This window comes from Cygnus olor, chromosome 2, assembly GCF_009769625.2.
Source record: "Cygnus olor isolate bCygOlo1 chromosome 2, bCygOlo1.pri.v2, whole genome shotgun sequence".
Taxonomy (NCBI): Eukaryota; Metazoa; Chordata; class Aves; order Anseriformes; family Anatidae; genus Cygnus; species Cygnus olor.
In genome coordinates, this window is record NC_049170.1 from 39,628,947 (window position 1) to 39,701,035 (window position 72,089).

At 38.1% G+C, this 72,089-nt stretch overlaps 2 long non-coding RNA genes across 2 annotated transcripts; one reads left to right on the top strand and one right to left on the bottom strand.

The window, feature by feature from the left end:
- Window positions 1-26,115: 26,115 nt before the first annotated feature.
- On the bottom strand, window positions 26,116-30,448 carry LOC121066291. Its single transcript, XR_005817638.1, has 3 exons — window positions 30,186-30,448; window positions 29,287-29,488; window positions 26,116-28,975 (listed from the first exon to the last, which is right to left on the bottom strand). It is a non-coding gene; the product is annotated as an uncharacterized LOC121066291 (long non-coding RNA).
- Window positions 29,484-55,754, top strand: LOC121066292. The gene is made up of 3 exons (XR_005817639.1): window positions 29,484-29,669; window positions 35,968-36,129; window positions 55,680-55,754. It is a non-coding gene; the product is annotated as an uncharacterized LOC121066292 (long non-coding RNA).
- The last annotated feature ends 16,335 nt before the right edge of the window (window positions 55,755-72,089 follow it).

Here is a 72,089-nt window from a genome sequence, read left to right on the forward strand (position 1 = left end):
AGATCAAAGCTAAACGCACGAACAATTCTAGTGATTGCCTGAGTGATTCTTTACAGTTTTCATAAGAGTAAAGGCATCTCCATAACAAAGACGTGATCCTAAAACAAACCCTTGCTTTCCAAATACCTTAGGAATTAAAAAAAAAAATAAAAAATCAGGGGAGAACAGTCTTCACAAATCCAGTTTGAATTAAAGAGAAGAATGTGCAGAGTTTAGAAGATTTTTCAAGTATTTCCATAGGTACAGTCACTCAAGACATATTGAAAAGGCAGCATCAGTAAATCTGTGAGGCATTATGCGAGTAAATTAGCAGGACTTCTGACAAACATAGAAATACTGTCAATAGTACACTGACAAGCGCTGTAACTGAAAGGGGATCAGATTGAATTACTGTAGTGTGGAGTAAATTAAATTGTGGAGCTTGAAGGAGATCTACCCATGTGTATATACAGTACATTTAACAGAAGAATCTCTTACCAAGCTGTTATCTAAACAGTATGGTCTCGCTATAAACAAGATGGCAGCAGATGACCGGTTTTTATTTAAATTAAAAATCACAGAGAGTGAAATCCAAATGCCTGAAGTCAAGGCCATCAAGGTACCTGTGTGAGAACAGCAGCTGCTGGTAGAAAGTTTTCATGGAAAATCCTTTTTTTCCTATTGCATACCATTCTATGAACACCCTGTGCCATTTATAAGGGTTAATACTGTTAGTTCAATACAATATTCCAAATATTTAAGATTATCTGTTAGCTAAAATTGTTCAGTTAAACTCTGAAGGGAGCAGGGCTTCACAAGTATGTCTCCACTGAAATACAGGCACCGTGGCATCAGAAAGTCGTGAATGTGTTATACTAGTTGTACCATGATGGGTGACCATCCGTCTTTGCCAAAAATCTTGCCCATCTCATACATTTCTGGGCAAAAGATAAACATAATGCCCTTTATATTCTTCTCATCTAAGACTTGAAAATGGCTCTCTAATCTGTATCTGCTGGGATAGTCGACCCTAGATATGCATGAGACACATTTTGCAACACCTCTGCTGTTTGTAAACCATGTTGACTATCATAGATAGGCATTGCATCATTTTGTGGAGGTGATGGTAGCACTTGAGACATCAAAGCACACTGATTTTCTTTCCTTTTTAAAAAAATATTTGTTATTATTATTATTATTATTTTCTGTCAGAGATTCCTGATGATAACAACGTCAGTGCCCATGAGTTTAGGAGTTCCTGTTTTAATTTTTAGCTGAAACTAAATGTCACAGATACATGTTATCCAGGCTGCAGTACAACTATTTTGTACTTTAACTGCATGTTGCATTAGACTCTGGATTGAAAGCCTTTGCCACTAGTCATTTTATAAGGTTGAAATAACTTAAATATGTACTTCACTGCAAACTGCTTGTACCTGCTGAATAATTTTCAATATTGTGTAAAGTCTATCACCCTAGGAAAAGTTAATATGATACACATAAGCAGTGTTAAGATATATTATCTTTTAGTAAGATCATGTAATAAAAGTAAGTATCAATGTACAGGACAATTTTTCCCAAGCAAAATAAATTAGTCTATTCCCAATTTACTATGGAAATGTGCCTTTTTTCTTGATTTGACTTGTAGTTTGGCATATGAAAGAATTGAGAAGTTTCCCCAACGTTCCTCTAAGGACACTCGAAAATATCTCTGCACCTTCTCTTACATTCTTTTTACCTCCATCTAAGTTTCATGTAATATTTTATTCAAATATTTTACATTAAATCCTCAGATGTTCCTACACAAAATCTCACCTAGTTCTAAGAACAATCTCTTAACGTGATAATAAGCTTGAGTGATTAAGTAATAATGCACTATACCTGACATGTTGGGCTTGCAACTTCAGGTGTTTTCTGTAGTGTCTGTCATTCAACTTCGCCTCTAGAAATCATTATCCAGATTTCACCTAAGATCAAACAAGATTGTTTTTCTGGACTGATATTGATACTCTGTCTTTCAGCTTTGCTTCCCTGCCCATGCACTAGAGTTCATATTTGAAGTCTGCAAATCTCTTCCAGAAGTCTATTTTCAAATGTTACATTTTTATCTGAAAAAAAGTACATATATATTTTTTCAAATATGTTCTGTGCCTGAATAAATATTTCTTTAGAGCAGATTAGTTTCCTTTTCCAATGTTCCCCATTGTTTCCCTTCCAGTGTTAGGGCCCCATTTTGTGAATCATCCTAGTTTACTTGGTCTACAGTTGCAGATAAATGAGTTTTTCCAGGTTGAAAACTCAGTCATCACTTGTTGCAACAATATTTACTGTCTCTGTGGGCAGGTCCTCTGAGGTATCAATGCCAGTCCCAATGTCTTTGTCTCAATTAGGTTGCTTTCTTGTTCCAGCAAAGTGGTGTCATTTTGTTTACTTCCCCAAATTTAGATATTGTCTTGGTTGTTTGGACGTGATTTTGGGGATTGCATCTTTGAACTTAGATCTTTCTGCCTCTGTTCTATTGTGTTATTTTGAATTTGTCATACTGTGCAGTGTATCAGAGCACTATCCTCTTTAAAGTCAGTATGTGCTGACATGCATATTAAAAAATGTTAATTACTTCATCAAAATCTAGCTTTTACTCTGCTAAGTCTTTACGCAAGTTTTGGTTTCAGATCCTGCTTAGATCAGAGAGTCAATTTCTTAAATAGTAAGATGTTTTTCTTTGTTCCAGTTCTTCTACGTAGTCACATCTTCCTGAAGTCTCTGATTAAAACATAGTGCTCGTGTTTCTCTTCTGTGTGTGCTTCAGTTTTCTTCCAGGGTCTGCAACAGCTGGTTTGTGTCTCTTGCTTAAGTTTAACTGAAAACAATGAAAGAACCTGCTATCATGAGAAATACATTTGTTTCATTTTCTTCTTTGCTGGAAAAATTTCTTCATCATTACAACTAATGTTGTCTTTTCCTTAGTTTTAATTTGTGCTTCTGGAGAATTTAAGTCACAGTGGGGCTTTTAACTGTCAGCTTTGCACCAAAAATATTGTTTGCTTGATGTTTATTTAGTTCAGTAATCACTCAAAGCCCAGTGTTCTAATGAAGCTTCACTCCAGCTTTGCTTGGCATGAGCTCTGTGCAAGGTGGTTTGACCTGACTCATACTAAAGCCTTCTGAAAGGAGAAGCTCCTTCCTGGCTGGAAACTTTGGCTGCATTGCTTGGGATGAGAGAAGGCATGTAGAGTATCACCTCTGTACATATCATACACCTCTTTACCCATATGTGTCCACCTGTTCACAGCATTCAATGGTTAAACTTAAATCCTGGTACTGTCTCATTTCAGCCACTCACACCAAGAGGTGCTGAGCTGAGTCAACGGATGCCGTGCCAATTGCCTTGGAAGGCAATGCAGTGGGAGGTTTGCACACACACTTGATCTGCACTGAACACAGGCTATATTAACACGCACGGGGGGAAGAGCATAATCAAGAAACAGAATTTATTAGACTAGTGTTCAGCTGGAAAAAAAAAATGTTTAGCAATACTTGTCATTCCTTGATTGTTTCTATTCAGCTATTCTGAAAGAAAGGAAAAAAACCTGCATAGTTTCTTGGATACTGCACATGGCAGCTTTTTGGCAAATGCTGATGTTCTACAGTGTAGCACTCTGTATATCCTGAAGACTGGTCTGATTTTCATGATCACTAAGTACATCAGGGTCTTATTTTTGAAAATCATCTCACTTAGAAATAAAATAAAGATGTAGAAAACTTCTGTCTTTAAGTGTACAATGCTACAGATCCAGGCTTCAGCTTATTACCTATAAGTCACCTTATTACCCATAGTTCCCTATGACATCAGTGTCATTTTAAAAAGCAAAAGCTGTGAATTTCAATACCTGGAAATCACCTGCTCAGGGTAGTCAAATTATATGTTTCTTTCTCCTCCTGAGATGAAAACAAAAAATAACTATGTTCCTGGTAAAGGATCATTTAAATACATATGTTCATTGCTTCACATTCAACCTAAAGCCACATACGTTTGCCAAGGAGTTGCCAGCAAGGCACTTCCTAGAAATTTTTTTAATGTTCGCAAATCCTTAGTTATAACAGTGTATTGAATGTCAAGATATGCTGTGAGAGCTTTTTTATTTCTATAGCCATGAGGGAGCAGTGGAATATTTTAGGTATGGTTTTTCCTGCTGGGTTTCTCAGCATATGTGATGATTAGTATCAAGTAGGAGAGGCAGCTTAGAAGAATGATCTGTTTTATGGGTCTGTATAGTCAAGGAACACCAAGACAGAGAGACAGAAATGCCAATACAAAAGATAAATCTAAACATATTTATTCCACAGCTTCCTACCTCTTTTGTCATAAAGCAAGACTGAAAGTCTGTTTCTGCACATGTTTCTCATTGAATTCAAGACCTGGTAATGCATAAACTACAGAGTAATTTTTTTTAAGTTGCTATTGCTTATCAAAAATTAATGAGAACAACTGTGTGTATTCGCCACATTTTATTTGATGTATAAACAGAGCAATGGGGTTAATTGTGAAAACTGTTTACTTTTGAGGTGGAATGAAACCCACGCAGATGCTGCCTTTTTTCAGGCTAAGTTTTCTTCCTCCATAGCACATATGCCTTGCTAAAAATAAACAATAATCATAATATCATGAGCCACGATAATATTTTTTTTTTCAATAGCTTGCAGTAGAAACTAAGAATTCATGTCTATTACATACAGCTTCCTCTCTATAAAAGTATCAAACCAACACATTAAATATTGACCCCCATGACTGTTCTGGCATATGAACCTAAAGCTAATCATGAGTAAGGAAAGGAAGCATGCTCAGTTTGAACAGTTTTCTGAACAGACTTTACAGTCCAATAAAACAGAAATCCAGTTTAATAATATATCACTTATGTTAGAAGTAGTGTGCAGGGCCAATAGCCTAAAACATACATTTCTCAACTGAAAGCATTGTTATTAAATATAACACCTGCCAAGAACTGTCCCAGTTGTATGCACAGTGTTTCTTGCCACTGTTTTCTTTGCAATAATGGCCTCTCATTTTGATTTACACACTTTTACCTAGCTCCCCAAGGGTCTTCATACTTTTGAACATAAAATAAGCTTGTGTTTTGGCAAACTCCAAGTATTCAAGTGAGCCAACTTTTTTTTTCTTTTTTGTATATTTCTTGGCTTACTTGGTAAAAAGGCCAAATATTAAAATACATATTTTATAGAACATTACATAAATTTTTAGTTTGTCCTGCAAATATTTCCTCAGTAGTGTTTAACTGGACTGTTCTGGACTGAAATGGCAGTATAGGGCATAAAGTAGAGTTGGACCACTCCTGAGAATGATACTGTTTGCTAGGACTTCTAGTTTACAGTACTGAGAATAAGGAGACAACAAAGCTCTTCTCAGAAGTCAACTGTGGAAAATGCAATGAAAGACTAGAATTAGACAGAGCCAAAACTCCATCCTGCCCTAGTGAGGTGTTTTGCCAATGTGACTGAGGTAGCGCAGCAACAATCTGGCCAGCTGGTCTACCTCCAGCCTCCCACCACTCATTACAAATGAATCAACCGTTCTCCTGGGACAGCAGATGTACATGATAGTCCACACAGGCATGTGCGTGTGGAATCACAACAACTACATTCGTACATCCTTTGCAAAAGCAACTAATGTAGCCAGAGTTATTGGGTTCAGTGGAAATGATCATGTAAGGTTTTTTATTTATCTTTTTTTTTTTTCCCAAAATACAGACTTGAGTGAGCATTCTCAGTAGGACTGACAGAATAATGTTAAGGACAGAAAATGACAAATGTAGAAATACTTGGAGCAAAGTATTGACTGTGATCCTGAAAGGTGATGAATATGTGCTGTGATTTCAAAAAACTTCTTTCCTCCTTCTCTCCTTCTGCATCTAAGGTCTCCCTACCCAAGAGGAAGGGCAATGACAATACTTATGTGACCCACGGTGATGTTTCTACAATGCTTACTTTGTAATGCAATTTCAGGTCCCCAGAGCTACATCAGCATATAGAGAAAGGCAGTCTGTCTTCTTGCTTTTTCTGTCTTCTACATCCTTTTCTAAAAGTCATGTCCTGCTCTGTATCTGAGGTTCCTAGCAAAAACCTTCAACCCACATGGAGCTCAGCATCTGAACCCTTCCTTCACTAGCAGAATTTCCTGAGGACTCACATCTTTTTGCAGTGGCCTCAAGCTGTTCATGTGCTAACAGCTTCTTGCTCTTCCTCTTAGTCACATTTCTCTGTCAGTGGCTACACATCTTCAGATTTAGATACACCATGTTACCCAGCAGGGAGAAGTCACACGCCTGACTTCATCAGGAATATTTAATGAAACTGCAACTGAAGCTTCTTCAGTTGTTGCTTTTACAGCAGTTACATTATCTGCTTAGTGGTCCAGTAGATAAGGTAATGAATGGGGAGTCACAATGAAAACCTACATGTCTCAATCCTATTATTTCAAATTACCTCGTGTTTATTGTGGAGCTGTGGACACATGGTGTGGAATTCATCAGCTGTAATTAAGTCATCTAGAATTAGGTATCTAAGTCTGAATCAGACTGTAGGTTTCTTTTGCAAGTAATTGAAACATATAAGCACCTATAGAGCAATTCAATTCCAAGTAAAATGTCTACAATGGTTGGTATAAACTGTTCTTTCCATTAACCAAAGGACATCACTGTGCCTAGCCCAGATGTAGACATCTAATTTTTAGATATTTCAGTTTACTCAGGGAGACTCTAATATTTGGTAATTCAAAATGAAAGGAATTTGTAAAAGTGACAGAGCTTTGTGTTTCTATTTCTTCACTGTCCTCCTTTGAAAATATATGTGTATTGTTCAGATTCCACATTATCACTCTTACTACTTCTCCTTCTACAGTAACACAAAAATTTTCATTGTATTGGTTGATATACAGTGCTTTATATTTTTAAAAGAAACATTTTTAATCTGCAAAATTATTTGCATAGACATGAAATCAAAAGCTGGTGGTGACATAAACTAAACTGAGAAAACTCAGGAAGAACTGCTTCATAGAAAGGGCTCTGAACATATGGAATAAATAACTGAAGGGAGGGTTGAGCCTGAGATGTGTAAATGAGTTCAAGAGAGCCTCAGATTTCCTTCTTGAGCACGAAAGGGGCCAAGTCATAGAATGAAAAGACAGAGAAGTGGGATTAAGGTAAACCAAAAAAAGCAGACGTGCTGGGCTAGATGACTTTTCCTGTTTGTAGGTTTCATGTTTTCAACAACAACAACAAAGTGACTACACAGATGGTTTGTGTTATTCCCACATCCTTTGAAATTCAGTTTCCAAAAATGTCACCTTGTTCTATATTCTCTTGTGAAGCATAAAGTGCATACACTGTTTTCCAACATGTTCACATGCATTCTTGCTGTCAAGACCAGTCTACTTCATTAGCCATCACCATACAGAAATATGTGTAAGAAGGGGGTTATAAACATTAATAGCATCAGATTCTCCTTATGAGATCTGCATGAGAGAAAGCTGCTGGTGGCTCACTCACACTGTGTCCACATTAGCAAGCAGTTTGGCCCCCAAAAAGATGAATCAGTTGGTGCTGTAGTCTCTGTATTTGTGGTCATTGCAATTCTGGGTTTTTATTTTGGAGTAGAACAAAAAAACATCCCACCACTTGTGTCATTGAAGCTGTCTGAAGGTCCTTTAGTTTGGACATTAATTAACATGTTAAAAGTTTGTAAGCATTTGACACAGAACAAAGCATCTAGTTTGGGTTAATTTAGAAGAAACCTACCTAGTATGTACAAAAGCTGGACCGCAAAGGGAGCTAACATGGAGGATTTGCATGCTGCTGCTCCAGATCAAAACATGAATGAAAATGTCTTTGTTACCTAAGTTCACACTTGACTAGCCCTCTTGCATTTTGTGATTCATTCCATCTTACCAGACACTGCTTCACTATGGAAACTGCCTTTTGGATACTGTCTGATTTTTATAACATCATTAAATGAAAGGAATAGAAAGCATTTGGAGAGTTCAAGTAATCCTATAAAGCAGTCCCACATTTGGGTTGGGTTGTGCTGCTGATATTCTCTGACTGATTACTGGCAATGGGACCAGTCTCACTGCTGCCAGAGCTTAGAGAGAGCTGTGGTTAATTCATCCAGGATTTCTTCTGTTAGATCTGAGCAAGCAGCCACCACGCATCCCTTTGTGTGTCCATTCTCATGGGATAGGTGAGAAGGAAGAATGTTCCTTTCTGGTAGCACAGAACAAAGGATGTATGGAAAATTAATAACTGGCAGGAAATAAACAAAAAACAAAAACAACAAAAACAAACACCTAAATATTCAGATCTCAGATCAAACCATATATAATGTGATTTTTCCTTCTGATAAGATTGCTTGAAACCGCTTCTTTTTCTCACAGTCCCATCTTTTCCTTTAGCTTTTACTTCTAAATCATGGACAGAGGAACACCTTGTTTTCCACTGTTCCACAAGACATACACACGCACCACTACCAGATGCTTATATGCAGTTTATAAAAGAACTTTTACAAATTACGCACCTGGGCAAATCCAGTCCTATGTTGAGTCTCCATTTGGACCCATTGCCTCCCAGCAACTGTGCAAAACACCCACTCTTGCAGCCTGCAACCATCCCCTTTCCAATAGCACACTCCTTCCTTAAGTGGGGAAGTCTTGACAATAGGAAAGATTTCCCGCTATCATTATGACACCGCAGAGTTTTGGTGAAGTACAGATCCCAATTCCAGCTAGCTATGGGCAAGGGATCAAAGTTCCAGCAATGCCCTGTGGAGAATGAGGGCATGGCTTTACCCGTGTTCCTTTCAGACCTAATGTGGGTGGCACATGTTCAGAGATAAAAAGAGCCTGAAGAAGTTGATCACCAAATTTCCTCCAAAACATTCCTTCTTCCGTTTCCCTTTTGTGAAGAGGAGATACTAAAACATGTTCGCTGTGCTGGATCATGATCATGTTCAAAGGCAGTGTATGGACTGAACACCAGGGAATCTCAGAACCTTTTGAAGAGTCTCATTTCCGTAACCGAATGACTTTGGAGTCAGAGGGGTTGTTCCCCAGCAGAGCTTGTATAATGTGAAAGGAGAGTCAACTCCTGCTCATATTACTCTTTTTCACAAAAATTCTAAAAAATAATAAAGTATTTGAGAGTAAAGGCAGTTACATCAGTCTATAAACACTAGCCTAGTAAAGTTTATAAAAGAGGCCAAATACTGCTTAAAAATAAATAAAAAAAAAAAAAAAGAAAAAAGAAAGAAAGAAAGGAAAAACAGATTGAAGTCCATAAAATAAGCTTTTACCTTCATTGTAATCCAGACTTTTTTCTATAACCGCCAGAGGTATATGAATACTTTTTTTTTTTTTTTTTTAAGTTTAGAGCAGTTCATATTCCTTATGTTGACACTATACTCATACTGCGTTTGTATGTTTATTTTGGAAAGGAAAATTGCTAACAAACAAAAACTCTGTACAATGAAGAAAATCAAATATGACCGACTAAAAAAGTATATAAATCAGTGTAAAGAGGCATGATACCTTCTCCTCTTCCCCTGCAAAAATGAATGTCAATCTGAGAAGAACATTAAGCTACAGCAGATTGCTGTAAGGTGACTAAATAGTTAAATTTGTTCTTTCTTTTCCTAATACATTGTCTGCACCAGGGTGACTGCTCAGTGTTTGCTGGTGCACCACATGGTGCTCCAGCAGATGCTGGTCTGTCAGACAGAGGGTCACGGTGGCATTATGAATATTTTCATATCTAATGTTATACTTTTCTTGTATCCAGGCACCAGTACTGGCAAGAGCTGTTCTTGTAGCTGTTCCTATGGCTTTCAGTTCCCTGCATGTGAGTGCAGCTGGGAATGTAAGGGGTTAAGTGACACTGCTCCACCACCTCTGTCTCAGTGGTGGGGCAGGAGGTTATGCAGCAGGGATCTCATAGGAAGGTGAATGCTTCTCCTAATGAGGTGAAGCTGATGGCTCTAATGCAGTGGAACAGCTGCAGCGGGCTCTTTCCCAGCCTCAAGTCACACTGAGATCAGATTCAGCGTATAGCAGCTCTGTTTTCTTCACACACTATAATTATGATTGATTTGCAAAAGATGTAAAACTACCTTTTTAAAGAGACCTTTTAGTTGGTGAGGCAAAGGAGTATTTTGGTACTTTTCCAGTGAGGACTAGCTGCCTTCCGCCTCCTCAATCTTCTCCGTGGCTGACAAGGTTAGATTCCCCTTCTGCTGCAGTGTTTTTAAAGTGCTGGGATATCTGGGTGCTGGGAGGGACCAGGAACTCGAGCTTCAGGATTTTGCTGTAGTTAAACACAGCAGCCTGCTTTCTTCCAAATGCAGATGATACACAAAACACAGATATGAGAGACTCATAACTTTTCTGCTTCACCATTAACAATTCCACCATTTCCATAAGTGGGGTTATACCATAATTACACTTCATGTCAGAGAAACATTCATGATTTGGCTGCCAGTGAAATTCTCAAATTGCTTCCCTCAAAGCTAAAACTTGAACATAAAATGCCTAATTTCCCAAATTCATCAGCTGGCTCTGTCCTGGTGGTGTACCTCACTGCCCAGACACACAGGTAACCTCCTTCTCATGGATTCACAAAGGTCAGAAACTACCCAGGAGGTGCGATGTTGCACTGGTGTGTTCTGGAGGCTTTTGAACTGGTCTGGACAGCCAAGCAGAAGGGGGCTTAGCAGTACTCCCACACAGCTGTAGGGTTGCTGGAGGAAAGCAAGCTGGATTTTGGTCAGCCTGCAGACTCAACGGAAGTACTCAGGACTCTGTACCAGTCCACAGAGACCCACTCATTGAAAGTAGTCAGCCCCTACTATTATTAACTAGTCTTTCAGTTCAGTGGGTTATTACATCAGTTGTGGGTCTAAGAAGCACAGGAAGCTCTTTTTCCTAAAAAGAAAATGAATCAGTTTTGGCAAGTAACACAAAAGTTTGGAAGTAACAGATTAAAAAACTGTTATTATGAGCAAAATTATTTCCCTGAATTTTGAATTATTATTCAGTCTTTAACAATGTGATCATAAAAAGTGGCCAGGGTGCAGAGGAAGCAGAGCAGAAAGCTGCAAGAAAATAAATGATCATTTTATTTCAGGTGTGTAAGCATCAGACTAGACCAGGAGACAGGAACCTTCTCTGCCAAAACATTGCTTCATTTGGACAGCTTAATTCTGGCAGCTCCTAACATTTGCCGAATTGACACTGCAAATTGGACACTTTTATAATATAATTTCTATATGTATTATTGCACAAAATGTATTCTCTGCATAACTATATATGCTTTGTTACTTAGCAAAGAGGCCAATTTTCCCTTAAAGTTGTAAGACAAAATAATGATATTGCTGTTATATTAAAACCACAGGCAACATACATCCAACTTATTATGACACAGTTTTGTCAATTGGTAGGCTCAATAATGTTTCTAAATGTAATGGCAGACTTCAAAAAATATTGTTAGGAATTTTTGAGGGAGGTAATAAATAAATTATAACTAATAATAATATTTTCAGCAAATTGCTGACACTTAAAGGAATAAAAGCTGTAGAGCCAAATTGAGCCATATGCTTTTTGAGAAAGCAATTTCACAAGTGGAAACTCTATTAGTATCTCTGTATGTTATTAGGACAGCAGGATTTGTTCTGTAACTAGACTTATTGCTGTATTAGATTAGATTCAGTTGGCCATTATGTACGGAAGTATGCACAGCTGTCCAATACACACTGTCGAGTCCATGGAAGCTAAAACAGTATTTTCATCTATTTTTGTTTATATGTGGTGTTTCTTGGTACATGTTTTTCCTATACAGTACTCCTGTTGCTAAAACTGTTTCTGTAAGAGGGTTGAAATGTGCATTGGAATCATTTCCTTTGCAACTTCACAAAGAATCAAAAATGCACAGTAACAGCAGAGGGAATTAAAACTCCATATGCAATCGGAGGCCTAATTCTGTGAGACTGTCACCATCTTTTAACTTTCCTTATATGTTGGCAACTAAGGTGTAAATTGTCACATACATAAAGCTTTGTTCAATTTGAAATGACACTTAAAGGTGACGCTAGCTGTCAAGAGTTCTCCAGAGAACAGGAGCAGCTGAAGCTATTGTATCCCACCTGCCAAAGCCTGGGACTAGAAGAGGGCTGAGAAAATGTGTATGACATGCTCCTGCTTAATGCATCTGAAGGTTGTAATTGGGGATATCGTTGGCAACTAGATCTTCTGCTATTTTTTTTTTTTCCAACAGACAAGGGTGTAACAGACAAGATAGGAGCTAGGACACAGTCCTTCAGCTGAGAATATCACAGAATCACAGAATCACAGAATCACGGAATCATCTAGGTTGGAAGAGACCTCCAAGATCACCTAGTCCAACCTCTGACCTAACACTAACAAGTCCTCCACTAAACCATATCACTAAGTTCAACATCTAAACGTCTCTTAAAGACCTCCAGGGATGGTGACTCAACCACTTTCCTGGGCAGCCCATTCCAATGCCTAACAACCCCTTCAGTAAAGAAGTTCTTCCTAATATCCAACCTAAACCTCCCCTGGCGCAACTTGAGCCCATTCCCCCTCGTCCTGTCACCAGGCACGTGGGAGAATAGACCAACCCCCCACCTCACTACAGCCTCCTTTAAGGTACCTATAGAGAGCAATAAGGTCGCCCCTGAGCCTCCTCTTCTCCAGGCTGAACAATCCCAGCTCCCTCAACCGCTCCTCCTAAGACTTGTTCTCCAGACCCCTCACCAGCTTCATCGCCCTTCTCTGGACTCTCTCGAGCACCTCCATGTCCTTCTTGTAGCGAGGGGCCCAAAACTGAACACAGTACTCGAGGTGCAGCCTCACCAGAGCCGAGTACAGGGGGACAATCACCTCCCTAGACCTGCTGGCCACACTGCTTCTTATGCAAGCCAGGATGCTGTTGGCCTTCTTGGCCACCTGAGCACACTGCTGGCTCATATTCAGCCGACTATCAACCAGTACTCCCAGGTCCTTCTCGGCCAGGCAGCTTTCCAACTACTCATCTCCCAGCCTGTAGCTCTGCTTGGGGTTGTTGTGCCCCAGGTGCAGGACCCGGCACTTGGCCTTGTTGAACTTCATACAGTTGACCTCAGCCCATCGCTCCAGCCTATCCAGATCCTCCTGCAGAGCCTTCCTTCCCTCGAGCAGATCGATACACGCACCTAACTTGGTGTCATCTGCAAACTTACTGAGGGTGCACTCAATCCCCCCATCCAGATCATCAATAAAGATATTAAAGAGGACCGGCCCCAGCACTGAGCCCTGGGGGACTCCACTAGTAACTGGCCTCCAACTGGATTTGGCTCCATTCACCACAACTCTTTGGGCCCGGCTATCCAGCCAGTTTTTAACCCAATGAAGCGTACGCCAGTCCAAGCCACGAGCAGCCAGTTTCTCAAGGAGAATGTTGTGGGAAACAGTATCAAACGCCTTACTGAAGTCAAGGTAGATCACATCCACAGCCTTTCCCTCATCCACTATGTCACTTTGTCATAGAAGGAGATCAGGTTCGTCAAGCAGGACCTGCCCTTCATAAACCCATGCTGACTGGGCCTGATCGCCTGGTTGCCCTGTAAGTGCCGCATGATGACATTCAAGACAATCTGCTCCATGAGCTTCCCTGGCACCGAGGTCAAACTAACAGGCCTATAGTTCCCCGGGTCTACCCTCCGGCCCTTCTTGTAGATGGGCGTCACGTTTGCTAGCTGCCAGTCGACTGGGACCTCCTCTGATAGCTAGGACTGCCGATAAATGATGGAAAGCGGCTTGGCCAGCTCCTCCACCAGTTCGCTCAGTACCCTCGGGTGGATCCCATCTGGCTCCATCGACTTGCGCACATTCAAGTGCTGTAGCAGGTCGCCAACCAGTTCCTCGTGGATAGTGAGGGCCACATCCTGCTCCCCATCCCCTTCCACCAGCTCAGGGTACTGGGTATCCAGAGAACAACTAGTTTTGCTGCTAAAGACTGAGGCAAAGAAGGCATTAAGCACCTCAGCCTTTTCCTCATCTTTTGTAACTAAGTTTCCCCCCGCATCCAGTAAGGGATGGAGATTCTCCTTAGTCCTCCTTTTTGTGTTGATGTATTTGTAAAAACACTTTTTGTTATCTTTAACAGCAGTAGCCAGATTGAGCTTCAGATGAGCTTTGGCCTTTTTAATTTTGTCCCTGCACAGCCTCGCAACATACTTATAGTCCTCCTGAGTGGCCCGCCCTCTTTTCCAAAGATTATAAACCCTCTTTTTTCTCCTAAGCTCAAGCCACAACTCTCTGTTCAGCCAGGCTGGTCTTCTTCCGCGCTGGCTTGTCTTTGGGCACGTGGGGACAGACTGCTCCTGAGCCATTAAGATTTCCTTCTTGAAGAGTGCCCAGCCTTCCTGGACTCTTCTTCCCTTCAGAACCACCTCCCAATGGACTCTGCCAACCAGTGTCCTGAACAGCTCAAAGTCAGCCCTCTGGAAGTCCAATACAGTGGTTTTACTGGTCCCCTTCCAGACTTCGCCAAGAATAGAGAACTCTACCATTTCATGGTCACTCTGCCCAAGACAGCTCCCAACCACCACATCTCCCACCAGTCCATCACTGTTTGTGAACAGAAGGTCTAGCGGGGCACCTCCCCTGGTAGGCTCTCTAACCAGCTGTGTCAGGAAACTATCTTCCATGCTCTCCAGAAACCTCCTAGACTGCTTTCTCTGGGCTGTGTTGTGCTTCCAGGATATGTCTGGGAAGTTGAAGTCCCCCATGAGAACAAGCGCTGATGATTTTGCAACTTCTGCCAGCTGCCTGTAGAACTCCTCATCCGTCTCCTCATCCTGGTTCGGCGGTTTATAACAGACCCCCACCAGGATGCTTGCCTTATTGGCCTTCCCGCTGATCCTAACCCATAGGGACTCAACCTTATCATTCCCAGCCTCAAGTTCAACATCAAAACACTCTCTAATATAGAAAGCCACACCACCACCCCTTCTGTGCTGCCTGTTCCTTCTGAAGAGCCTATAGCCAGACATTGGAGCACTCCAGTCATGAGAGTGGTCCCACCACTTTTCCGTGATGGCAACCAAGTCATAGCCTGCCTGCTGCACGATGGCTTCCAGCTCCTCCTGTTTGTTACCCATGCTGCGTGCATTAGTGTAGATGCACTTCAGTTGGGCTATTGCCTTCTCCCCTGGCCTTGCCATTGTTCCCCCTGGCACAGCTCCAACAAGCCTTATTTCAGCCCCGTCCCCCTTCTTACCTAGTTTAAAGCCCTCTCAATGAGCCCTGCAAGCTCCTGGGCTAGGATCCATTTTCACCTTAGAGATAGGGACCCATCTGCGGCCATCAGGCCGGGTGCCGAGTAAAGCACCCTATGGTCAAAAAAGAACAAAATTTCTGTGTTGGCACCAGCCTCTGAGCCACGTGTTAATCAGGTGGGCTTTTATTGAAAAAATATCAATTTTGTTTTTGTCTAACTGAATACTTTATCTCTCCCTCCTATGAACACGTTGATATCTAATGAAAGAAAAGTTTCTCAGCATTTTACTCATATTTCAAATTGGAAGCCATGAGAGATGCATGACTCTCATCAGTTTCAGCTCTCAAAAAACCTGACCGACAGAGTGGACCCAGGCAGACTGAGAGTAAACCTGAAGTGCAAAATCCCAAACAATAGATAGTTTCATCTTGAGTATGTGAGAAGCCTTTCGTCAATGAATGATGTTTATTTTGCCATGTCTATTAAAAAAAAAAAAAAAAGATAGAAAAGGAAAATCTTTTTTTTTTTTTTTTTTTTTTTTATATAGGTATCTGAACAAAAGTACTACATGTGTTCAAAAGAGAAAAAGTCAATTCTGTAGCTTCTGGTATGAATAAAGAGAATGTAAAGCTATTTCTGATTGCTTTACTGAAATCCTGCTCTAGCAGAGCTTCTTAAAGACCAACATAGTGATGCCAGTCTCTGCTATCTGTGAAAACTTTTGTACAGTAAATGGATGGAATTTGTGCTTTTGGAAGCTGACAGATGACTAGCCAAGTCTGAACTTATATTAGCAGTAGCTAAGTACAAAACAGTAAAAACAGTCTTTTTTTTTTTTTTTTTTTCCTATACAACCCAGGCTATGTTGAGAATATCCTGGGTACACACGCAGAAATTTCTCTTCTGCTGCAGGTTATGTGATTCAGCCAAGCCCGATGCCTCACTGATCTCTGGAGCCTGAAGAGAAAACCTGCCAAGGGCCAAAGTCCAGCCAAGCTCTGCCAGGCAGTACTGAGGGGTGGGATGGAGTCAGAAGGACAACTCCCTGCAGCTCAGACCATATCTGAAATGCTAAACTCTTCTGGTGATGTTATCACAGCAGTGAGGCCAGCAGCCTTGGTGACCATCGCTGTACTAAGATAATATAGTACAATTAAGCAATAAATGGTTTTCCAGGTTATCCTTACACTAAAGGAAAGCACCCTCTGACAAGTGTATAATGCCTCGGAGTGGGAGTAGACAAGACTTAGTTATTCTTAGGATTCAGGGTTGTTTTATTACATCATAGTTACTTTTTACCTTCTTTTCTGTGCTTTAATTTAGTAACATTGTAAAAGAACATCACAATTCCACTGATGCTGAGGTCCTCCCTGTCCCTTGCTTTTGTTCTGGCTGAGCTACTGCAGAGATTCATTTCTCACTAATAAGTCTGCATGCACAATTAACAGCTGATGCAAAATTCCCCTGCCTGATCTCTGCTGGCATTGAATCGCTACAGCTCATAACTCCAGACCTGGCTCTGTTACACTGCTGGTTGTTAATCTGAACTCATATTAGCTTCAAGGTGTTCTTGTTACGTTAGGAAGACCTTTCATCTAGTTCACAGATATGACAATTCTTGGACCCTCCTTTTCCATAAATCTCTCCTTTCCCTGAGTTGCAAAATCCTGGCATCAGCTTCTGACATAAATGATAACCGACAACTGGTAACTTGCTCTTTAGGCAACATTTTCTGCAAATGTTCACAAAACTTTAATCTCTTCACTGAAGATCCCTGCAGGAAATTTTGCTGTGTGACACAAATGCAGGACAGCTGCCTATATCTTTGATGCATATTTTTAATTTAACACATTGGCAAGAAAATATTGCCAAAAGAAGTTGAGGCCACTTCAATTCATCAAGCCAGAGGTCTTCTTTCCATCTTTATCATTGCAGATTATAGCCTTAGAGAGCACTTAGTGATGTGTGGATGTAACAACTAGGATGGTCAATGTGATTTAGTGGCTGTTAAAAGGGCCTAATTTCTACTTCCTTTTCAAACTACATAGTTACTCCTCCCATTACTGAATATTGGCAGAAGACAATGGAAATCTCATGAGAATTCATGATTTTTCATAGAGTTGTTGTCAGTTTCCCAGACGAAATTGTACAGGTACAGACACAAGCATGCTGGAGAAAAGAGAAGGGTAAAGTAGGGGGAGTAGGCAGAGAGCAAACAGCTAATATGAAATTTTTTGGAGATTGTATGATTGTACCCATCATTAACAGTCCTACTTTCTTCCCCACCCCACCCCCCCCCCCCGAAAAAAAAAAAAAAAAAAAAGGCAGGAAAGACAGGAAAGGGTCAACACATTAAGATTTTTTCATCTTCTAATCTAATTTAGGGGCTCATAGCACCACACATAACTCTTTTAATTGTCTCTAATAAGTAAATAGCATGAGACCCAAACTCTGTTGGAGATATTCCAGGAATTTTCATTTTTTTTCATGCTTGCCTGCTTTTTGATGGTATTTCTTTTTATCTTCATTTGTACTGGTTGTTTCCTTTACAGATTAGAGTTGTACTTTTACTGGCTACTTGTCAATTTCTTTATATTTACGGCTCAGAAAAAGTTTCCAACTCAAATCCTCCTAGGATTTGGTTTGAGATTTTGTTGGTTGATTTGCAATTGTGGAGGCAATGGAAGGAGGCTCGTTCTTGAAGGTGCTGGGCCTCCTGCAAAGCCCTTCTCTACTTACAAAGCCCTTCTTCTCTCCTTAGCAAGCCTGGTAGTAAATGCTTTGTGTGTGTGAGTGTGTGTGTACATGTATGTGTGCATCCATAAAAGGAACTCTTTCTGCGTTCCACACCTACTAAACCCATATGTTACCACTCCATGGTCTCCTCCAGCTTCCTAGGAAAGCTCTGAAAGTTGGTCCCCCTATTTTTATCTGTGTTACTGACATTTTTTACCTTTCTGCCCACAGAGTTATAACATTTCTGGATCTAGTTTTAAAGAATGGTGAACACCAGGGCATATTTGTTACAACACCATTGTCGTTATTTTCAAACAGAAATTTAAATGGGACTGAAATTCTTTAGGTCTTAAATGAGCTTCCAGCATTATCTGGGCCTTTAACAATTCTCTAGGGCTAAAGAACTGAAATAATTATTGACCACTATTTTTTTATTTTTATTTTTTAATTTAGATATAAGTATTTCCTCAGCTGTCTCCACACAGCTATTCCTGTGGAGATTTAGATTTCCCGACCTTGGTCCAGACATTATCTCTTACTATGAATAAATTTCCTCAGAAAGCTGGTCTCTATGGGAGTACCATCACCCCAGTTTGTCCTGGCTGGCATATGTCCATAGAAAACTTCCAGAAATTTAGCCTGAAATTAATGTTAAATTACAGATATTGCTGGGATTACATCAGAGCCAATGGAACCAAAGAAATAGTGTACAAATGATTGTATACATATTTTGAAGACGTTTCAGTAGAGAATATAGCAAGGCAGTATATGCAAAGCATACAGAAATATCACAACATCTATTGTTTGAACCAACTCTTCTCTGCTAATATTTCAGTATACTGCTCTGGAGGAAAACATGTCAGGAAGAGTAAGTAATGGAAACTTAACAAATGTATTAAATTTATGAAATGGTAAGGACAAACATTTGATTTAGAAGATTTTGTGGCTCTGTGGCTTCTGGTTAGATCACTTTCAAAATTCTATTATTGTTTGTAAATATATTGAGTTGATGATGTAAAGGATGCAAAAAGAGGAAAGAATCTGGCACCTGAAAATTTTTACAATTCATTACTATTAGTAGCATCACAGCCTCTCCTATTTAGCTATTAGTCAGTACTCTGACTTGAGAAAAGGGACTGAAAACAAGAACCTTTGTTTCTATCTTGGTCTATTTAAAACTAGTTTATTTTAATCATACTAGCTAGCTTAGACTTTGTATTGGTTTATCTACATTTTATGGTATTCATAATAGTCATATCAGTCTAGTTCTTTTCTGAATCATCTCCCATTTCTTATTATTCCGCTAGATCAAGATGACTCCAGCAAGGGTCATGTCAATATATAAATAAAGAAAAAAAAAAATCAAAACTTGCTAGTTCACTCTGTCTCGATATGACTTAAGTGATCATAAATCCAAAATTTATGTAGATTTATAGAAGAATCCTTATGTTACCTTTCTTACAGCCCCAAAACTTTCATCTCTCTCCAAGTTATTATGGAGTTAAGCTAAATTGATTATTCACCATTTCTGACAATTTTCTGAGTTTCTTATTATTTTTATTATATTTTTATTAAAAATATAATCTTCATATGTAATCAAGATTTTTTAGCCTACATATTGGCATTCCATATTCAAAACCAGAACATTTCCCACTAAGCTTTTTCAAAAGGAGTTTTTTAAACCTCTAAAAATATTGAGGTTGGGGGTGAGGGGGGTTAGGGGCTTAGTCTGTCTGGTAGACTTTAGAAATGAAACTGTTTTTCAAGGAGAAAATAAAATGTGTCATTTTAAAAAAATTGTTTGTTGTTTTATTTTGTTTTCCAGCAGAAAGTGTTTCCAAAAATAAACATAGATTCATGTATAATTTCTGTTGGATCAGCAATAGTTTTCAGTACCTGAAAAACACCTAGTAGCTAAACTGGTTCCTTTAAACAGGACATTTATAAGAAAAGAAAAACAGTCTTTTTTGGATTTTTAAAATATTCCTTTTTTTTTTTTTTTTTTTCAAATTAGAAATTACATTTTTACCAGTGGATGTGACCACTGCATGCTGTTGACACATTTTTAAACTACCTGGAGTACTGTGTTCGGCTCCAGGGCCCCCAGCACAAGAAGGACATGGAAATATTAGAATGAGTCCAGAGGAGGGCCACAAAGATGATCAAGGGGCTGGAGCACCTCTCCTGCAAAGACACACTGAGTGAATTGGGGTTGTTCAGCCTGGAGAAGAGAAGGCTTCAGGGAGAACTTATAGGGGCCTTCTAGTACCTAAATGGGGCTTACAGAAAAGCTGGGAAGGGACTTTGTCAGGGAGTGTAGTGATAGAACAAGTGATAATGGCTTTAAACAAAAGAGGTTAAGTTTAGATTAGATGTAAGGAGGAAATTCTTTACTCAGAAGGTGGTGAGTCACTGGAACAGGTTGCCCAGAGAAGCCGTGGACACCCCACCCCTGGAAGTATTCAAGGCCAGGTTGGAGGAGTCTTTGGGCAGCCTGGTCTGGTGGGACGTGTCCCCCTACCCATGGCAGGCCAATTCGAACTAGATGGTCTTTAAGATCCCTTCCAACCCAAGCTATTTTATGATTCTGATTCTATGATCCTATGATTCTTTGATTCTATGTTTCTCTGATTCTCTGATTCTATCATGCTTTATAAATTTTCAGTCATAACCCTACATCATAAAGAATATCTGAAGTCACCTATGCTCTGGGTAACAGAAAAAGAGAAAAAAGTAGTTCAGGAATTTTTCCAAAAGTTATTATGACTGTGATCTAGTGGTGGCTGGAATAACACAAAGACTGTAGACTAGTGAAATTAAACCACCACACAGATATTATAAGCAGTTGTTTACATAAGGTGCTCAATGCCCAATATAGTTTCAAAACAATTATTATTTTTGTTGCTGTTGTTGTTGTTGTTTATTTTATTTTTATTTTTTTATTTTTAGCAACAACTTACCTTTGGTGATTTATAAACATTTTGAAAGGGAAATTTTTGTTAAATGAATCAACAGTTTTTCACTTCCACAGATTTATACATAAAATGGTCAAAATGGAGTATCGTGATCATGTAGTCTGACCCCTGGGTAAAATAATGTTTTCCTTATACTTGTATCCTGGCATTGTTTAAAATTTCTAATGATAGCAACTACATCCAAGTGTGTAGGTTTGAGGATCCATTATCTTTACTGTCAGAAATGTGCATTTTATTTTTGCTGTATCTCTCTGGTTTCAGCTACCAGTCATTACATCATGTCACATGTCTACCAGCCAGGTAGAAGAAGTCTGTGTTACCAGATTTCCACTTCCTAGACTTCAAGACACTTAAAGGTTTGGAGAAAGACACCCCTTAACCTTCCCTTTGATATGTTAAGTCAATGGAGCACCTGAAGAGTCTCTCTCTCTAAGATATGTTTTCCTCCTCTTTAATCCTTCAGCTTTTTTTAAATCCTTCTTTATATTACCAGACCTTTTCATGTGCAGACGTTAGACTGAGGGTCTCTTCACCATGAGACGGTGGTACAATTTCTTCCTCTTTTGACTTTTCTTGGTCCAGGATTTGCATCAACTCATTGACTACACTTTGTCACATTGGGCTTTTTTGATTAGCTGGTGAGCTACTATAATCCACTGCTTTCCAAATCTTTTTCGTCTTGCTCATTTGAAGTATGGGTCTCTCCTGCAGGTACAGCTTATGTTTCTCTTTCTAAGTGTGACTTTCCATTTCACTGTTATATAGCACTTGGGTTCAGCTAACCATGGCAACTATTAGTTATCACTATTTACCACTTTCACGATATCTGTGTAGCCTATATACTTTATACTTTTATACTTCACATACTTATAAACAATCTTTACATTTATACATATGCTACATTTTCTTCAAGATATTGCTGATTTTAAAATTAAAAAAAAAAAAAAAGGCCCAGGACTGGGTGCTATGATGCTCACAAAAAATCACACTCACATCATTGGGATTCACTTGCCACTACATTTTAAAAACTGACAAGCTTTCAGTCTATCTAGTATGTTGATTATATATCTATCTACTTTTTAATGAAAATCTTCCCTGGTATTATATCCGCAGGTTACCCCAACTATATGGCATCAATGCCAGTACTTTTATCAGCCAAAATTATAATTTTAAGTAAGCTGTTCACAGGCTTAAAAGTTATTCCTTTCACTTTGCCCACAAAACTGAAGAAAATTAGATTCATATCTGTATTTCTTAAGGTAAAAATTAAGATGAGTGGAAAAAGGCCCAACAATGCACAACAAACTTTTAGTCTTTGTTAAAGACTAAGAGTCCTCTCCATCCTCTTCCATGTAATAGGCCAATTCATCTCAGGCTTACTAATTGGAAGAGTTCTTTTTCATAGAGAAATATTCCCTGTTTAGATACAATAAAATTTGTTTTATGATAAACCCACATTATGATTTTTTTTTTTTTTTTTTTTTTTTGCTATATGTAATGTAATCCACAGATATTAGAAAATTAAGATGAGGTTTAATTCTTCCTCTTAAATATATAATTGTATATCTATTCAAGCTCCTTAGTATCAGGCTCGTGATTTGGTTTTAGGTGTACCAGAAAATTACCACTTTAATCATGTGTGTTAAAAATGATTTAAAAAATCCTTTTTACATGAAAATATTTTGAGTTTAACTTAAGACTTGCATCTGATTTAAAAAGGGTTATACTCCAGCACAATACCTGTTGGACACGAGACTGTGATCCATAAATCTACAGGCATTTTTTTCATTACAATCTGAACATATACAACCAAAAGAAATTTGTGTAATTTTTTCCAACAGAATATTCTGACTGGAAGAAAATCCTTGTGCTTTATTTACTGATTTCAGTTCTCTGGCAACAGGAACTATAAGACTTCATGACTTCACTTATTTGAGGTGTAAATGTATGTGGGTGTGTTTGCATCTGCATATTTATACTCGTGTTTGTGTGTTGTAGCCTCATGATCCAAGTAACATGTTATTGCCATCACCACTGACAGGCCACAAGCTTTGTATTTATGCTGCAAATTATCAGAAGTAGGATTTGTCAGGCCTGATTTGTCTTGCTAGATCTTTGTTATAGTTTGTTTAGCTAACAGCAATTTTCTAGTTACTAGGTAACTACTACCAATTTCTTTAGATTTTGTTTAGCTTTGTGTGATTGTGTGCTGCAATGTCTATTGCTATGATAATTCTGATATATTTTTGTAAGTAATATGCAGTAAAAAACAGTAGTTATTCAGTGCACAAAGGACTATCTGTGACTTCATAATAATAATGTCGTATAGAGCATAGGCATAGGATGGTAACAGAGTCCTTGCAACTGTGGGTACGGGACAAATTAAGAGGCCCCAGCACTGTAAATAATTCATCATTACAATGTACAAAATAAAAAGAGAGGTATGTTTTATTGAAAAATATTCAGTGAATTTTCAGTCTTAGCCTTATTTGTAAACAATATGGTAGGGTAGGAATTTACACAACACCTTAAATGGTTAACAGAGTCATCTATCCTTAAGATAAATACAACCCTGATATTTACCACAGATTCCCTCACTATCCCCACACCCCGTTATTTTGGATTTTTCTCTATGAAACCTTCTGATGCTCCATCACAGAACTCTGTTGCCAGGGCTGAGACTTTTGTGTCATGTCTAGGGGTTGTCACAGTCACTTCCACAACTAGTGTTTTGAAACTCTTTATATCATGAACTGCTAACTCTGCTCCCCTACTAGCACTAGGACTGTTTAAAGGAGAGCAGTACAAAGACTAGTTTAGCAGCTGTACCCTTTAGTGACAAACTAGATTTTTTTAACCTGTGCAACAGAATGAGGACCTCCACTGTTTCCATTAAAATGTTTGCTTTTGACACTTTGTATGACCTTGGAGTGATCATTTAAACAGGAATACTCTGACCCAGCAGAGCAGTGATGAAACAGCCTGAAGGGTAACTGTTAGGAATGATTCAAAGAGGCTTTCATTTCCCCTGCTCCAAACATGGCCAAGTATCACTCTGTCTCAGTTCTTTTCTTTGGCCTGATCCTGCTGTGCTGTAAGTGCTGCAAGCTAAGAAAACATCAGGTTTCTTGGTGTCTTTCATCAAAGACACCCTTATGGTGGCATTTCTAGTCTTCTTTGCATTAAGAAAGCAAACTGAAACTAGCATGAGTTAAAGACAGGTAAGCCCAAAAGAATCACCTATTGACTTCACTTCTTAATACAGATCTCTATAAACATTATCTCCCTTTGATGAATTTCTCTGTTCATTGGTGATCCTGTCACATTTGCAACAGCAGAGAGACTGCTCACTTAGGTCTTAAGAAAGGCTGAAAGAGCTGGGGATATTTGGCCTGGAGAAGAGAAGACTCTGGAGAGACCTCATTGTGACCTTTTAGTATTTAAATGGGTCTTATAAAAAAGATGGAGAAGGACTCTTTACTTGGGTAGATAATGATAGGGCAAGGCGGAATGCCTTTTTATACTAAAAGAGGATAGATATAGACTAGATATTTAGGAAGAAATTCTGCATTGTAAGGGTAGTGAGGCATTGGAACAGGCTGCCCAGAGAAGTTGTGGATGCCCTATCCCTGGAGGTGTTCAAGGCCAGGCTGGATGGGACCTTGGCCAACCTCGTCTAGTAGGTGGCATCCCTGCCCATGGCAGGGGGGTTAGAGTTAGATGATCTTTAAGGTCCCTTCCAAACCAAGCCATTCTACGATGCTATGATCTGTAAGAATTACTGTGAGGACTCACTCATCACCTAGATATGCTAGCAATGCAGGCAGCTTTTTTTTCACATTCCTCGCCCTCTTTCTGCTTCTGACCTTATGTTGCTTGTGTTGAATCTACAAATTCCATCCAGGCTCCAGGAGTCCTAATGTGGGCACTTCACTACTTGTGCATCCTGCTGTATCACTACAGCTGCCCTAAAGAGACAATGATTATCTGCTGTTCTTTCAGCCCTAATGGAAGGATGACCTGGGAGAGGCACAAAAACATAGTTTTTATAAGGCTGTCAGCTGAGGTAGCAGCTGACTTAAAAAACAAATACATTAATTAATAAATTAAAAAACAAAAACAAAAAAAATCAGAGCAGCACAGCAGTTATGTCTGCAAAGTCATGTGGCTGGTATCTCAGGTTGTGCTGGGAAAAAAAGAGCAGAGGGCTGGGCACAGGACAGCCTGGGAATCCAGGCAGCATGCCCACTGCAAATTAACAGTCATGCATTAATTTTCTACCTTCTATTCAAAATGCCATCAAAAGGCTAAGTGTGATTTGATCAAAATAAACATACCTCCTGATCATCAAGCAACACACAAATCAGAACTAATGACTGTGAAAACTCATCATATAGGAAAGAAGAGGAATAGGACAATGAGGGAAACCACAGAAACCAGAAATAAAACCTCCTGGCTTTACAAAAATTTAGTCCTACTTATTTGTTATTTCTTCCACATAGATTCAACACTAAAACAATTTCTTCAAAGTCTACCTGCATCTATCAGTTGTAGAATAGAGACACTACCACATTATAACACGACTTAATATCTGGTACAGGGCATTTGATAGCTAGCTATATTTTAACAACACAGGTACAAGACTTATCGTGAGAGTATGAGCAATAAATGCATTAAAAGAAATAAAAGTTGCCTATGGATGGTCTGAGAACAGAAAGGAAAGACTGTACATACTGAGGGAATCATTTCCTGGGAGTTACACAGTGAACTCAATTAATTCATTTTTTTAAAGAGCTTTGAAGTTCTATACTGATGGTAAGCAACATTAATTCAACTGCTACCCCTCCTCTGCTTTGCTTAATTATTTCACAGTCATAATCACAAACTCTTTAATACTTAAAAATAATTTCTTAATCTGACTTTCCTGCTCTAAGAAATATTCTGTAATCCCACAACTCCTTACACTATGCTCAAAAGAAAACCAAACCAAACCAAACCTTTAAAATTTCATTTTATTACCCTACTATATGTATATATATATATTTTTTTTTTTTCTGTTTGGTGGTCAATGCACATATAATAAGCACAAAGTTAAAAACATGAGAAATCTTTATTTCAACATTTATATCAATATGCTGTAGAAGAAGGAGGGGGCAGTTCTGAGGTAAGAAGTGTTCTTTAAAACTGACAAAAAAAATTGAAGATGGCATGTGCTGGTTTAGCTACAAATAAAAAGACTAATAATATTTAGATTAATAAAAAAATCTACATAAAAAAGAAAGAAAGAGAGAGAGAGAGAAAAAGTAAGGATATTTTCTAATTGCTGGACTGTATAGGTATCGTGCGACGTGACTGAATGTATTATAAAGTATTCACAGCAGAAAAGAAACTGTATTAAAAGATAATAATTAGTTTCAATTTGGCCTTGAGAACCTGCCATGACCATAATTGTTCACTTGGCCCTATAGTACTCTGCAGGGGAGCTCTCTCACGTCTGTGCAAAAAGTTTTTAAGATAGGCCATGCACAAGATTACAGGAAACAGAAAAAATTCAAACTGCCATATATTAATTGAATTTGTTAATTAAAGTTGGAACATCTTATGAGTCTTGAAATATCCAGAGGAAGATTCTGTTAGTTCCTGCTCAGGCAGTAAATGCTGCTAACAAGGTCATACAACAGTGAAAGTTATTTCCCAATTCAATCTAAAATGAGCCTAAGGATGGTCATAATGAAAAGCCTAATAGTGAGTTAGGAGGGATACAGTGCTTAAAATATAGATGTACTTACTAAGAATTTTATTCATTTTTTCCTACTGAAAAAATTAAGCCTTCATTTTGAGTTTGTAAAAGAAGTAAAAGTTATAATACTGTAATTTTTAGTTGCCACTATATGTAACTGAAATTTTATCATAAGAAAATAAGGTTTATTGAAAAAAAAAAAAAAGAAAAAAAAATTTGTTTTCCTTGAGAAACATCTACTTTGGCAATGATTTTTTTTTTTTTTTAATTTTGTAATTCTTACGTGGTCTTATCTATTTATTTATGAACTGTAATTTTGTTTTGGTTCTTAGAAGTTAGACTGAGAAAAAAAAGAAAAATAAACGGAAAGAAGGGAAAAGATTAACAAAATTTTCTATACGACTGTCACAAACCTCCTAAGAGTTATTGGGATACGAGGTCATGAGATAAAATTCTGTGTCATACTTGGGGAAAACAGTTGTAAATGTTTACTTTACATTCACAGGTTACCTTCTGCCTAGCCTTTCTACTTTTGGTTAAAAGAAGAAATGAGTGTAACCCATACCCACCCCAAGAAATTGATATATATAGGCATCTCCAGACCCTTAATAAATGTTACAAACCAAGCCATTCCAACCAAGTTTGAATAAATGAGACTTTGAAAGTCTAGTCTCCTATAATTGCATCATATTTTTCTTAATCAAAACAAAACAAAACAAGACAAAACAAAACAAAAGAAAACACAAAGACTATTCAAAACATAGCAATTGTAGTTTGGCATAGAGGATAAAATGTTGTATTTGAAAGTACATTCCTTTCACACCAGAGACATTATTGTTTCTTGCATGTTGTATGTGAAAAAGTACAATCAAATTTGATTGAGAGCTGTATTCATTTCAGAATAAACAGATTTTTAAAAAGGTAAACGTGCATTTAGTGGCCTACCCAGAACTTGTGTTAGGGGGTAGCTGAAGAAACTCTTGGTCTGATTTATTTTTATAGCTCAGAATCATTTCAGAATGCCTATATGGCTACATTTTTATTACCAAAAATGCACACAAAGTAAACAAGATATACAAAAGCATAATAAACTAGTGAAATGCATATTGTGACTTAGATCTCCACAGAAGTCTACAAGCTCCAGTTATGAAAGCCTGACTATATTTAAAGTTCCTTTTAATGATACTTGACTACACTCAAGGAAAGAAAGAAAACCAGACTTCAGAAAAAGATATTTTACCATGGATGAAAACATGAAGATCTCTCTTTTTACTCTATTGTCCACTTTCTGGAACAGAAGATTAGTGGTATGTGAGAAACACTACTGAACTACAAAATTAGTATAGAAGGAATCAAGATGTTTGGAGTAGATCTGTTCATATCAAGATTAAATTCAAAAGAACAGTGTTTCTGTACTAGGTATCTGGGGTTAGGTTTAGGATTAAAGTTCAGCCAAGAATCATGAATGCCAAAGTTTGGGCACACATGAGCTATTCTGCTCAGATTTCTGACCCTGCTTAAAACTCACATTCAGGAATTCATGACCTCCATTCTAGTTTTGAATCTGAATCAAAAAGAAAAGCAATCTCTAAATTAATCCTTTTTTAAGAAAAGGGTGACTCAACAGACTTATATCAGTGCACTTAGTCAGACTATTTTATGTCCTCTGAGGATATGGCTCAATGAGGAATCAGCTCTTTAACTTGTAAAGATGAAGACTGAAATCACAAACAGGATGTTCACAAAAAGCAACACATTATGAATTACTTCAGAGTATTTCATAAGTCTATACACTTTTCCACTGGCTATAGTCCCAAATGGAAAACTGATGTAGAGATGATTGTTATAAAACAAAAAAATATGAAGTCTTCATTGGCAGTAGACTAGTGAAAAGACAAGAATTCATTCTTGGAGCAGCTTGGAAAAGTTTGTCTCTATTCCACACACATTTTGTTTATGTTACAAGACAGTTACAGTTGAGGGAACCTTTACTAATTTGTCTTGAAAGTGGATTTTTCTAAATGCCTGCAGGAGACAGCTCAGTATGATCAATCTGGTTCAATGTTGTTGATCTCTAAAGGTATTGCGACTGCTATTTTCACATGAGATGTTTAAGAGGTGCTTTAGAAATGTGAAATTATCAAAATGCTCATTTCCTGGTTAGTTTTGTGCCACTGCACAGCTGTGCTCAATTAGGCAGACAACTGAAAAACAACAGAAAAAAAAAAAAGCAAAAAACAATGCATTCTTCTAGCCATTACATTTTTAATTTCTACAAGCAAAAAGCCTAAAATAGGTCCTATCAGAAAACAGGCTGCATCAAGATCCCTCTGTAGTTAGGTGTAGTTTCTTGGATAAAATTCAGAGAAGCTTTTTTCATTTCCCCTCATGTCATTGTTTTCTAAACTCAAACAACCATGAAGAAGTTGGATAACATTTTTTCTTGTTCCAGCATCTGAAGTTCACAGTCAAATACCAGCTCTGTTATGCTTGACATAAAGTCTAAGATCCTCACCTTAAGGTCTTCACAGTCTGCAACAGATTCATAAGAGGTGATGAGAGTGACAGAAACACTCAGAGATAATACTTCCACTAGCCAACCCCTCCTAAAATATTTTTGGAGATCAGTCTTAAGCTGTATTCACTCTGGTCTCAGCAATCAAATTACTCTTCAACTCCCCATTGATTTCCTCTGGTTTCTGTGTATCTAGATCCATCTATTCTGGACAAAATAAAAGGAGAGAAACAAACAAACAAAAAATCAAAAAGACAAAATGATCCTTTTTGATACAGAACAACAAATCTCAAAGCAGTTTTAGAGTTTAGGACTGCTCAATTGCTTTCTTCATATACTATCAAGCTGGACTGACAGTTTGATTTTCCATAACAGAGAGAAATGTAAGTACATCATTTCCTATTATCTCATTTATTTTTGAGGGACTACAAGTAAGCTTCTAGGAACAATCTTCCAGTTAAATGTAATTCAATACTAAGCTATGTAATTTGGGATAGGATTTTTGTGAAAAATGTTAAAGAGATATATTTTAGTAAAGTGCAGGGACACTTTTATTTATTTATTTATTTATTTTTATAACAGCTTATGAATTCTAACCAGGATTTGGTCAATGAGACTTTCTTTCCGTATTTTTATTTCTCACTGTTTTAAGAGCAAATCAGCATCATGTGTTCCAAGCAACATTCTTTACTGGCCTCTCATGGCATGATGACCATTCTGCTCTCTTCTGTCTTAGATGCTGGGTATACCAGATGGTTTTAGGACAATAGAATATAGCAAAGAAGGTCATTTAACTGCTTCTTCATCTTCATTTCTACTTATTTCCTGTATACTGTGCTCACAGCTAGAATTACTTGGCAACTGCTCAATGGCAGCAAAACAGAAAGATATTACCTTACCTTGGAGAGAAAAGCAAAGCTGAGTGGGACTGGTCTACTTACTCACATGGTTGCCTTTTCATTATTGGTCTGGCACTTTTATCATGCTGTTTCTAAGAAGTGAACAGGAAAACAACTGTCTCATGAGACAGATATACATATACAAACCCTTGGTTGCCTGAAGTTGTGTAATAATCATCCAGTTTCTGTAATACCAAATATGTGTCAGACTTTATAAAATGTTGCAGTCATTCTGCCCAAATTCCAGCATTTGCTGATGATTCATCCCAAAAGTCAACAGAGAGAGAAGAAACAGAAGTTCCTGTGAAAAAGACGTCTACCCTCCCAGTCTAATTGGTGGAGATGAGCACATTTTCCACAGAATGTTGTTTTCTGCAGAAGGAGAGAGATCCAGGCACAGATCTCTCAATTTTCCCTAGTTTGGTGAAGACATTTAGTAGTTTCATTTGATATATAAAAAGCTTCTACTAGGAAAAAAAAATTAAAAAAAAAAAAAAAGCCATTCTGGACAGCTATGCTCTAGACTAACAGAATGGAGGATAAAAATCTTCTTTTCACAGAGGTAATCTATGTCACCAGATAGCTGGGTATTTGATAAGACAGGAAGGAAGCTTGTATATTGATTTATTTCAGCATAGCACTTATCCACAAAACACTCTAGGTTCCTGTAGTGATCTCATTTTGAATCAGAAGTACACATATTGGACAGTTTTCAAATCCTATTAGGCTTAGATATAGTTTGTCTGCTACATTTATTTGAGGAAGAGAGAGAGAAAAGTCAACTATGAAAAGTGGCAGAAGATGGGAAACAGAATAGCATGGAATGCAGCTCTTCAAGATTTCTGAGAATATTAGTTCCTTGTACTAACTTAACTTATCTTAGACAAGCATCTCCTAAATTATAAATAACTCAATCATTTCAGGAAAATAAGATCTAGTCATGTCTTAAGAAGTGTTCACCTATTCATATGTTTCTAGTTCCCCCTATTATAAATTAAGTTTTTTCACCCATTACTTCAGAAAATCTAGTGAGCATCTTCATAATTTATGCCCCTCTAATTAAGGTAAGGTCAGATGGCGAGAGGCAGGATCCACCTGACAAAGTGGTGCAAGAGCATCTCTACTAACATTTCTTAATCCATTAATGAGGTTAAGATGGGGATGGTAACCAGGGACTGGTAAGAAGTGACGCATGGGTTGAAGTGAGGAGGTGTGTGATAGACAGCATTGTGGGGGAGGTCCTCACAGTTGTCCTGTGAAAGCAGCTTCACTGAGTCCTCCTCAAGTACCTGTAAACATGTATACAGCATGGGAAATGAACGGACAATAAAAAGTCCATGGACAGCTGCAGAGCTATGAGCTCATTAGGATTACACAGATGTGGTGGGACTGCTTGTGCACCAGAATTGTTGTAAAAAACAAAACAAAACAAAACAAAAAACTACTAAAATGCATGGAAAATTGCCTGGGAACTGGTGATGTGCCAGTCAAGAACTTATGGACAAGGATGAGAGGTGACAAGTGACATCTTAACAGGCTCCTGCTATAGCTACCTGGATTTTGTAGTACCTTTCAACATTGTCAAGCCAAACTGAAAATATATGGTTTGGATAAGTGGAATATACATTAGATGGATACGTGGCAATACAAGGGCTCTACAAAGCTCAGCTGGGGCCTACTTACTCATGGTGCTCATCAAGGGTCAATACTGGCACCAATAATATTTGATGTCTTCATTATTGACCTGCATGGCAGGACAGAGTGAACTCTCAGCAAATTTGTGGTCAATACCAAATGAGTGGGAAAGGTTGATCTCCTGGAGTACAGGGCCACTGAGAGACTTTACAAGCTGGAGATACAGGCTGACAGGAATCTCAGGAAGCTCAGCAAAAACAAATGCCATGTCCTGCACCTGGGATGGAAAACTTCACTGCAGTGGTATGGACTGGGGGCTGACCAGCTGGTAAGCAGCTTTGCAGAAAATGACCTTGGTGGTTCTGATGGACACCAAGTTGAACATGGCACAGCAATGTGCCCCTGCAGCAGTGAAGGCCAATCACATCCTATGCTGCATCAGCAAGAATGTTTCCAGCAGGTCCTGGAAAGTAATTCTTCCCCTCTGTACATCACTTGTCAGACCACATCGCGGGTACTGTGTCTACCTTTCAACTCTTCAAAAAAATAAAGACATTGAAGTACCAGAAGAAGTTAGCTGTAGGTACCTGTATGATCTGGGGACTACAGCATACCACAGAATCACAGAATCACAGAATGTCCAAGGTTGGAAGGGACCTCTGAAGATCATCTAGTCCAACCCTCCTGCCGAGCAGGATCACCTAGAGCACATTGCGCAGGATGACATCCAGATGGCTTTTGACTACCTCCAGAGAAGGAGACTTCACAGCCTCTCTGGGCAACCTGTTCCAGTGCTCTGTCACCCTCACAGTAAAGAAGTGCCTTCTCATATTCAGCCAGATATGTCATATGAGAAGAGGCTAAGAGGACATACTGTCTTCAGCCTCAAGAGCAGAAGGTTATGGTGTAATCTTACTGCTCTCTCCACATAATGTGAGAGTTAGCAGTTAGGCTACCTGGGACTGTCACTGTGTTGGGATAAAAGGCAACAATACAGCTGCAAAAAGGTAAATTCTGATTAGCGTGACAATTTATCTTTCCACCGCGAAGATGATAAACTATTGTAAATGTTGACCAGAAAGCATGAAAAATTACTTTACCTGGGAATATTCAAAATCAGACTGGACAAGGCCCTGCTCCAAGCTGACATGGCTGTGAGAAGGGGATGGTCCACTCCCACATGAATTATTCTGTGATTCTGTGAATTAATACAGGCAACTGCAGGGGGTTAGTGAGAAATAAAATAGTTAAATGTTTGTCATGGCTGCAAAGCACGTTGTTTCTTTGAAGACTTTCCTATCTGGTCTTCTGGATCACAATGTGTTACTTCTGATGTCTTCACCTCTCTCAGCAAGAAAGTTGTAATTTGCTTAATCTTATTCCAAGTGCCTGATTACAAGCCTTAATCACGCAGCAGGCCTGACCATAATTAGTACCTGACAATCTTCCTTTTGGGAGTTGTGAGTAATGGTAAATTCAGGATCCAAAAAGTATCTTTGAAGCAAAATATTGCTTAATTTTAACAGTAGGAAGAACGCAGAGCAAAAAAATAGTTTTGCTGAACTGTAACAATGTGTATGGGTGAGATTCAGTTAGAGACATACGAATGTCCACATTGTTTACATCAGAGATAATCTATCCAGGATATTTTTATTATTACAAGAAGTTTAGAACACAGTTTCAGATCAAAACAGAAGTCTAGCATAGGTCATATGTATTGCATACTAAGACTGCCTTTTAACTCTTTATTGATTATATTGAAAGAAAAGCAGCCAAGTGTGACTCTTTTACCTACAGCTACAGTCACTGTAAATGTCTACATTACATTAAATAAGTCCCAAAGTTACAGTTCTAGCTTATCTCTGTAGTCTGGATTCCAAACTTGCCCTTTAGCCTCTGTCATTGAAAGCTTCTCCTTTTATTTTAATCCAAGTTTTCTGTTCTCTACTCTGTTTTCTGTTCCTGCTTAAACCAACTGAGTCAGCTTGCAAGAATGTCACAAGTTCACTTCAAGACTGATGGAGCTGCAATATTCTGAAATGTTTCTAAGAAGCTAATATCAGGATTATAGTGTACACTGTTTTCAGAGCCAATTTCCTGACAAACATGTTCTGTATATTCATGCAGTAAACACCACAACAATCCTGTTAAGCCACAGCATTCATAAAATATTTACAGGCAGCTTCAAATTTGTCACAATAGTGTAAATATTTAAAGCAGTATCACTGGTATCTTGGAACCATTGCAGTAGTTTGCACCCAGACTTAGCATTTCAGACTCTTTGCAAACACTGCCAGACATTTTCAGCAACTTTTGACAGGTTTCTGCATAACCATTACACTTAGGAAGAGTGCATTTTTTTCCATTAAACAGAAATGAAAATGAAGACTTCTGAAAATAATTGAGAGTTCTGCAAGAATCAGTCCTTCAATAATTTGTGCAAAAGCGTGTTGCTTATTCAGCTGATTTTACACAAAATGTAGTAATATTGCAATACTATTTTTGACAATTTTTATACATTTACTCCAGAGGAAGTGAAGGGAAGGAGAATACCAGAAAATTTTATGTGGTCTTGAGAAAGAGCAAATGGAGATATCCATATATGAACTTGAAACATAATTTTCCGGAACAGTGAACAATGCACAAACTAGAAGTCACATGGTGGGAGGGGGGAAGCTCAAGGCAGAATTGAGAAACACAGCCACCTGATAATCCTTTTAATTCTGATTTTGTCAGACCTAGCTTTGATATTCTGTTCATTTCCAAAATATTTCAAACCTTCACTATTTTGGATTGTTTTAAATGCATTGAACATGCTCTGCTCTTAGGTGTTGATGTCAGTTGTCTTTAATAAATTTTCAATGACATGAAACTGTGGGGGAAAAAGAAAATACACGACAGTCCCTCAAAAATTATTCCTTTTTGTCAGTGTATGATGTAAACATACCATCTAAAGTAAACCCAGATCTCTTCAAGAAATTACTCAAGCTTCCCCTGCATATGTATTTAGAGGAAGTTTTATTTCTAATAGTAAGTCTGTACAACACAATGATACTCACATTCTATGGATAGGAAGCCTCAAGTCATAACGGTAGAGAACAGCTGTGTTCTCTATGGGTTATACTCAGAGATCTTTAGAAAAGCAAAACATGACAATACAGCAAGTCCCCTTTTCTTTGTGCTTCATACCTACCATATCTCTGCAAACACATCAGTCACTATCATTGTATCATCTCTTTTCCATTCTTTTCACCTGAAAGATCTAATGAAAGTTATTTCCAGAGGTTTGGAAATCTACCTAGAAACCTGTTTATTAGTTTTAAAGTCTTTGATCAGACCCAGCAGTTTATATCTCCTCTTTTTAACAAAAGTACTTGTAGTGATGACAGCTCCAAGTCAGAGCCAAGACCCATAAATCACCAAAGGATTTTGTTTTAATATGACCATTTATTGTTCTCGGCCCAGTACTTGTTTCTTATATTCAGTAAGGATAAGAATATAGAGGGTAAAACCCAACAAAAAATAAGTCCTGATGCACATTAGACTATTGGCATAGAACCCCGTCTTTTCCATAAATCAAGGAAGTTGTACAACCAAAATTAATTTGCAAAGTTTTCACTTATTATACTAATATTTCATGTTGGAAAAAAAAAAAAAAAAAAAGTATAACATGGCCAAGAAATTTCAATGGGGACCTTATAGTAAATTGAACATGGAGAGAAATGTGTAACCTTTATTCTTTTTGCTCTCTGATCTTCATTTCCAAGTGATACATCTCTTATATAGTTGGAAAGTTATTAATATACTTACAAAAAGTGTCTTGTACACTTCAGAGAAATAGGGTTTCACTGGGAAAAAAAAAAAAATCCTTTAAAGGCGAATTATGTAGCTCATGATAAAAGTTCTGAGAAAGAGAGAAATAAAATCATCAGCAGCTGATGGCTGAGGTCTGCTCTGGGTATTAGTACTGTGCCAATGTCAAGTGCAGAACTGCACTCAATGACTCTGTCTTCAAATGCAGAAAAATCTATACAAGTTCGAACTTTACACTAGATTTTTAAACCAAGGTAAAGAAAGTAAGAAAGAAAACTGTGCTGTTATTACAAGACTCCTTTTGTTCATTTGTTTTTGGTTTTGTTTTGCTTAGACTAGGTTTTCAACAGAGTTGCCGGGACCCAACTTACTTTTCCCACCAGTTAAGAAGAAGAAGGGCCCTTACAGGAAGAACAGAAAACTGCTGTTTTTGTCATTTCTGATGTCTTCCACTTACAACTAACAACAAGCGCATATGATAAAAAAGGAGTTCCAGGTGATATTTTAGCTGCTATATTCTTTTTCTCATCAAATTCATTGCAATGACTTTGAATAGTACCATTAAGGCAGCATTCAAGGACAAATTCTCAGGGACAAACATATATAGCTTTTAAAAATGTGTGGAAACATGTATAGAAACTACCCTAAAAATATGGCAGAGCCAAATTCCATCACAGTAACTATGAACCATGTTACTTTACTTGGATCACTTTTGCATCAGACTCTTGTCAGTTTTCAGCTGTAATCTTTCTTCTATTTGTCCCTCATTTCCATAAAACAACTGAAAAGGTTAAAAAATAAGACAATTAGTTCTATCAGTGAAGCACCCATGCACTAAATATATAATTTTCTTTTAATTATAGTAGATGACAACACCTCCATGAGACAAACTAAGTGACATAAGAACAACCCATAAAATAGTTTGGTTAGATTCTCATAAGGATTTGCACAGGACAACAGGTAGAATGGGGTTTTGTCTTGAACACAGACTGCAAGACCACAAACTGCAATCGAGTATCAGCAACAGTGCATCAGCTGATTCTTGCAGGAAACAAACAAACAAAAAATAATCCTTGTGGAATCTTGTGTAGTAAGCCACAGAACTGACAAGGTTTCTTTTTTTATTTTTCCAGTCTAACACAGGTCATTGCTGGAGGCACAGTATAATACCATAATACCAGACCAGCTGGTTTATTGTAGTGATTTGGAATGATAAAATTTTGCTCTTGCTAAAGAGGCAAATTTTTTAGCAGACAGCCTACCTTGTATAACACCTTGTGAAAAACACATGGTCCTTTTTTTTATCATGGAAAATGGCAGATTAATCTTCTCCTTTTTCTTTTTTTTGTATTGAATCTGACTTAGAAATAAGATTATTGTTTTGTTGTGGTACTATATTTACAAAGGCATTATTTACAATGCAGATGATAACTGACTTAATGACAAGAATTTTTATATCTATATCTCTATATATGTATATACGCATACTATAAGTGACACCATAAATTAAGTAGAAAAATGAGGAATATGTTATATTTTTGTAAGTGAAAAACAGATTTTTTCTGCCTTGAAATTACAGAGATTAATTTTATTTAGGACTCAGAAGAGAGACAAACATATTGATATATGGCTTCCTTCTCCACTTCTTGTTGTGGTTCACTTTTACTGAAACAAACAAACAAACAAACAAAAAACTGCTTGGATTGCACCAGAAATTCATTATACTATGAAGGAAAGAAAAGAAGACAGTCTTAGGCAAAGCAGCTAAACAATTGTCAGCTCTAAAAGATGACTCAAAAATCTTGTCCTTTCAAAAAGGATGTTTTCAGCAGATACCCAGAATTTTTCTTCTTATAAATTGCCCGTGAATATGGCTGGCTGTGAAGTGTCTGTTCACCTTCAAGAATTGAAGCAGAAATTCTTGTACACTCTCTCATACTGTGGACTGTCGGCTAATCTGAATCACAGCTGTATTACCTTTCAAGAGTCCTCATTATACCACTTGTTAACCAGAAAGTGATAGTCTGTTCTGTGTGGAAAATTCTTGAATTATGTCATCTCAGCTGCCCTTGAAGTGGTATTCAGATATGAATACTATTACCTATGGATTTAACATACAGTCACACGTTACCCCCCTGCAAACAAAAGGAGAAGGATGGTGATGACAACAGTGATGTTCTGTGGCTATATGAAACAATTCTTAGGTTACTTCTTTCAAAGGGCAGTTATCACAGTAATAGTAATTTTTTGAAAAAAAAAAAAATAGAAACAACTGCCATAGTATCCAATTCAATCTCTGTCAAACTCACCTGTGGCATGAGGTGCTGAAGTTCACATCCCAAGTAATTCACAGAAAGGGTCTTGACCTCAGTTGAATAATACCCACATTAATAGTTCAGATTTATACTGTTCACTCTTCACAGATAGATGACATTTTCTCACTGAAGCTGTAACTCCTTTTCAAAAATGTCCAAACTAGATACATTTTGGAAGAAAAGTTTTAAGTGAAGAATGAAAAAGACATTTAATCTGAACATTCCTGACTGGCTCTCATGCCAGCCAAAACATCAAAAGATATATTTTTTTAAATAGCCTGTAATCAGTTCTTTTTATGATATGAGATAGTTTTATAAATAGTTTTTTAGGTTCTTAGTGGATTATTATTTTTGACAGTTGATTTTAGTACTAATCCATTTCAGCCTCCTTAATTGAGAGTGTTTAGTTTAGAAAAGAGAAGACTCAGTGAGCAGACTTCAAATGCTTTAAAAGCTCCTGCAAGGAGCTGGTAATAATCTGTTCTTTATGGATCAAAAAGAAGTAATGGACTTAAATTGCACTGAGGAAAGTCCAGGTTAGTCATTATCAAAGACTTTCTAAATGGTAAGGGACAGTGAAATCCTAAAAGACACTGCCTTGGAGAAGTGTGGTGACTTCATTATTTTAGGACACTAAGAATGGGTTTGGTGAACATCTATCAAGTAAAGAGTAGATATAGCTGATGCTGCCTTGGAATAGAAGGATGAAATAGATGACATCTTCAGGTCCTCTCTACTGTAAAATTAATAACATCTAACCAAAACTTAGGAGCTATACAAAAAGGAAAAGTATGTTTCTTGAAAGGCTTTTCTTAGATTAGTATAAGAATTATGTTCAACATTTAAAAGGTTTTGAATACTAAAACATTCAATGCTGCACTCTGCCTTTTCTAGAAATAAAATAAGGTTTCCTAGGCAGCACCAGCCCACACTGTCTTTACACGAAGCATGATTAAATCACATGTATGACTCTTAGCAACTCAGTTTCATAATTATTCAATTATTTTCTTTAACTTTTAAAAGAACTTTCTTGAATTTGGGCTTTGCTAAACGCAGTATCATAAAGGTTCTTAAACAAAAATTGAAATCACAGATCAGTATGCCTTTTAAGAGATTGCAAAATGGCAGAAGTATGGGAAAAGTGATGCCTGAATGAATCTTAATTATCATTCATTTAAGAAGCGCCAGAGCTTGAAAAAAATAATAAAAAATTAACATCAAATACCAAGATCTCACAGATTTCAGGCCAGGCAAAAGAGAAAGCATCTACAGCCTAGTTTAGACTCTTATTTAGACTCTTATTAGTTAACTTTAAAAAACATTGGATCACTGTACAGTCCTGCATTTTTTAGAACTGGGCAAAAAGAATGAATGGGAATTCTTATTTAGCCCTGTTATGGCTTAGCTTAGCATTGTAATGAGTTGGGTTAAAAATACTCAGTGAAGCTTCCACCCAGGATGGGTGGTAGCTGCTAGAACCCTTGAAAATGTCAGCACACAGAGGTTCTGTATTCTTCCAGGTTTTGCTTCTGTTTCAGTCCTTCACGGAATAGCTTTCCATGTCCTGAGACTATTTGGACCCTAAACATGCTGAAATCCAGCATGGATCATTCTGTCCACTCTTGTGTTTCTCAAGATACACAACTTCATTTGATTTCTTCTTGAGGAAATTACCAGGAACTTTCACAATCAAATAGAAGAAAATTCTTTTATGTCTTTTTAACTTAGTTATGGACCTACACACAAAGAAGTGGCCCTTCCCATCATCTCTTGTAATCAGAATACAATAGGATCAAATGAACAAAAGATGGCTAAGACATTAATCCTACTGCTATTCCTGCTGTTGTGACTGCCTCTTGCCAGAGTTTGCATTTCAAAGGCAGACGTCTTTCTAGCCTGAATGCCAATCATATCTTCCTTCTTGCCTTGTAATATTCCAACTATTAATCACAAAATCACTTTTCAGTTTTATTTAATCACAGAATTGGAACTAACTAACTTTTGAATAAAACTAAACCTGTCAAATTCAGTCATCTCCACAATACAGCTGTGCACAAATTTTATGGAAACCTAGTAAAAATGCCCTTGGCCATCACACATACAGGCAGAAAGTAGATGAATCAATTGTCTCATATTGTGCTTTGTAAGTAAAGGGTAGAGATGCAACTTTTTACACTTGGTTTCTTAGTTTTGTGAATATTCTAGTGAATGACAAAATAATCTCATTTCATTCAACTGCAGAAACCTGTTTTATGCACTGATTATTGTTACACTAACACATTTGAGCTTTCAATACAAAACCCCTTTATATCAAATGTTCACACACTCTACCAAAACTCAGGCATTTTAAATGACACTATAAAGGTACTATTCCTTTATAGGATTACAATAAATTGTTGCCTTCCTTTTGTTATTATGGAGAATTACCCCCCAACATAATATTTTTAAAGCTGTAATGTAATTTCTCTTCTTCTCCTTGCACCTAAGAAATACTCTGCAGCCTAAATTAAGCCTTTAGGCTGTCCCTGGCACCCAGAAGGGGAAGAGGTCATGTCACTGCATCCATCCACAGCAATGTAAAAAGTTCTTTTCACAATGTGTGGGAAGAAAAATGGATCAGCTCTTACTACTCTTGGCTGCATCAGCTCTGCAACACTAACTGGAATAAACAGCCGTTGATTTATCTCTGTCCCTTATGACTTGAAAGTACACAGGAACAGAGTTGTTCACTTGAAAGTGCCATTTAAACAGCCATTTCTCAAAGCAGACTCACGTTAAAGGAGACAGTGTTTGTTGCTGATGAAGTTCAACTTGTCCAAGACATTTTCAATTGCCTTCTTAGGCGTAAAGATATGGCTGGTTTTGAAGTGGCATCTTTATTAGTTCTGGCTTACTTAAAAGAGACTAAATTAGAAAACTCAGGGCAAAAAAAACTTTTTTTTTTTTTTTTTTTTTCCCCTCATGGGTTTCCTCATGCACAGTCTATTTCATAACATAACATGACTTTCCATAAGGACATTAACTTAGTTCAGGAAAGCTGCAGACAAGCTGTATGTCAGACCCATACTTAACTGTCATTGAAATATACAGAGCTCAAGTCACATTTACAATTAGACATATAATAGCTGGCGTTTTGGATGGGGCCAGCTGAGTGGACAAGTGGGTCTGTCTGGTAAGGAGTACAGTGATTCAGATGATCTGGTTAATTTGGAAGATTATAAGAAATAGTATTGAACGTCCTCCTACCCTTGCTTATCCAAGGAGTCTATCCATACCTGACTTGAAATACTATATTGTATTTTAAGGAAAGAATTCAGCATTACCTGATTTTATGTGTTCATACTAAATATGTTCACCCCAATTTTCTCTTTTATCTCAAAGAAAAGTTATGAATCAATTGTATTTAGTAATTAAACAGTAAGGTTTGATTTACTGGAATACCAGGTCATTTCTGTTAAAAAGAGATCCACTGTGGAAATATGAGCCAAAAGAACACTAGGTTTTTCCAATGGAGAAAGGAGTTAAATTCATCCTGTCCATGAATACCTTATATACTTTTTCTGAAACTCTTCAGAAAAAACAAACCAAAACAAATCACCACAACAACAATAAAAAACAGCATGTAAAGTTTCAAGTGAATCAACTTAGTTTTGTTGAAAATAAAAGGCATAAAAGTAGATAAAGGAAAAGTGGTTATTTCCAGTTGTTGGATCTGAAGCCTCCAGAAGTACTTTGTAATATTTAGTCAGCATAGTCAGCAGTTCAAAATAGAGCACCCCTGATTTGCATGAAAAAACTCTAGAAAAAAGTACCACTGGGACTTATATTACACAACAAAATATTAAAAAAAAAAAAAAAAAGGCAAAGTTTGGATCATGAATGGAACTAGCCCATGTTAAAGAAATAGATGCAAAAGAGACATTTTCAGCATGGAAATTTATGTCAGATATATTCAGTGAGTTCAGACATTCTGTCCTATTCCTGCACACAGTATATAAGGAATTATTTACTATTGCTTCAGGTATCAAAGAGAAACGCTGAACTAACCAGTCCCTCAGGAGTTTTCAGTATTCACAAGCTCCTTATTTGTATAGAGATAAAAAGGCACCTGCAGCTGTTTTTCATTAGAAGAAAAAATGACCTTGAGTGACCAATAAGGCTAATCAAACAAAAGTTTTTCCCATAGGGCATACCACTGCCCACAGTTCCCTTTACAGGCAGTCAGGATGGATTTAGGTAATAAGAATGTGATCAGCCTTCCTCAGACTTTTCTCTGTTAATTAAAGTGCATTGTGTACATTACATCTGTGCTTGTGTACAATAGGATGCAAATGAAAAGAAATTACAAGACCATTTTTAAAGGGTAAACAAAGCTGTTTGTTAGTGCAGCAGTCGGTAAATTGAAAATATAGTGCTAAGCCCACCTGATAACGGAAAGTCTCAGAAAATAATGATGAGCTGAACAGGCAAACTGCTAGACTAGAGTAAGACAGGGTGCTTTCTGAAGGCAGATGACATGTTTTGTTGACCTTTCTGTATTAAGCATAAGAAATAGTTCTCAGCTCTGCCTTGCTTGGAACTAATCTTATTGACACCCTTGCTATGGACTGCAGCCCACAATAACTGGGGACAATCAATAGTAATTTATAGCCATGGTAGTCCATGAAGCTCAGTAATACATTTCTATCCATCTGCCCGATTAGAACAGAGAGGACTGTCATTTTCCCACATTTGGATCTATAGGCTATAGAATGCTGATCTATAAACTGTAGAATGTTAATATTTATTGTTGCAGTATCAAGACCATATATTCCTATGTTGGGTCCATCTAATTTTTGTTTATGATAAAACACTACATTTTGATTTACCCTAAACTTGGCATATGGAAGTTGTGTTTTTCAAAAATGTCTCAAAGAAAACATTTCCATAGTGCTTGGGCTTTGTATTTACTGTGATAAATGTTAAAAGCTGTTTGATATCAGAGAAGTTGTGGTGAGATAGGTTATTCAAGAAAAGCAATCAGAGCCATGTGATTAATATGCCTATCCAAAGTACTTATATAACTCGTGTTCTCAAAGTGTTGAACACAACATGCACTTGTTTAGCCTCATAAGATCTCTGAAAAGTGGGGAAGTACCGTCATCCTTACTTTCATAAAATCCAGAAACAATTAAGATAAATCTATGTGGTCCCTGAAGTCTCTAATAAAACAGAGAACAGAACACAAGTCCATAAGCTTGACTCTTTCTGGAATTCTCTCTTTTTTTACTTCTATGAAGTGTATCTATCTAGTGAATATTATTCTGTGCTGTGTATCTCTCTATGTACTGTAAGAGCTGTCAAAGAAAGAAGAAACTTAGTCAATTCTGAAAATCTGAAGATGAATGGAAATAAAGTTAAGCAACAGAGCTGCCAGGAGCAAGTGAAGAGACAGAAGTAACTCAGTTCATAGAATGCACATTTTCATATATTTTTTTAGCCTGCTTCATCTTAGCCAAAAGTGGTGAACATGTGAGCATCCCAAACTGATGTCAAAGAGCAAATGTGTATTTTATAAAGCACAAAAAATGGTAGCAGCAAAGAACCTCTTTCCACCAGAATGAATTGAAAATGTGAAGTATGTCAGACTATTCACTCTCCCAGTCCAGATTGCTCAATATCTTTTTCTCTCTCTTTCTTTTGTCTCGTTTCACAAAAGAAATCCAACAAAGAAGGTGGCTTAGCTTTCCTTATTGCTCCATTTTTTGTTCTTCTGTTAAGAATTGCTCTCCTTCTACTCCCAAAGCCCCTCTTATAGGTAGTTCAAGGAAAGGTCCAGAAGCAGACTAAAGAGTTTGTGTTGCTTCAGTGATTGATTTAAGCTCCAAAACAACATGCTGCTAACAAAAACATAGAAAGGCTTTACTGACTTCTTTAATATGGATTGTTCTTGCTTTAGAATAGAATAGAATAGAATCTGAGCCTACCCATAGCCTGTGAACAGAATACCAGCCTCTCAGTGCAGGGTGATAGAAAGAAGACAGTCTTGCGAACACAGAGACTTCTTTCCTTATAGGCAATTTAAATTCACTGTCAGTCTTTATCTTGAAATCTAAATCACACACAGCCAAGATTTTGGATCCTACATCTATAACAATGGTGCTAAAAATATCTGACTCCAGGAATGATTCTGTCTCAGACCCCCAGGGTTAGCGACATGACTTGAGGTGATCTCCAGCTGAAACTGTACATAGTGACCTTCCATATCATCTACTCACAACACTGCAGTCAGAACCCAATATCTCACTTACTTTAAATGTACAGCTCTAGTGGGCGAGAGCTGTGGTAAAAGAGGAGGAAGGCAAAATTATGCTCAAGGTTTTGCACAGTCTAGACCCGTTGTACCCAGCCTCCTTGGACTAAGCACTGAGAAAACTGGAACATTACATGCTAGTATTTTTAGGACTATTAGTATTTTCATCTTCCCTCATGAAGCCAGAACAAATACAGAGAGTTCATCAGCCTAGGTACATGATGTCCTGTATGCAATGAATTTGTTCTTCACCACTTCTTAACTGTTGAAGAACTACAGAAATATAAAGGCTTCCATTTCGTCATTTCTTACCATAGATGACCACTGGCTGACTATGGCATATAAAGTTTTATAATACAAAGTTCCATATGACTAATTATTTATTTTAGTTGTTTTTTGTTTGTCCTGTGAGAAGACTTTTTGGGTCTTTAATGGTGTCCTGCTGGGCTGCTCCTGGTTGTTTCTGACTTCTTGGACTGCATCATGTATTTTGTGAGAGAATTAAATAGAAACTAAAAACATATAAGGCCTATGACAGAGCTATGTACACAGGAAGAGGCCATCCTCTCCTTCTCACCCATCTGTATTAATTAACAATTTAAAATACATAGTGTTGAATCCACACACTAAAAGTAATAGAAACCAAAAAAGACAATTTAACTATCAGCCTCTTTGGAACCTAAATACTTCTGCCTGGTAAAAGACATATTTTTCCTTGAGTGACTATTAGAACTTAAAATAATTGAATTCTCTTTATTTACATCTTTAAAGGATTCTGACAGTAACCGTGCATTAAAATTTTTATACCTGTGACATCTTGTTCTGTTTCTAATTGAGCCTCAATTTTAAAGCATGACTCCCTGACCATGTTTAAGTCACTTTACCAAATACATAATTTTGGATTTACAGTCACCTTTAGTAATAGGTAATTAGTTAAAGATCAATACTTCAGTGAAAGGAAAAAACGCCAAAAAGTAATGAATTGAATAATTCCCATGCAACCAGTGTGGGCATTTTGAGATAAACTAGCCAGTTTCGAATACCCACACTGGCTGCATTGCACTAGCTGGAGATGGCCTTTGACATTCATTTGTCCCAAATACTTCTTTGTGCCTCTTGTGGAGTTTTCTAATAGACGTTCTCTCTCTCCACTTATGATAAGGCACCAAAATTGGGCTGCTGTCCCCAAGGCACTTAACAGTACAAATATAGTCAACATTCAGACTATGGACTATCAGGGTGTAGGCACAGTTACAAACCCTTACCTGTGCCATAAAACTCATAGTGTGTGCAAAGGCAGACAGTACTTGCGGACTTTCCACAGTCCTAACTCCACATGGAACAGCATACCAGTGGAACACTTTGCAGCCTGAATAGGCCAGTGTAAAGGCAGATGACGTGTTCTGGAGAGAGCCATACCACTGTATGTAGGTTCTTAGCAGGACCCCCAGTAGAGAAGCTAGGCCTGTAACTTCATCACTTATGCTAGTCATTTCCTTCATCTCATTTTGCACCTAAGACTGTAAGCAATGAAAGAATGAATATATACTTTTTGCTGAAATCCATAGCTATTAAACTAGGTGTAGCATGATGAGATGCAGAATTCTGCCCATGCAGGTCATCACAATATCATCCTGCAACCTTAAGGCTTCCAAGCACCAGACGAATTGATGGCCTCTTTGCACTGTACACACCATGCATTGCACAAACACTTAGTGCACTTTATTTGGACTTAGAGTCCAAATAAACACAGATGCCAAAAAGTAGAAAAAAAAGAAGAGAAAAAAAAAAAAAAAGCAGAAGAGCCTTGTTAAAGATAGGAGCAAAGATTGGGACACCTAGTTCCTAGGCCATTGAACACTGCTGTCAGCATAATTTTAGCCCCCAAGAAATGAAAAAGTTTAAGATTTATTTATTTATTTATTTATTTATTTATTTTTGAGCTGCTGTTTTTCACTGGTACCCTCCAACACCCTGAAAGGAAAATTTTCTACAGCATGCCTGGAGAAAATTTGTATTTTTGCAAAGTCATCTTTCCAGAGAAGTGACAGAAGGAATGAACCACCAAAATCAGACCCTGTGAGCAGCAGGAGGAGCAGGCAAAAGGAACATCTGCAGGGTAATGATGTGGGCAGCCTCACTCCATTACTCTCAGTGCAATTGATTCTGGTATATCCATTATATCACCCTCACTAAGAAAGAGTGAGGTGGTTTCCTTTTCATCCTCTCCCATACTGACTAAGAATATAAACTTAATTTCAACATGGATGCACTCCCTGAACCAGATATGTGATGTTTAGCTTGTCAGCAACTGTGATGTGATGTCTCATACCAAATCATAATATCATTTCAAAAGACTTGTTCCCTTTCTTTCTTGTCATACATGTGAAAACCAAAATGATTTGTAAGAAATGGTATGTTTGCAGGTGGGACATACCAGAAAAACATAGAAAATATACAATAGGGATTATAAATTAATATTACTTTCATTTATCAGAAAGCTATGTGTTCTACTAGAATTTTAAATGTGTGCTTTTGCTTCCACTGAAGTCAAATGCAAAACTAAGAATCAAACCGGCCTGGAGTGAAGTTTCATGTTGTCTTGGCCATTGGCTGAAAATTAGGATAGCTATTACAGTAGTTAGGCAGCTGGAAGTATTTAAAGAAAACAGCAGGCAACACAAAAGATTATCCAGAAGAAGCAATTCCAGATTAACCCTTTTGATGCATAAAAACTCACTACACTGCCCTTGTTCTTACTTGGAAGAAGGTCAGACTGAAAAAAAAAAAAAGTAAATAAAAATGTGTTTTTCATTAGTAGAATGTGTTTGTGCAATGCCTTGTCAGTGAACTAGATAGCAAGTTTGAACAGTCACAACAATCACATGAAAATCTCAGTATCCTTTTCTCATACCTCTGTCTTCTTTGAAAATTGTATGCTGCCTTAAGCCATGTTCCACATGCAAATACTTGCTGAGAACATAGTACAACCTACTGCAGACAGAAAGTACTGAAAAAGCAATAACATGAAAATTACTACAACGCAGGGTCCCTGCACCATGGAAGTCCCACTTGAGCATTGAAAATCGTGTTTTAATTGTAACTTAAGTGTTTCTGCTCTGCAGAGAGAGAAATTTCACCCAAAGAGAGCTGCAGGTCTACAAAATTACCATCAAAATGAAGCAAGTGAAAGGAAACATTTGTATTAAACTATGCTTCACCTTTTCTGATTTTGCAGTACACTTGTGACACACTGTTTGAGAAAAAAAAACCGATAACTGGTTCCTGGAACAACTCTCTGTTGTGTAAAAACGACTCGTTTTTTCAAGGTCTGGAAAATGGGTTTGAGTGAATTTACCACCGGACTCTATATATAGACAGTCCTCTGTTTTATCACATACATTTAAAAATAATATATATAATATATAAGTTGTAATGTAGAATAATTGCATGAGCTCCTTTTAGCACTGCTTTTGTGAGCGATGCTAGAGTAAGACTTTCATGTGGTCTCCCTTCCATGTTTTAATGTCTTTATATTTCTATTAAACTGAAACAAGGGGCTTCAAAATTGAACTCTGTCCCTCTACAAAGAGACTGAATCCAGTCATTTTAAACTTAGTGAGACTGAATGGATCCCAACTTTTTTGTCCCAACCTTGAGTGTTTCACAAGGAAAACTTCAAACGATATTCACAATTTATTTATGTATATATATATTAACATCTGGACTACAAGGCCCAAGGTCTTTTTTTTAAATTGTCTATTAACATTTCACAAGGCAGCAATATATATTTATTTTTATAGCCTCAAGTTCCCTGCTGGAACAATTTCCTCTGACACAATTCAACACTTCCTCATTGAATTTTTACTGCTGTAGTGAACAGTGCCAAAGGCTTTACCCAATATAACCTCATAAGCATCTTCCCACTAATAGTTTCAGAGCACTGAGATAAAGAGTAGGTTTTTCAAAGCATTTTATTACTTAGAAGTTTACATTCATTTTCTTAAAAAAAAAAAAAAAAATAAAAAAAAATAAAGTGGACATATCATAAATTCCATGAAAGGCTGTGTCTACCTTGCTCTCACAGTAGTAAGGCAGCTTTCCATTAGCCAGCTCAGGCATTAATAGCTATCTAGCTACAGCAATATAGAGTGCAGGTTTTGCAAAGAAGCCCAGAAATGTTTTGTGCCATAACTACATAATTATTAGTACAGGATACTAGAGCGATCCCTTATGCTCTTCTGAAAATTATAGGCAATCTGTTACAAGCATCAGACCTTGGAATTGGAGTCCCTTCTGCTGATAATAACCTGCATTGTGCTTTTCACTTTCCTATCTTCTGCTATTGGAAAATCAGTGTGAAAATCATTTTTATCCATACCACAACACATGGGCAATTTTGTTTTCCATTCTTCAGCCTTTGTCTCCTTTCTCTACCAAGTACTTCAGCCTCTCAGCCTCTCTCACTCTCAGTGGTTTCCTTTCTCTAAGCTCTGTATTTCCTCTTTCCTAACAAGGATTTTTTTTTCCAGACCTTTCTTTCAGCAGTCTCACTTCTCATTCTGTCCCTCACAGCATATTCTCCTTACATCCTCAGATTTGCCCTCTTTTCTTATCTTGATGATCCTTTTCTCATCTCTCCTTAACACAGCTTGCCAACACATAAATACTAAATATTTTTGCTGAGAGTAATTCCAGTACCAAGCAGGCCAGTAGAAAGGGTGGTTCATTTATAGAATATGCACGCCAGCAGGAAATCCTGGGATATTTTGTTTTGTTTTCTTCTAAAAGAGGAGAGAAAAAAAAAAAAAAAAAAAAAAGAAAAAGCTATAATTGAAAAACAGCAAGTGGCTTAGATGCACAACTGTGTTACCATGCTGGAAGAGGCTTGAAGCTAAAAAGTTTTGCCTAGCTGCCCATCCCTGGTAGACAAGGACACATACACATACAGCCACCACAACACAAAATATCTGGCAAAGTCACAGGATCTCAGAATGTCAGACCCATCCAACTCCAGGTCTCCTTTGCACCTTTCTCTTCTCCTAGATATACTCTGGCAGGTGTATACTTGACTCTTGATTCTGTCATTAGAGGGATGAGAAAAGCACATCAAACGTATGCCTTAGTCCCAAATCCCATGACTTCTCAACCAAAACCCAGCAAAAAATAATAACATATGCTGAGTATAGTAGAGCTTCAAAGCCCCAGCCAAGTCCACGCACTTTGTGCTGAACTCCCTAGAAACAAGAGAGGATCATCTGTGCCCTGGGGTATTTTCAGAAGAGGCTGATGAAGGAAGAAGTGCAGGCTAGTGAAGTGCCCGAAGCCAAGCTCTACGTTTACAGCACAGTCAGAGTTGCATCCCAGCTCCCCAGTATCCTGGCTCAGGACTACTTACAGACAGAGCTCATGTGAAAAAGATGCTCATAATTAATAGGTGTGTGTTACAGCACAGAGGCCAGCATCATTTCCTAGGCAGGAAATCATGTCAGGGAAACAGAGGATTCATTGTCCTTCTCAGGCATAAACAGTTTAGCACCTGCTTTGGTAATACACTAGAATAGTCATGAGCACTACACTCATATTCTTTGTCAGGCACGTAATTTGATTGGACTCCTCACATTACTTCATCTTTCTGCAACAGGCTGATCTCCAGCAATGTTACAGCAATCACCTGCAATGCTGATATTTTGGGAGGGGTACCCATTATGCACAATACCTTCCTTTGCATCAAGAGTTCACTTTATCACTCCATGCTGTCACCTTCTTGTCACCAGCCTCTATGCTTCCTCTCTAATGAAAACTATTTTCTCTGCCTGAGGCAATTTAAATGATCAACCTATTTTTTTAACCACCAAAAAAAAATGAAATAAATTGCTCTTCAGCTCAAATGCATGCCTGCTTCAGGCACATTTCTCCTGTCACCATCTCTCGCCAGCCCCAGGATCTTTCCTTTATCTGATTCCAACCACGTAGAGCCAGGAACATTGTTCCTTGCAGGAACAGTCATTCTCTTTGAGACAGGCACACAAAGGAGCAGTAGCAGTCTGCTGTGAAGCTACTTGGAGTGAAATGAGGATGTAACAATAGAGATAAATGGAGACAGAGAAAAAAGTCCCTACCCAAAAGGTAGACTAACACTGGGCAGGCAGTACCTCTAGCTAGAAGTAGAGTGTCTGAGGATCTGTTTCTTTTTTTTTTTTTAATTATTATTATTTATTTATTTATTTATTTATTTATTTAAGTTTGGCACTGCTTTATGTAGCTTATCATGCCAACAAAGTATTTGATTTGAATTTTATCAGGCACCACATGCTGACACAATTAAATCTAATTAGCAAATCCCTCTGCTTCTAAGCATCCAGTCCAGAAAGATTTTACCTTCTAATCTTAAACTAACTCAAATTATTTCAGCCAATGTAGCTTTGATCGTACCCTGGTAATATTTACGGAAATTCAATTTGCACAGTTTCAAGCACATTTTCAATAAGCACCTGCCCAACACTTCATGAAGATTTTGTGAGACCCACATTAACCATAGACCATCGAGTCAACTAAATAGCTCTGTCAGAAACTGCCAGACAAATTCTATAAAAAAAAAAATAAATAAAATAAAATAAAATAAAATAAAATAAAATGAAGTTATGTTCTCCCTGGGCACTCTGTTCTTCCCAGAGGACTGGTTGCAACTGCTAAGGACATGTAGGGCTTCACAGAGCAAATATCAAACCTTAGACTTCCTCGGCAAGTAGTACAGCTAGCAGTGCATGCCACAGAGCTGGGGCACACTGCAAGAGGACAGGAAATGCCTCTGCAGACCCTGGCTTTCATGTTTTGTTCCCTACAGAGTGCTCAAGTACTACTGCCTGAAAATGACAGAAGTGCAAGTCACAAAGGTCATGGAGTCAACAGCTAGAAGCAAAGCAAGTTGCAAGAGAGAGATGTATACTAAATATTTATAAAAATAGCCTTGTGTGATATTACAAATGTTCACATGTATTTATTTAAAACCAGGCAAAGATTCAAATTTGGCTCTACTTTGTGAACAGTGGTGAACACAAGGTAACACATCAGGTACATACCACTGTTTATTATGGTTTCTTCTTCCACAAAAAAAATAATATATATAAATATATATATATATTTATTTTTTTTTTTGGAAGAAGAAACCATAATCTATTTTATCTGAACTGGCTTGTAGCTATGTAATTTTCATCCACCATAGCCAGATATGAAGTAAGTAACTCAACTTCACTGCTTAGGTTTGATAAAAGGAGAAGACATAATTATAGGAGATCAATTGTATAGCATATTCAATACTTTTACTAGTACAAACATATCTACTTAATAATCAGTTGACTTAGCAGGTTTTTAAATTAAATATTAAAATGAAATTTATGGCTCTGGAATATGAGAACAAAAAGCACCATAACAAAAGGCACAAATCAGATCAAGACTACATCTTCGTAAGTGGCACTGGGCAGAGGAAACTTAAAAATTTGATAAATACAGGATTAAAAATGTAGAAACATATTTCCCCTTAATCATCAGAGTGAATAATCTCCTGACTTGGCCATATTAAAGAACTGAATTAAACATATTTGACGTCACAAACAAAGACTTTTAAAATTGTATTTATAATACTGACCATGAACTCAGGCCTAAATGTAACATGAAAGAAGTAAGTTCCTGCAATGAATATTTTAGTAGATAAAATCTTTGCCTTTGTAACTGTTTGCACATGCCTTGAGTTTATTTCCAGAACTGACTCCTAACTAAAATTCTGTGTTAACACAAAATTTATTTTTTATTTCACCACGAAAGTCATGGTATTTTGTTATTGACATACTTGTTTGATGTGTAGAAAGCTCAAAATGGTTTTCAAGAGAGTGTCAGAAGAGAGGTAAAATAATATTTTATAAAAACTACATCCACAAAAAAAAAATCCTAATATTTACTACATAAAGGAAAAATCAGCATAATCCTTTTTCTCATTCTTGATATAGCTTTTGTCCTAAGACTGCAGCATCAGTTTGTAATGCCTGTAACAGTACGCAGATTATTGTTTTATATGTTGGAAAGTTTTAACCTTGAAGTATTATGATACCTTATTGTCTAGCAATAAATTATTCTCTTCTTGTATGATGCTTAAGTTGTAAAGCAAGAAAAATTAAAAGCTAACAAACACAAACTGACATTTACTCTTGTTTTTCACTAGAGAGATGAAATTTTCAACATTTTTTAATTTTAATTTTAATTTTTATTTTTTTAATGAACAGACTCAATAATTCTAGGAGGGGGCAGAATTTATATAGTATATAGAAAATTACTATAATTCTAAGAATTGTTTTGTTGTACTTATTTAACTTTCACAGCACACTCAGAAGTAGTCAATGGACACTCCAGGTTTATGAGCTGCAGTTTGAAAACCACTATTGAATATAGAGCATAAGAAATTAAAATAATTAATTTCATTACAGTAGTCAGAAGAGGAAAAAAAATCTACATAAACGTACCCTTAACTCCACAAGTATTAAGGGAAATAAAAGCTTTTTTCAAGTAATAAAGTTTTCATTCCTACTCACAAACAACATTCCATCAATTCCAACTGCCCTTTTGCCCCTTGAATTGAATCTATTTGGGCAATACCTTTGTTAGAAAAGACTCAATAGCATTTCTCATTTAAAAAAGAGATCCTGAGACCTCCTTATTGATGACATTTTATGACATTTATGTCATAATCATTTCCCTCCATTTTATGACAAGGGAACAAGCCTGACCTCTGCACTTGCCTTGAACCCGAGTCTCCAAAATTCAAGGACAGGGCCATGATCCCTGAGGTTTTCCAGCTGGACGGATTCCCATTGGACTCAGAAGTTCCCACAGTCTGTGTGTGCATCTGTGCCCTAAACATTCACTACAATGGGATCTAGACACATGCTGTCCCCCCACATCTAGCTCTGTGGCAGTGCAGGACTAGGGGTCACATTGCAGGGCATTCTACCTTGTTTTCCAATCATAACTTTCACTTTCAGATTATTTGAAGAGTTCTAGTTCCTCTAATAGACATTTACCTTAAAAAGGTCTTAGGCACAGGGGAAACCACTGACTATCTCATCAGACATTTCACAACCTGCAAAAAATTTTGTTTCTTGTTGTTGTTGTTGTTGTTCCTACCTGGCACAGCAGTTTTAGTAGGTCTTTTTCTGCTCTTCCTAACCCAGTAAAATAACTCTTGATGCTGTGACACCAGAAGAGAGGAAACGAAGCCAGGGACTGAAAGTCATTACCATAAATTATAATATGCTTCCTTCCCTTGAGGTCTTAATTAAAAGCAGTAAAAGGTACTAAGGAAAAAAAAAAAAAAAAGAAAAAAAAGAAAAAAAAAAGAGGATGACTGAAAATATATCAGTGGAAATATTTAAAGCTGAACTTTATATTTGGTCTTGCTTTCCTATTCCCAGGGTTGCCACAGACTTCAAAGAAATCCTGCCATCTAATATTGCTGAAGAGTGTTTTATAAACATTTATATTTACCTAATCGCCTGCCTATTCTTACCTCCTCCCACACAATTAGAATAGTATGTTCCTTTGTTCATAATTTCTTGCTTCTTGTGCTACAAAATCTACTTTAAACATGTCTGAAAAAAAAAATACAATGGACAGATAGATAAAATATTTCCAAATCCAAACAATGCACATCATGAACAGTGTCTTGTTCAGAGGCCAACCACACTGAAATTAGGAGGGCAAACTAACAGAAAACAGAAAACATTTATTGCTTAGAGCTTGCTAGGAAGTGTTGAAGCCCTGGCTGGGTTCTAGAGAGAGTTCTTCAAAGCCTGGTCCTTGTGGGACAATGAGTTCTCAAGTTTTCATGAGATTTTCTTTATAAACTTTTTCTCACCAGCTATATACTCAGTTTTTCTTTTTCTGTCTCTTCTCTTCCACCCCCACCCCTACCCCCCCCCTTATTATTATTTTTTTTCCCCCACTGTTTGGTGCCAATGACTTCACCTTCCTCTTCATTCTTTCAGACTTACAGCCTGAACATCATCTTCAATTCAGATCTTTTCCTAGGTCTTTACATCCAGAAAGGTATCTTTCTTCCATACATCTCCAAGACACTGGGTCTTTTGATCTCTCTTTCTGTATCTAGGATCCTATCTCATATTAGAAACATGTTTCTCTTAAACCTCACTCTGCCCATACCTGTTCAAAACAGTGCGTCAAAGATCATTTTCCTTCTCTCACAGGCCTTCAAACTGGCCCTCTGTCCTTCTGATCACAGAGGATATTTTTACTTGGAAGAATCTCACTAGCTATGCCAGTACTGTAGGATCCATGACATCCAAAGTCTAAATGCATGCTCCACATATATTTTGGATGAATGACACGAGGTAATTTTGGATGTTCACAAACTCTGAGATTTGACTGTGACTTACTCCCTTTGAGTTTTTCTTCATGCCTCTCCTCCATTCCACAGTCCTCATGCTTATTGTATCCCATAGAATCATTAAGGTTGGAAAAGATCTTCAAGATCATCTGGTCCAACAGTCCCCCTACCACCAATATAACCCACTAAACCATATCGCTAAGTACAACCAACCTTTCCTTAAACACCAGCAGGGACAGTGACTCCACCACCTCCCTGGGCAACCAATTACAATGCCTGACTACTCTTTCTGAGAAGAAATTTCTCCTAATTTCCAACCTGAACCTTTCACTATCAAAGATCAACCTGTGCTTCTATTCCCCCACAGGTCTGCCTTGTTTGCTTACCAAGTTTCCACACTAACAGCTTTGAGCTACTCCTAGGCTTCTCCTAAACTGCAGGAGGAACTACCTGTACACACTTCAGAAAATTTCACCTTTCAGTCCTTAAAAATGTCTCTCCTTACAACATTTACACAAGTATTGCTGAATGCTAAACCTAGCAATTAATAGTCTGAGAACACCACCTATTACAGCAAGAAAACACTGATTCTCCGGTTCCTTTTTACTGTTTGTACCTACAGGTTTCTCCAGCTGGTCCTTAGACAATATATTTACAGTAGCAGTGACTTTGTTTTAAGTATTTTTATGAAGATTTTACTAAAGAAGATTTCTTTTTCCCTTGGTTTGAGGCTAAATTTGTTCAAGTCTGATAGCTTTTAAAAATACCTTTTTATGCTAGACTTTAAAGATGATATCTGGAGACAAAATATCCCTAAATAATTGATATTTTAGGAATAGAGGTGGATTATGGGGCTCACTGATGAAGGTTAGAATTAAGGAACAACAGTAAAATCTATCCTTAAATAACATGAAACCTTTTCTACAATATCTAGTTTGGGGGAGAGGGCCCAAGCCCATGAAGCATATGGCCAGCATTCAGACAGAAGGCAGGTCCAAGCCTAACTCAATCTGAGGTGGTAATAGCTTTTTTTGTCCTTACAGATTCTGAGTTCTGATTGCGCGAATGATCTCTTTTCATGTCTAAAATTCACTGAAAGTATGAATGGGGTCACTTTGGACTCAAGCCTATATTATTTCTCATCAGTTCAAGGCGCGTGTTCCCTGCCTAAGGTCTGCAGCAAAACACTTTTTTTTTTAATTTTTTTTTTTTTTATATTTATATTATACAGCCACTTTCACATCAAGAGAGGAAGAATTTTTCTCCTCGGCATTTACTACCCACTAATAATAGATATCTGTAATAATCATTATTTGCTTTTGGTAACAAGCTGGCTATTCACAACACCAGTATTATTATATTTCCTTCAAAATGCTAGAGAATCTAATGTGTCATTTAAAATTCTAATTCAATATAGATTAAGGTATAAAAATTTATCAACCACATATCTAAATTGAATCTCTGTCCCCTAAATCTACTGTGACTAGATCTTAATCCTGAAGAAAGCTTGTGATCTCTGCAGAACTCCACCTTTTGTAGTTTACAGAGATCCTCAGAAGGCCAATATAAACTTGGTAAACTGTTATCAAAAAAAGATTTTTTTCAAGCTGAATGAAAGAGTAACATTAGAAGTAAGAAGAATTCTATTAGTTCTCACCTCTGTAGGAGGTGAATCAATCATCTGAGTACGAATACAAAATATCTAGCATATCAACAAATTTGAAGGTGCTATTTCTACTACCCCTGTCTAAAATCAACATTGGGATGCATTGCAAATCTTTTCCCTGGGTTTCAGTCTTCCAAACACTGAAAAAAAACTCTGCTTTTACTTGTGAGAACATCTGTTTCATCATCCAGCCATTATGCCAGCACTGCTTTTAATCTGTTTTTCTCTTCTCTGTGCTCTGTGGGTGGGTCAAAAGATTTGCTGATATCGCTGTTACTGCTTCCTTCACTTCCATTTTTAACATCTTCACTAAATGCAATTAATAAAATCCACCAACTGTCAGTGTAATTTTCTTAATTTTTCTTAATGACTTTCTGGTTTGCCTAAGTTTCCCTACTAATATACCTGCACCCAAATTCCAGTCACCAGTGACAGTCTACTTTATCACGATTCCTCCTTGAGAAAGCTATTAATATTCTGTCAGCTTTTACTGAAATAATCCACTGGCTTTTTCCATCCAGCCAGCTTTGCTTTGTAATGATTTGTGAGATGAGACATTAACAAAGATTCCTTCAGGGATACTACCTCTTTCATCCTTTTGTCGGTGAGCATCTGTGAGAATAAAGTCCATGCGAAAATAGCTCGTGTACCACAAGCTGTCACATGTGCCATGTAATCTGTCTGCTGCATAGTAGGGCACAACTTTGTGTTCCCCTCTCTTGCCCCCCCCCCAAAAAAAAAAAAGCCAAATGATGTAAATTTATTTATTTATTTATTTATTTAATTAATACACAATAATTTCTTCTGGACTTCATCCCCAGGACACGCTCTCTTTGTAATCACTGTTTTTGCCCCTTTTCAGCATGGACCTATTCTGGAGAGCCAGCTTTTTTGCTCTCCAGACTTCTACACCATGTATTTCCTCTCTTCCAAATCCTATGGTGACACAGAACTTCCTGACATCAAAGGAGCATATTTTTCCTATATTTTAGTTAGCACTATAAGGTTCTTCAGTTCCTTCTTACAACACCATTGATCCAGTTATGTATATCTGGGAGCAGGGAGATTAACTGACAGTTGCAATGCCCTTGTTTAGGCTTCACAGAACTGAAGTTCTATACAAGATAAGTAAAACTAACAGGCCTCTTAACAAAATATTCAAAAACACTGCTCTCATCAGCTCAGCTCAATATGAGGAGAACAGCATGAACTCAGATCAATTTCCCATTATATAAATTCAAATATATAATTCAGATTAATTTCTGTGAACATGATTCAGTGTGTGCATATGACACGTGCATACCAAAGTCAATTTCCATGAAAAAGATTCCACAAGAATCCATCAGAAAAACAAACAGACAAAAAACATGGATTAGACTATCAATTATGTTTTGCTATACAATGCTCCCCAAGGTCCTTCCCATGACATGCTCAAAGGGATGGATGATTTTCCATTATCACTCACTCAGATGACAGATTTCACTACAACTCTTCATAATTCAATCTTCAGGGATTCTCAAACATCTGATCAGATGAACAATTTTTCACCAGCTTTCCTTGAATTCTTCTCTCAAATGCAACCAATATGAGTAGTGTTTGACATTTGTTATTAATGGAGTTGAGTGAAATGCAAAAGAAAAGTGAAGCAGGATAACTTTTCCTCTATTATCAACTTAAGAGATCTGTTTATCTGAGAGGAGATATCAAATGCTTGCAAAGAAATGAAGTTTTGGAAAGGAATGAATTTTCAATTACTCTGGTACTTATCTGGAGTTAAAAGTAAACCAAATAATGCATGAGACAATACCATAGAGCTCAGGGGTTCTTAACATCCCCGCCCCCCCCCCTTTTTTTTTTTTAATATATATACATGTATATGGTAAAAGATGCTCAGAGCTGCAGGATGCAGCTGGAGTTTTGTTTTGTTGGGTTGTGGCTTTACAGTCATTGCAGTTTTCTTTAGCATAAGTTTCCGTTAAATTCTACAAACATTTTCTTCCCTTTTAATACAGTATTGCAGTTTCAGAGAAAGGTGCAATCTGATTTCATTTGCAGTTTAGATGGAGGAGAAATGGAAGGAGAAATAAGCACCCTATTATTCATCTTTATATATGCTCTAAAGAGCCAAAAAACTCCCTTCTGGATGCCAGAGTCCTGGGAAGTACAGCTTTTCCCAGTGGGGAAGCAGAAAACTTGGCAAGTCCCTGCCCTATGTTCTCCTCAGTTTCTGGCTCCAGTTTGTGCTCACTGCTCAGCTCCCCACCTTTTCTACAATTGTTCTAATAGGTAACTACACACCAACTGATCCCAGAAATAAGTAAGCAAGCAACCACCACCAACAAAAAAACTTAGATTCCAAACATCCAAACATCTGGCATTATACAAAAAGAAAACACCATGGAGCATTATTTTTAAAATGTTTATGCTTAATTTCCACTTATGAAACAGCAGGAAATGTAAAAGGAAAAAAATATTAGGGGAACATCTGTAGGGTCAGGCCTGTTATATCTTTGGCCAAGTATTTTTTAATGACTTTTTTTTTTTTTTTAAATGAACAGAGAAATGACTGAGTTTTAGCTTGCTTGAAAAGTTCACCAGAAAACAAATAGATGATAAACTGTATTTTAGACCATAATACACAAAGGTCAGCAGCTCCTATTAATATGCCTAAAGAACACTTGATGAGCACAGTTAGAGGATGTGCAGGCTTGCTAGGATTTATTATTATTTTATTTTTTACACAAGTCTTGAAGCCATTTGCTTGTAGCCTAAGTGTATCAATACAGCAATTGATATGTAAAGCCCAGAACAAAGCCCTTGGGCAGGACTCTGTGTAGAAAGCACGTGCAAACAGATAGAGGGTATTCAGAAAGAAGGAAAAGGCATGAGTGATACGACTAGTTTAGTCCCTGATGTGTGTTTACCACTGTTGGTGTATAAGTTAGGTTGTTTTCAGGACATCTCACCTTGTGTTTAATGTTTTTGGAAGTAAGGCACCAAGGCCTGCCCTGGATAACACAGTTCATCACTTTAATGCATATATAATATGTGAAAGGCCTTCCTGTTGTACAAAACTTATTCAAGCCACACTGGGAACTACTTGGAACATATGAGACAAATAAATAAATCCCTTTCTCCTCCCCTTGTTGTTTTACTTCTGTAACTTTCTAGGAGAGATCAACTGTTAAGCTTTTTAGTTTAGGGGAGAATCCTGAGGAAAGGATTCCTGTGATAGTGGCATTATTGAGGGAGTGATCTGCAGAAGAAAAAGAAGATTTGTATACACTCCTTTGGCAGCTCCTGTGTTATTCAGAATCACTCAGACCATCTGACGGAGGTCTGCTTCAGTGTCTGGGTTTTATCTGACTTCTAACTTTGAATAAAGCACAGACCGGGACTAACTGATATAAACCAGAGCTTCTGAAACATATACTTCTCTAACACTCCAAGTTAGACAATCAGTCTAATTCCTCCAGTATACTGCATAGCAACGCCCAGGCATCATAATCAACACTACTCAGGACCACATTTAGATCCTCAGAGCATCCCTCTCCCAATTAAGTGATTGTCATACTTTATTCAGTAATCAAGATTTGTTTCAAACCCCATAAAAAGTCTTTCTTGCTTCATACTGAACACTTTCAGCCTAAGCTGTAGCTTAAAGAGCTTTTTCTCTTTTGGGGCACAGTACTTCCATGTGACTGATTTAAGCAGAATTCTCCTGTCCTTCTTCTGTAATGAAAGTATGTAAGCTGTTATACCTCATCGGTCAGATTTCTCTTTTAATCACCTTTTATCCCTGCTGTGGGAATGACACCTGCTTCTCTTCCAACAGCTGTTTTTTTTTTTTTTTTTTCTCCAAACCCACTCACCAGGATACAGTACATCAGAGTGCAGTGTACGTGCTGTAGGGATGGTCCAAATTACATGTCATAAGTCTCGCAAGAGAATCATTTGTCAGGAACCCCCTTGTCAGGACAGATTCAAAACTAAACCTACATTCTCCTGCTGGTTGTCAAGAAGACAGCAAATCTCTACAACTCTGAGTAGTCTATTACGACAAAGACGGATCAAATTCTCCTGATCAAAGGCAGCTTGGCTCATTTGTCTATGTTTTTATGATACACAGGATTTTTTTATTTTTTTATTTTTTTTGAAGTATCAAATTTGCATTTGAGATATCAGGTTTACTGATACTGAGTGACTTCAGCTAATAATATCAGATTCCATTGTGGTCACTGATTAAATTTATACAGCTCTTACTCATGAAAAGTCTGAAAACGAAATGAGGCACCTCTGTGTGTTATTAATTTAATGAGAAACACGTGCATCTCATTGCACTGAGCCCAACGAGACCCAAAAGGTGGCCATGAAGGACCTTGCCACTGACGCTGCCTCCTCCCCATCCACAAACACCTGCTGGCTGCTCCACAGCATGGCTGAGCCATGCTCGCACCACACTGGGGACTGGCAGAGCTCATGGCGTCCATGCAGCTGCCAGTGCTCCTGCATAACTGTGTGTGTGGCCATCTAGCACTCCACAGGCCTTTTAAGAGCTCTGAGGTTGTCTCTTCCTGGTCTAACCTGTCCTGAACTGTCCTAATTAGTAGTTTGTTGAATTCCAAGCAACAATTATTTGCTATATAATTTTCCAGCCACGTAATCTGTGTGCAGTCAGACTGGCTAAGATTTCGTTTCTTTCTGAAGCATCAGTTGTACTCAGCAGCAGAAAAGGGGGCATATTTTTCACTCTACGTGCCACACACACACATAAGGACATACACATGCACACATACACAGACAGCAAGTTATGCTTATCAGTTGCAAAGCTGTGTCTTGCCATGCTGTAGTGGGAGGATGAGCAGGACACCGCCATGCCCCCATACCCCCATGCCCCCAGGCTTCAGCTGCCTGGGCTTGGGGCCATCATCCAAACTGCACAGCCAGAGGCCTTAAAGGAAGCTGTAACAAGGAATGTTAGAGGCAACCCCAGCAAAGGATGTCCCCTCACATACCTTTTTTGGGGGACACTTTAAGTGGAGGTTCTTACTCTCAGTCCCTGTCTAAGCAGTGTTGCAAACATCTTACATAGGTTTCTTCCCAGCCATGCGACCCAGTGGTCTGGGTTCTCTGCTGTTAAAGGCACTGTGTGAACAACCAGGAGCTGCCTGCCTGGTCATAACTGATTATGACCAAGAAGGTCATAATTCAGCTCACATGCCTTGATCCATTATAAAGCTACTCAATTATGTACATCAGCTATTCAGCTGTGCTGAAGCTGAGTTTGGCTAACATACTTACATGTACAGTGTAACGTGTGTTGCGACCCCTAAGCAGTCCTGATTCAGATGTGTTTTTTCTGCAGAGGCATCTCGACCTGGCTCCAGAAGGTCTCCAGAGCCACAGCTCAATTTCTGGCTATGGGAGGCATTTCTCTCCAAACAGCTTGTAGCTGTTCACCCCCACAGGCTTAATCATGATCCAGAACCTGGATGTTCTCCTGCTTAGTGCCCAGGGGCTTGGTCCAGCAAACATTTGCAGATGACACATAATGCATGCTGGCATAACTAAACATAATCCCAGTAATGACACTGTTATCTATAACCTGGTAAAACACATCTGGGTTATGATTTCTTACCACTCAGCTCTTTATAATAGCTTACCCTTGGAGCACTAGTCAGGAGAGGGAAGGCAGATCCTGCAGGCTAATGAGGTGCAAACCTGTCACTTAAATACTTAAGTCAACAGGCCAGAGGCCTTCCTTGCTCCCCTGGTGAAAGATTAACTTGGACAGAGAAAGGCATCACTGTGGGCAGAGCAGCAGGCTGTAGGGATGACCTGGGGTTTTACTCTTGCTGCCAGAACTGCAGTAGCAACTTGAGGTCTCAGTACTGGACTAGTGCTGTACTATATTGGAAGCTCCTCATTAAATGCTGTTTTGAACACTTTTATCCTTTCTGCTGCAGGTCCTTTTGGGAGGATTTTGTTCAGTTCTCAATCATATTGACAGGGTCAAAGTGCCTTCTATTCTCTATAAATTTCAGTATGTACTGGGTGACTTCCTCTGCTTTTCATATTTTAATTACTTTGTCAAAAAGAGTAATTCAGGGTCTTTTAGAAAAACTCTCAGGGTGGTTTGACCAAAGTCCCAAACATGACCTCTTCTCTTTTCAGAAAATTGCAAGACTGACTTTTATCCTTACATCACTGAAACTCTTGTATGCTTCACCTTTTTTTTCATGTCTCTGGGTGATTGCACGGACATTGCTTGTGTTCTATTTCACCTAAGGAGGAAAAGGAAAGGTCAGTTTCTCAATCTGTATATCTCAACCTTTTACAAGCATTGAAATTCAAACCAAAGTATATTTTTAACTGAATATATTTTTTTCAAGGGTGAATGAGAGCTAACTTGTGCACTGATCCTTTTCCTTCTCTTTCAGGGATTTGATTTCAAATTATTCATTCTGCCACTGCTGTATCTAGATCTTGTCTAGATTAATGAAGCTGAATATAGAAAACTCAGAGAGATTATTAATTTTGTACTGTGTGTGGATCAAGTGCTTGGTCCCATACCAAAGTTCACCTTCTGCACTAAAAATTGTGATTTATCTCTAGTTTTTCATCATTTAAGAATAGTTTGCCACGCAAATACATGCCAATGAATTTGGCTGGAAGACTTGATTCAATAAGACAGCAATGTAAAACTAACAGTGTTTAAAAGAAATAAAGGATAATTTAATGACAGGGTAATATTTCATAAGGGATTTTGTTCTAGTCATTTGTATTTGCTGCAGTTGATGCTTGATTGGATTGCTACTGAAATACAAGTTTTTAATTCTGCAAGTGTTTGTTGTTGGATATGAATAGCAGGATATGTGGAATGACTATTAAAATTTGGTTGCATCTACCCCTAAGGAGCCCACCCAAGTTTCAGTGTACACTTTTCTTCCAAGTCAGAGTAAAAGATCATAGCTATTTCACAGCATTTCCTGAAAGTAGCTTTGGGTTTATTCTTAGTTTATTTGATGGTGCAGGAATCAAAGTTTTCTGCCCTCTGCCCCTTATTTTGTTCACTTATATGGCAACATGCATTTGTACTACTGAGCCTGTTAAATCTTTCTTAACTCAAAAAGTAAAAAATAAAAAAATCTTAAACTCTGCAGAAAATGAGATCCTGACATTCCCAGGTTAGACTGCAAAATTCCACTTTCCATACCATTTTTCAATAACCAAACTTGAAGACTTTCTCTGTGTTCCTTCCCTTAAGAGCTAATGCAAAATGGCTAATGAAGACTTCTTTATGATTCCTTATTACAGCTTCCAAAGCTGAAAGGAGGTCAGCATAGCTTCTTCTTCTAAGGGCTAAAGCCACAGAGCCAGTTCATATGACTGCATGGGTTAGTGACCGCAGAGCAGAACATCAGGAAAACAGCTCTGACTCTTAGGTACACCATATCTGTAGCAAATTACAGTGTAACAGCTGCCTCAGTGCACGTGTTTCATGCAGACTCATGGAGTAGACTATCCTCCCCTACTTTGCCTAAATAAATAGCCTTAGCACTTGCATTCTGGTATACCAAGCATTTTTCCAAGTCTCTGCACTTGGACATTCAGAGCAAAAATAGCAGCTATAGGCAACAATGTTGTACCTACAGTAGTAGAAGGAGGGCTTTATTTCCTTGGTTTAGAGGGCCTTTGCTCTTGCCCATCCCAGAAAGATGGGAAGCCATGTGCAGGATGGTGTTGCTTCAGGAGTCCGGAGTAGTTCACTTGAGGCTCTGTTGACACAGAGTTGTCTCTCTGAGGCCACCAGGGACTTTTCAATTCAGCATAGCTGCATTTTTTAAAGGATTAACTCTAAGTGTCTAATGTCATATTTATTCATTTTTTCTGAAAGTTTATATTTTCCGTGAGTCTTGAGAAGCAATTTCCTCAGCTTCAAGGGTGAGAAGCAAACTGACTTTGCTGCCTTTTCTTCCTAATCCTTTAGCATCTCTGATTGTATCATTTTCTACCACCATAACTACCAACTGCTAAAAACCCTTCAGTCCTACCCCTAGACTAGGTTTCTAATTTTAGTATCTCTTTTGATCCTATGCTCCAGACTGGCATGAGTGAACATTAATAACACGGTCTTCCATTGGAAGCTAGCCTGCCAGTCCCTAGCTTCCCTGCTATTTTTCACAGGCTCCTGCTAGCCTGTGATACCACCTTATCTTCACCATTGCGTTATTCCCCGTGGCTTTCACACCTGTGATTCAATTTCAAGTAGCCTGGACAGAATAATATCAAACAGAAAATAAAGGGACCCCTTGATGCTCATTACGAAAACATGAATATTTCATTTATTCTCCTCAGCATGCCCTTATCACTTTTCTGGAAGTACAGTAGAAACTCACGTGGAGCAGATCAGCAGTTCTACTCCACATACTGTCCAATCCAGCCAACGTAATGCAAGGTCTTAATGATTACCATTCTCATTCTCCTTGCATACTGAAGAGTCTCATGCCTCTGATCACAATTTCCATTTTCATTTAGTTGCCCCTGTATTTTTTTTCCTCCCTAATTGACTGGTGTGTGGTTTTGACAGAGAGAATAGTTCATATCTACCAGGCTGTACCCCTCACCTCCTTGACCCTTAAGGCACTTCTGTGAAGCAGCTGCCACAAAAGCAATTTGTTGTTGATCCAAGTCCAAGAAATAAACACCTAGTTCCATATATGCATACTCTGAGCTATACTTTAAATGTCACATAATTTAACTTTGTATATAACTGGAATGTTTCTCCCTGCAGCTTATACTTTTGCATTATGCATTTATGTAAAATGCATTTAGCCAGGAGAAATCCTTTGAAATTCTCATCTTTATTCCACAGGGGAAAATTATGGACTGGCTTCTACTTATACAAACCCAGAAATAGTTGCCTGAGTTACTATATAATTGAACTCTTTAATTTGAATCTAAACTTAATGCTACTCTCTTCCTTTGTCTGAAGTTTGATTGACTGGCTTAAAGTCATCCTGTAACTATTGTCTTTGCTTAATACTTTTAGAGAATGTATTTCCATTTTGTCTTTTCATATGTATTCTGAATATACTATGATGATTTTTATCTTTTTTTTTTTAAACAAGATCCTACAGAATTATTTTTTGTTTGCAGTCTCATCTACTTTAACTTCATCTCTAATTCTTTAAACACACAACAATTGTATTTGTTGCAACAACTTTTCTTTGATGATGATGTATTTTCCTCAGCAGAAAACACTTTTCTGATTTTCACATTTATGCAATGTTTGTGAATTGTACTGCCACATTTCTGTTACACATCCCTAGGCTCCTGCCTAGTGTGCCTAGTCAATAAGCACACACAGTCAGAATCCACACAAAGGCCTTTTAATTAATTCTATGCAGAATCAGGTGCTTGGTGATCTTTTGCAAAGCAAGCACACCTCTGACTTGGAGTACCATTATTTACACATGGCCAAATTGTGAAACTCTCTCTCTAGCTACTTCTAATTGGTTTTTCTGGCTCGCCTAACTTATCTTCTGTTGAGCATGTGTTACAGCAGAACAGTGAGGGGTGGTGAGGACACCAAATCCTGCATTTCCATGCATTTCCATTTTGATGTTTTGTGTTTTTTTTAATATGCTAATCACTTTTAATGAGAAAAAGGTTACTATGGGTCAGTCTTGAATCTTTCTTCAGCTGCTTTCCTCATTATTCCTTTCATCCCTTATCTCCTTTGGTTTTGCTAACTCAAGGTTACCTGTCTCGTTCTTTTCTTCAGGTCAGGACTACATTACTAGTCCATCTGTACACTATACTAACTAATACACCACACTGATCTATGTGGTTGTAATCTACTTTCCAAACTTGTGAAATATTTAATGAACAATTCCAGCACATATTTAAATTTTCAACCTTCACAAACATGGTAAAGTGAAATAAAGGTTTCATGGTTGTATACACCAGTAAAGTACTTATTTTTGTATTGGATACCCACTTGAAAAAGGGATTTTCTATTTTTTCTCTGCAGCCAATTTTCAGCACATTTACAACTCCTGAGGGAAGTATGTTAGAACCAGTACCCATGAAGCTTTCTCCTCTGCTATTTCCCATGCAGCTTTGAGGACTGGTGCAAAACACATGTTCATGACAAACCTGCAGAAGAGAACTCTAGACAGGATAACTTAAAGAATTATTTAAATCACATGACTTGGCCAGGTAGAACTGAAGGTCAGAAAATCATGAAAGAATTGCATCAGTACAGTTTTCTGCATGCCATTCTCACCTTTTCCTTTCCACCTATCTGTTCTTATCTGCTTTAGTCACTGCTTATCCAGGTATCCACTGATAGTTACGCACATTGCCGCACTCATTCTAGCACATGAGACTTGCTGTATCATAGCAGATTCTCATATGCTCATGTATATATATATATATTTCACCCCACACATTCATGTTCTAAAGGTAACATTTCAGTGTTGCTCTGTTTCAATTACTACTTTGGTTTACTGAGCTACATTTTTTGATTATTTTCCTGGGCACACGACCATGGGATGCACTTGTGTGTGCATTTGTTATTGTGCTGCTTGCAGTATGATCACTAGGAGTTAATTTAAGCAGACAGACAGAAAGATAGGGGAAAAAAAAATTAACTGAAAACAGTAGTCTGAATTACCATGGTGTATTTCTATCAGCAATTATTACACTAAAAACATGCAATAGTTGCTGATAAGAACTGGATAACTCATCGCTTCCACCAACAGTTTATACAGCTTGTCAATCTAGTTTTTCCACAGGCAGTTATTGGACTTCATTATAAAACTGGTCAACCCATTCCCCAACCCTGCTGCCAAAAATTGTTTTGTAGAAAAGCTGTCCAAAAATAGAAAGAAGCTAAAAAAGGCTTACAGCAGATCCCCTCACATCTTCAGAGATTCTAAAGCGAAAGGGGATCTTAAACCATCTTGCCTGGCCTGCACTAGATATGCTATCTAGTTAACACAGCATTTTGGAAGCTTATTGGTATCAAATAACACTCATGCTTTGCATTCATTTCAGCCTTACTGATATGAATAGTTAAGAATAGGCCTTTTATGGCATACAAAAGTAAAATAATGTGGAATGGTCTGGTCTCAGTTATAGCACACGTGTCTGTTCTGCATAAACTGTAATGAGCAAACGTTATAGTGAAAGCAGTCCTACTGTTACTGGGAGTAAACCCAACAAGTGAGAAAAAACTTCCACCACAGAAATCATCATGGTAGCAATGCTCCACAATATTCTCTCTTCAAATCCCTGTCCTTTTCCCCCATTCTCCATGCTGTCAGCTGTAGGCATGTCCTGCTTGGCTCCCTGCCTCCCCAGGGACTCAAAGCATGCCCTCCTAGCCTGCCATGTCTGCTGATCATCCTCAGTGTGCGTGAGCAGCAGCAGCATTTGCTGTATTCTCCAGCTGCCTTGCAGATGTTTTAGACTTACAGAAAGTGGAAGCTTACAGTAAAGGTGAGGGCAGTGGTACAACTCAAAGCAAAACATCCATAAGACATCAGGCTCAGAACAGGACAAAGAATAATAATAAAGAGTTTTCAACATGGCTTTAAAAATTAATAGCCCTTTGCCCAAAGTTCACTCCCCTGATGCTCTTCAGGGTGACAGACAATGCCTAATTTTTCATTCCACAGTAAGTACCAACAATTCCCAAAAACAGCTATTAGAACTCTAAAAAACACTGTCCCCTGAAGACCTCCTCCTGCTTCCAAAAAATTTGATTTTCACTCACCACTTTGTGTAGCTCATCAGTGTAACCGACTCAGTAGTTCGGGATGGGTGACCTGTTTTATCCAAACCTCTAGCTTAAATCAGTTTCAACCCCCCGATCTGTTTTACTCAAAACTTCTCTTTCCACAGAACAGCACAGAAACAATAGCTGCAAATAAAAGTTTTTGTATCAAACTGCAGGCAATTGAAAATATGAAAACAAATTTAAATTATCCAGTTTTTAAAACTCCTTCAGATGCTAAGGTCTGTGGTCATGTAGTCTTGTGGACTTACATAGTGAAACAGGTGGTTTTCTACAAACTCATAAAATACAGCACTTCATATGTAAAGTGCACAAAAACATCAACAAATTACAACCCTCTATCTGCATGGGCTACAAAACAATGTTAGTTTCCATTTACTAAATGAATATAACTATCTGAATTCTTCTTGAAATGGTACATGGTTTGTTTTTATGTTATCAACGTGAGAAGTAGGTGTAATTTAATTGAAATTAAAACAGCAGTGACTTGCTATCTAACAAAACGAATTGTGCAGCCCATTCCTTGCATACTGCTTATTAGTTTCCTTGGTAACTTGTAATCATTTGCCTTCCTAAAACAGATGAGATGTCAACAAATATGCACTGTAGTAGTGGTTTGATACATCAGAAAGAAAAGTGCTGTAATGACAGCATAATAAATCTTAACATGAAAACTTAATGGCCACATTAGTGACATACTAACTGTAGTCTCGGATTCTTGCTGCTCACCATTGCGTACATTTATTTCATAGCATGGTTGTGACATGCAGTCATATGTGAAGCACCTTCCAGCACCCACTGTGAAATTAACTCCAGACTAAACATTTAAAAGCAGTCATCTTACATACTAATAAAATCTCACAATTAAATGATGGCAGCTTTTCCTAAAGCGATGCTACCAGTTAGACAAATCATATTCTGCCTCAATGAGTAACTTCTGATTCACTTTTCTGCATTCTGTCACAGAAAAAAATCTTTATATGCTGACATAGATGTGTTTCCAAATGAGTTCATTAGAGTCTCTACACTTTTCTGACACAGTTTATTTTCAAGAAAAGAAAATGGGGAGGTGAGAGGGAGTAAGAGGATGAGGTAGGGGGGGAGGGTCTTGTGTGTGTCTGAACAAAATCAAGCCAAAGTTTCTAAGCCAGGAATAAAAAGGACACATGGAAGTGCTATCTCCACTTGGGAGGAGATACTAGTCAGTGACTTCCTGAGTCTGAAAACAGATTTCTACCGTCTATCTGCGTGATGTACAGTACCTGATATTCAGCAGCTAAGGATCTACAAAAAGAATAAAATAATATATCTGTGAAGGAGCTGGAAGCAAGGCTGGATCTCCCTAGATTACAAAACCATTGACCAAGCATGAAAGAGTGAAACAGTGAAATCAGGAAGGCCAAAGGTGGAGCTGAAATGGCAGAGATGTGTATTCAGTTTATGTGACAACGTTTTGGTAGTGGGGGGCTGCAGGTGTGGCCTCTGTGAGAAGAGTCTAGAAGCTTCCCCATGTCAGATCAGAGCCAAATCCAGCCAGCACTGACAGGGACCTGCCGCTGCCCAGAGCTGAGCAGCGATGTTCACGCCTCTGTGAGAACGTATTTAAGAAAAAACAAACAAACAAAAAACACAACTGCTGTGCAACAACTGCTGGGAGAGCAAGGAGTGAGAAGCAGCCCTGCAGACCCCAAGGTCAGTGCAGCAGGAGGGCAGGAGGTGCTCCAGGCATGCAGCAGCAGTTCCCCTGCGGCCTGTGGAGAGGCCCCTGGTGGAGCAGGCTGTCCCCCTGCAGCCCATGGGTCCCACACGGAGCAGATCTCCACGCTGCAGCCCGTGGAGGAGCCCCCGATGGAGCAGGTGGATGTGGCCTGGAGGAGGCTGCGGCCCATGGAGAGCCCCTGCAGGAGCAGGCCCCAGCCAGAGTTGCAGCCCATGGAGAGGAGCCTATGCAGAAGCAGGGGGTCGGGGGGGGGGGGGGGGGTGGGGGGGGGGGGGGGGGTGCTGCCGCCCATGGGGGACCTGTGCTGGAGCAGTTTGCTCCTTTCAAATGAACCCCATGGTACAGAGCCATGTGGGAGCAGTTCTTGAAGAGCTGCTGCCTGTTGGAAGCCCCCGCAGGCTCAGTTCAAGAAGGACGGCATCCCGTGAGAGGGACCCCATGTGGAGCAGGGGCAGAGTGTGATTGTGAAGGAGTGGTGGAGACAAAGCATTAGGGACTGACCAGAGCTCCGATTTCCTGTTCCCCTATGCCATTTGGGGAGAGGAGGTGGATGAGGATGGATGGGGGAAAGGTGTTTTTAGTTTTTTGTTTGTTTGGTTGGTTGGTTTTGTTTCTTACTGCTCTAGCCTGTTAGTAATAGGTAATAAATTTTATTAATCTCCCTATGCTGAGTCTGTTTTGCCCATGGTGATAATTGTTGAGTGAACCCCCTGTCCTTATCTCAACCCTTGAGCCCTTTTCTTTGTATTTTCTCCCCCTTTCCCTTTGAGAAGGGGGAGTGAGAGAGCAGTTGTGGTGGAGCTCAGCTGCCCAGCTGAGTAAAACCATCACGAGATGTAGAGGGCAACATATACAGTTTCTACAGTTATAGCAGCAAAAGAATAAAAGACCAGGAAAAATGTTGGTCCATTGCTGAAAGAAACAGGTAAATCCAGCAACAAAGGAAATGAAGAAACTTCACGTCAATCTATGACAGCTTTGTAAAATCTGTCTTCAGGCTTTGCAGATCTCCTACCCTAGTAGTAGAGTTTGAAGAGAGAGAGGTGCTTCATTGATAGAGAAGGACAACAGAGCTGGGGAAATGAGTGTTACATCCATCTTCACAGAAAGAAAAAATGAAGTCTCAAATAAATTACAGACCACCTCATCTAAGCCCCCAAAGAAAATTATGGAATGAACCTTATCGAAGCTACTTCCAGTTCCTGCATGCACCCCCCCCCCCCAACCCCCACCCCCCTACCAAGAATAAGGTGACAGTGAACAAATTGGGACAAATTTTACTTGATCAAAACGAATAGCTTTCCTGATGAAATGACTGCCTCTGAACAAGGTAAGCTAATTTACTGTGACTTTAAGGAGGCTTTATACACACTTTTAAATAAGATGTTTTACTCAAACTGGACATATATAGTTTGGATAGATGGACTACAAGGTTAAAAGTCGGGTGGAGTGCCATGTCCTAAGTCAAGGTTTCAAAAATCTCATCAACAGCCAGTTAGAAGTTGTATTTCTAAGAACCTGATTCTGAGACAAATACAGGTTACCAGCTTCATTGGTGACATGGTTAATTGCACTTAAAGTAATTTCATGAAGTTTGCAGGCTGGAAGAAGGGGTGATGACTAATAAGCTGGAGGGTAAGGTAGTCTCACCAAAGGACTTTCGTAGATGGGAGAGATAGATTGTCAGTTACATCATGAAGTTCAGCAAAACCAAATGCAAAAGCGATAGCTTCTTGTAGCTGGAGATTTCAATCAGACATAAGGTTAAAAAAAGTTCTCACAATGGTTAAGCTCTGAACCACACTACCTAGAGATGCTGTGGACTTTCCAGCTTTGGAGGGTTTTTTTTTGTTTGTTTGTTTGTTTGTTTTTTTAAACACAGTTGGACAAACCCTGAACAACCTGACCAAACTTGGAAGATAGCCCTGCTCTGAGTTTGGACTTGATGACCTCCAGTGGTCCAACCTAAATTATTCTACAATTTGACAATTGAATACCAGAAGCTGGAGCATACATAGGCCTTTGGCATCTTTAGAGGGATTTGAGATTGCAATGATTATACTTATGGGGAAATAAATTATAATTATGTTCTGCTAGAAGTCCCAGTTTGGAGCTGTTCCCATTCCTGAATCCTTACAGGATAGCAGCAGTTGTGCTGCCTCATAAGTCTGCTGTGAAAAGAACTGCATTAGACTGACGTACCTGTAACCATAACCATGAAGGCCATAGCACGCTCTGATCTGTCTAGGTAAGTAGTTACT